This window comes from Vicugna pacos, chromosome 3 (assembly GCF_048564905.1).
Source record: "Vicugna pacos chromosome 3, VicPac4, whole genome shotgun sequence".
Lineage (NCBI taxonomy): Eukaryota > Metazoa > Chordata > Mammalia > Artiodactyla > Camelidae > Vicugna > Vicugna pacos.
Window position 1 is genome coordinate 119,297,483 of NC_132989.1, and position 71,177 is coordinate 119,368,659.

The 71,177-nt window shown below is 53.4% G+C and overlaps 1 long non-coding RNA gene across 1 annotated transcript; it reads left to right on the forward strand.

Annotated features, from left to right (window-relative positions):
* The first annotated feature begins 23,353 nt into the window (after window positions 1-23,353).
* LOC140690109 (uncharacterized) lies at window positions 23,354-35,601 on the forward strand. The gene is made up of 5 exons (XR_012065292.1): window positions 23,354-23,448; window positions 28,544-28,672; window positions 28,765-28,872; window positions 33,933-34,491; window positions 35,360-35,601. It is a non-coding gene; the product is annotated as an uncharacterized lncRNA (long non-coding RNA).
* Window positions 35,602-71,177: the final 35,576 nt, after the last annotated feature.

Consider the following 71,177-nt stretch of genomic DNA (forward strand, 5'->3'; position numbering starts at 1 on the left):
TCTGCCATCAGCCTGCGCGAGGTGGCGCCCACACCCTCATCAAGGACGCCGACTCACCGTGGGGCAGGGTCTGCGAGCATCACCAGGTATCGGGCCCCTCCTCCAGGCTGGTGCAGACCCACTGTGTCCTCCCTCGGGGGAAGGTGCAGAGGGTGTGCTGAAAGCCACGTCCTGGAGGGGCAGCAGACGCTGTGTGTTGAAAGCTGGTTAAGTGCGGACACGCCCACCTCATCGCATTCCTACAGGCGACGGTGTGGCCGTTCTAGCCGCAGCACACGGAGAAGGACCTCAGGACTGGTTCCTGTGGTTCCAGGGCCACTCACCCCTTTCGTCACACTCCTGCTTGAATCATACTTACCAACCAAAGGCGGTCATTCAGTTTCCCAAAACAGCTGCGCGTGGCCCCCTCACAGTTTTTGTTCCATCCAGCCAGCTTGTCTGGGACACCCCTCGGCTCCCCTCTGCCGGACCCTCACGCTCTCCCCAGCGATGGCCCTGCCCAACCTGCCGCGCAGCTTCAAGCGTTTTCCACATTCGCCCAGTCTCTGCTCTCAGGCCACAGAGCAGAGCTGGCGGGGTTACATTCTAGGTGGTTATGAGGGAAACGGAACGAGGTGCACAGAGCGTTCACATCACTGCCCGCGGCGCAGAAGCTCAGTGAAGGTCAGCGTCCATGCCTTCCCCCGAGTGGCCGCGACCACGGCCTCGAGGGGCGCTGCTCTCGGGCCGCCCATTTGCTCGCAGCGCTGATTGTCTATTACCATGAGCGCTCCTCAAAGCACTTCGTTACTACGTTTATTTGTTTGCAAGAGCTCATGCCCGACCAGCCTAGGAGCTTCCTGGAAGCAAGAAGTGGAAACGCCTCATGGGCCCCGAGAGCGTCCAGCATGCTGCTTTCATGCGGTGTCTCCAGAACCCCAGCCTTTGCGTGCAAGACGATAGCCATTCATATCATTGTGTGCGCCAACTAACTATAACCAAGACAAAATCCATATTCTGTAAAATGTGAGAAATCATAGAGAAACATGTATAAAGAAATACAAATTACTTACAATCCTGCAACTGAGTACTTCAGAGCAAGCAGAATACAATATACATGAGTTTTTGTCTGTTTTATATAACATGTATCATGTATGTATACATCTGGATTGTGATTACATAGAGGAGTACATTTATCAAATATATAAAACTATGTAGCTACAATTCTTCACATTTTACAGAATTAACTGTGGTTTTTATAATTATGATGAGGGAACACATGCTATTAAATGGCGCAGAAACACAGAGAATCCTTGGATTTGAAAGTTCAGGTTCTCGCGTGTGCACTCGGGCCAGCGCCGGCCGCGTGGCGGGACCGACCCTCTGCCTGCCGATGGAAGGGAGAAGGTGCAGGCAGGAGAAGGGAAGGCCCAGACACAGACTCTGACACACAGACGCTGATTTGCGACAACACACACCGACAATGCCCAACAGAAGGAAAGCCGCGGAGCGCCTCTCCCCACCCTGGAGACCGCGGCTCCGGGGCTCTGGCGCCACGGGAACCGGACGGGCCCGCCGCGAGGAGGGCAGTCATTAACCTCGGTCGGGCTGGCTCTGCGCTGAGCGGGGCCCTTCCCAGAGCCCCTTGCCCCGTGGGCACAGAGACGCTTTGATGCCGGACAGCGGGTCCAGCACGTAGGTAACGTCAGTCCTTAAGGCTTTAAAACAAAGGTGTCTGTTCATCCCCTCAAGGGGACAGAGACGATGCTGTTTTTAAAGCCTTCATTCCTGAACACGTGTGTCTGGCCAGCCCCGGGCTCGGGGAGGACGGAGCTGACGGGCTGCTCCGCGCGCCGACAAGGAGAGGCACTGGGCAGGTGGAGTCCTCGGAAGCGGCGGGGCAGGGCCCCCTTCTGGACACGATCCATCCGAGGAAGCCCAGGTGTGGGAGGCCCCACGGGAAAGGAAGAGGGCAGGAGCGGGGCGGAGTGGGGAGATGGGATGCAGGAGGGTCCCCGGGGCTGTGTGCTGCTGTCCCCATCGCCCCGGGTGAAGCACCAATCCATACGTAGCGCCCTGTTTCACGAATGCCGTCCAACAGCCGACCGCCGACGGACACCTGTCGGTGGCTGACAGCCCGTTCTCCCTTCAGCAAAGGGCGCAGAGGAGACGTAGCTCCTCCTGCTAAACACCCACAGGCGCTTGGGGTTTCACTTCAGCCCCAGACTCTGAGGCTTATTTTCACACTACGTGTCATTAACGAATCCTGATAGAAAGACAGCAAAGGTGTTTTCCTCGCGTTTGTTACCTCTCACCCCGTAAGCTTTTGGAAGTTGGAAGGGAGCCCCGCTCACGGCGATTATACACAATGTGAACCAAGTCGGAGACCCCTCTGCTCCAGCGACGAGCTCAGGCGCCAGGGACGTGTTCCTCACGCTCGGCTCAGCTCAGACGCAGGCACGGTGGCTCACTCTAAACTCAGCTCCCCGATCTGGGTTTTCCAACAGTTACCTTGTGTTAATTCTGGTAAAAATGAGCGACCGATGTCCACGTTCTGGGACTCCACTGTGAGTGCGCCCAAGGCAAAGGGTGGCAGGGGCGCCGATGTGGCCACACCTGGGGCAGCCGGACCCCCCGCAGCAGCCAGGAGCTCAAGGGGTCTGTTCGGAGGAGTGGTGCAGTCCGATCTAAACACCTGCGGATGCACTGAGGGCGCCTCTCCTCCTGTAAACTGGAGCAGGTCAAAGGGTGGTGAGGCAATGATACTTCACTCCCTGACCTGCATTCCGGAATATTCCCTGGAAAGGGAGAGAAATTGCTGGGCGGGCAGCGCTGACCTTCCCTGGCCAGAGCAGGGGCCGCTCCCTGGGCTGGGATGCAGGGCCTGTGCTTGCACACCTCCGGCCCCTCTGTAGTCGCTCCCCTCGCTGCCAACTTGGTGTCACATGCGTCCCTGTCCAGAGCTCCCCTGGCACCTGCCTGCTTCTCTCTGGAAACCTCCTCGCCCTGAAGAGGGGGAGCAGGACTGTGTCGGTGGCTAGCAGCAGCTGCCCTCCATCAGCGCATCCTCCACGGACATTGGGGGAGCGAGGCCCGCCGTAGGGCCTGGAGCCGTGTCTCTGGTCTGACTGAGAGTGCAGCTTCGCAAAGTAGTGCTGTCTTGCACCAGAGGATGGGGCTTGGGAGGACCTCCTGGGCATTCATATTTTTCTAAATAATGGTCAAGTTTAACTGGCAAAATTGTTACTCCCCTCCTTGCCTGTGTGGACACCTGACTGTGTGGGACTGAGAGTATTTCCACACTGACATCTGCGTGTGTTTGTCTGTTTGTGAGTTTCCCTTCATTCCCTTCTGGGAAGTTTTGGTTGGCGCTCCCAGTCTGCTGATGGAAGCCAGCACTGCATCTCTGGAGCTGGAGAACAGCCGATGGGCAGCAGGGATCGGGGGCCCCTCGCCTGCCTGATGGGCTCCCACACCTCGCCAGGCCACCCACTGGCAGGCCCACCTTCCCTGCCGTGTGAGTTGTGACTGTACGGGACCCGGGACATGGAGTGAGCCGAGCACGGAAGCCCTGAGCTGCACTGGGTCCTCACCACCCTCTGGCGTGCGAGAGCCACAGTCGTGCCCTGGGACCCAGAGCCCCCATGCAGGTCCACAGGCCGGTGTCCCCAAGCCCAGGTCTCAGGCGAGGTTGTGGGCACATGGGTTAATTCTCGCTGTCAGGACACTGGAGAGCCTTTGCGGACTTGCTTCAAATAAAGCGTGATTCCAGCCAGCAGGGACCCGGCGTGGCCGCAGCCATGCGCTCCGCCGTCTTCAGCGCCGCGGGCGCTGGCGTGGGCATCTCTTCATTTGTGGAGACAAGAGGCAGGGCGCCTGGGGCTGGCCTCCCTCCTCTCCGCTGACCTGCTGGCTGGCGCCTCCTGACCTGTGGCACCTCCAGTTGGTACCCGATCAGTCCAGCCGAAATTAAAGAGATGTATTTGTATTTGCTTTAACACTCTTTCACTCTGACGTCCTTGGCCGTGACCTTTCAGTATTGGATTTGGCTGCTGACAACCGGCTGCCTGCCAGATTGCTTCACTCATAAATAATGAAGCACCTTGAGAGGCTGGATCCGGCTGCATGGAGGGCTGGGCAGGGGTCCGGCCCCTGCCCACCTCCTCCCTGGGCCCAGCTCCAAGTGGAGAAGCTATCCTGCTTTTTGTGCGTTTGTTTTACTGTCAGGATATTTGTTTTGTAGGGTTGATTTTTAATTTTTCATTGCAATAGAATTTGTGGAACATGAAACTGACCAACTAAACCTTTCCTAAGTGAACCACTCGGTGGCATTAAGTGGATTCAAAATGTGTAACCATCATCACTGTTCCCAGAACTGTTTCATCACCCTGAACAAAAGCTTTGTACACCCTGAATAGTGACACCCCCTCCCCTCCACAGCGCCCGGGGTCTCTGCTGTACCTCTAACTCCACGAACTTTCCTACTCTAGGCATTTCATATAACTGGAATTGTGCAGCATCTGTCCTTTTAGGTCTGGCTCTTTTTACTCAGTGTAATGTTTTCAAGGTTCATCCGTGTCTTGGCATGAATCAGGACTTCATAAACTGGAGGTTGGTTTCCAGCATGTTTCATTTCTTCTGCCACATGCAGGTAAGGAATTATTAAAGGCAAAATGGAAAACATTTTAACATCAAACCAAAAATCCTATAGAAAACATACTTTGTGTAGAGCTCACAAAATCCATGGGCTACTTGAGAGAAATTCCTGAAAGCTAGCAGTGGGTTCACTATAATAATATTCAGAGGCTAATGAGCTGGCCCCCTCGCTCTGGGTCAGAGCACAGCCCAGGAGAATACCACGTGTGTATCATCATTGTCATCATTTGTATGTTTTTGTCATCACAGTGATTTCCAGCCTAGAGTCATGGCTGAATAAAACTGGCTAACTTTACAAACTTGAGCCAGTATTTAATCAAAGGATATGAGAAAATGTAAAAAAAATTACGATAATAGTAAGAATGGAAAATAGCCACTTTTCAATATATATGCATATGTATATACATATGTATAAAATTTCATACCTGGTTTTAACTTTGAGCTCAAGAATATACAGAAAAGTTAAAAATAGGCATGGTAGCATTCTCATGTTGACCAGATATTCCATTTGCTTCTGATATTTGGTTTCCTGGGAGTTTATGTCCAAAACAATTGTTGCATCCACTGCCTCATAACATTCTAGCCCAATCTTGGAGTCCAGAGGCTCTGAAGAAGAAGTGAGGATGCAGAACATCTGGGCACAGGCCAGACCTTCCTGCTCTGCCCCTCCTCGGGGCTGACCTGGTGCTGGGTGAGGTATGGATAGTAAGCATAGTAAGAAGGTGAGTGTCTGAGAGAGGCTCGTCCCACAGAGCATTCTGGAACATGTTCACTTTCTTATCAAAGCACCCAGAAGAGACCCTGCCACTCACAGAGGACACCTTGACACTTGGGCACCATGACACAAAGGCATGTGTCTCGAGCATCACTGATCCTGGTCTGAGCCACATCCATCAGCTCCTAGGGGATGAATTGTGTGACCCTGAAGACTGTTAGTTCTCACAGCCTTAGTTTGTCTTTACTTGAGACACTCAAAAGACAATGACAGTGGTGTTGGTGATGATGACAATGATGGTGATGATAATAATAAGGATGATGGTGGTGCTCATGGTGATGGTGATCATGGTGATGTGGTAATAAGGATGGTGGTGATGATGATAATGGTGGTGATGATGGTGGTGGTGATGATGATGACATTAATAGTGAGGATGGTGATGATTATGGTGATGGTGATTATAACCATGATTATGGTGCTGCTGTTGATGGTGATGGTGGTGATGGTGATGGTGGTGGTGATGGTGATGATGGTGATGATGATGGTGATGATGATGGTGGTGATGGTGATGATGGTGATGATGATGGTGGTGATGGTGGTGGTGATGGTGGTGATGGTGATGGTGATGATGGTGGTGATGGTGGTGATGATGGTGGTGATGATGGTGATGATGGTGGTGATGATGGTGGTGATGGTGATGATGGTGGTGATGGTGATGATGGTGATGATGATGCTGCTGCTGATGGTGATGGTGGTGATGGTGAAGATGATGGTGGTGATGGTGGTGGTGGTGGTGGTGGTGGTGATGGTAATATAAATAGCTTCAATTCATTGAATTCCTACTACATACTGGGCATTATAGGCATTCTCTGCATAGTTCTCACTCTCAGGTGGAAAAGTATAACTCTGTCTCACACAGATCTCAATACAGATCAGCAAGAAGAAGCAGCTAGCTTGTCCAAGGTCACCCAGCTCAGAAGGGGCAGAACTAGTTGAGAGGTCTTGCTTGCTGTCTCTGGAGCCTTTAATCTTCCCAGTGTTTGATGCTGACTGCTAGAGAGACCAAACTGTGAGTTTTTTTTTTTTCTCTCTTTATAGTGCTCATGAGGTGCCAGCTGGTCTAAGAGGCACAGGTTTTGCAACCTCAGGCTCCATGTTTGGTCTGTTATGCAGTGGGATTTCCCCACTTTTTCATGTAATTCTTCCACTCTGTAGTCTATTCTTTCCAGGTGCTATTTAAACATAGGTTACTTTCCAACTGCCTTGTCCCCCCTTAACTTTTTCTTTTATGTATCACCTTGCTACGCACACCTGACTTCATCCTTATGGTTCTCACAGATGACTGGAGGCTGTTGAAGTCAAAGGGAGAGTAGGAGTTATGGGGGGAAGTATAAATATTGTAGGATATTAACATAGTTTGAAATAGAGAAAATTGTTCTTGCCTCCCCTCACATTATTTTAAAGATAAGGAAGCATGGAGTTCTCTATTTAAAAGCAATGTCTTTTGTATTTTTAGAAAATAATTGGAAAAAAAGCAGAACATAAAGAAGCACTGATAAGGAGTTTAATGTTTATGTAAAGCTAATCCTTTTAATTAGAAACTTCTCTAAAGAAAATAAAAATTTAAAGCACTTTTAATGTTTTGATTACATAATGAGAATGCCAACAACCTACCATTTTTTTCTTGAATGTTACATGACCCCCTATCTCCATGTTACAAATTCACCTCATTGGTATGTAGCAGAGAGAAGAAGATCATTATGTTGCTGGGGATGGGGTGGGTGCGGGGGGGATGCTTTTTTTGACTAAGAGAAATTGCTGTTTTAAAATAAAATATCAAGTTTAACAAAGACTGTCACATTGTAATATTATAGTAAATTATCTTAGTTATTATTTTTTACTTAGTCCAGGAAAATCTATATACTTCTCTAAACACCTAGGCATTTCACTGAGCTGACTTTGAATGGGGATCTTTAGATTTCTGATGTTAGATGAAAGTGGTAGTGAGGAGACTAGTGTCTTGTAATATTAAAGCAGATTTTTGGAAGGGGAGTATTATAGATGAGACCTAAAATTATGTTAGAAGGACCTCAACTTTTGGCATGGAGAAGTAAATAATTACCTAATAAATCTTGCAATGAGTAACAGCTATAAACTCTGAATAAAATATGGAAACAACATTCTGGACCTCTGGACACTGATTAATGTTTAGGATATAATCCAAAATTACTTGACATAAAAAGATGCAGAAAAACATGGCCCGATCTCACGGGAAAAGGCAAACAACAGATGCCAACCCCAGATGACTCAGATGTTGCATTTATCAGACAAAGACTTTAAAATGACTATTATAATTATACTCAGTGAGATAAAAGAAAGTATGTTTGTAATGAATGAAAAGAAAAGGCATTTGTCAGCAAAACTGATACAAATATTTTTGAAAAATGGAACTTTTAGAACCAAAAACCTAAAATAAAAAGAAATCATGGGATAGGATTCATATCAAATGGAAATACAAACGAAAAATTCAACAACTTTGAAAATAGATCAAGAAAAGGCATCTCAAAAACTATGAGAAAAACAGATAATTGGAATCTTAGCAGAAGAGAGAGAAGAGAATGTGACAGAAAGTAAATTTTTAGAAATTAACTTAAAATTAGATTTCAGTGACTTGAATGTCTTATGAAGGATCTCAGACCCTGAAATGGAAGGACTTCAAAGAGTTTTGAAATCTTAGCAAAATTTAGAATAACAGGTAGCATAGACTCAGCAGGAGACACGGCAGAGGTACGGAGGCAGCTGGGACCTGCGGGTGTTTTCCACGGGAGAACGGGAGAGGCAGACACTAGTATACTGTGGTCGGAATGGAGGTGAGGAAGCCAACTGAGAGACTCTTCTGCAACTGAACGACAGCACAGGATTCCATTACTGCCTTTGACGTTTCGGGCTTGGGCGGCTCGATCATGATGAAATAGTGTGTGTCCTGAGGCCTGGGCAAGGAAGATTATCTTGCTCCCCTACCTCATTTATCAATCACAGCTCTATATGATCATGTTTCATATTTCTACAACTTACCTGCATGCTCAAAAGATGATTTGCTGTCATCATGGATGTTTCAGACACTAGTGTTTGTGTCCTTGGGTAAGACTCACACATTTCTCCGTGGATGGCTGTCACTCAAGGGCATTGGCTTCCATGGGCTCTGCCACAGCCCAGCCAGAGCATATACTGCCCTGGGACAGGAGAGGAGTGGACCGTGACAGATGACAGGACTTACCCAATTCACACGGTCATCTTTTCAGTCAAACATGGCGTTACGTGGTCAGTCTACCCAGGCCAGGAGGCAGACAGGATGGCTTCTTCACAAGCATCAGAAGAAAGGCAGTGAGGAACCCGGGGGCCAGTGGATGAATGGTCCTCCCCTGGGAACAGGCCAGTATGAGGCTCTACCTTGCAGCAGAGTTGTGGGGGAGTTAGAGAGGGAGGTCAGGGCTACAGCCTCAGAGGCTGGGTCCCAAGCTCTGTCAGACAGCGAGAGAAAGAGAGAGAGAGAGGGAGACTGTGACTTGGCTGGAGCAAGCAGCTTCGGGTGCTCAGAGCAGACAGGATGGGAAGTTCAGTCCAGACCAGTGCAGGAAAGAGAGGCTTGGTTTCTGGGGGTGTAGGTCAAGGAGCAAAGGCTCTGAAAGGATGGACAGACAAGTGATCTGTGAGTGGCCAGCCCTCCAGAGGGAAAGCCAGACGGATTTCCCGTTCTCTATGGCAGGCAGGATTTAAAACTCGCTGATGTCTTGGGGAGGGACCTAGGGCACTTCTCTGGGTCCCAGGCCATTCCAGGCCCAGACTGAGTTTTTTCCTTGGCTTTTGTTTGGTCTTGATCAGCATTATGTCCCCTGTAGCAGTTAACATTTGGCCTCTGGGCACCCTGAGGCCATGACCCTGCCGGGACCCCAGAGTGATGCTGGCTTTCTGCAGGACAAGCCAGGTAAGACTCAGCCTCCTGATGGGGCCCTGGGCAGGGGTGGTCCCAACACCGGCCCCTCTGCAGTGTGTGTGTAACTGTTATCCTGTGTAATCACCGAGACCTCACAGTGTCTCACTTCCTGTTCTTCCTGTGGACCCTCTGTCTTCAGGGTGGTGATAAAGGGGGAGCTTGGTCTGTCTCTGAGTCTCCTTACCTAGAGGAGAAAGGCCAGCCCTGACTCTCGCCTGAAGACAGTGAATTTACGAATTTCAGGCCGGAGCCCACTAGGGTCAGGCGAGGCCTCTTAGAGTTCTCTACCTCCTCAAGCTTGGCGGCAGCCGCAGCATTTCCCACTGAGCCCATTCCTTCATCCTGGACTCCAGGGGTCTGTGACGAGAACTGCCCTTGCTCAGCTACAAAAGGAAAATTTGGAAAAGCACTAAGAGTCCCAGCTTTTTTGTTACTGAGCATGACCCAGCAACCTTGCTAACTGATGCAGGTGGTGGTGGTCGGTCAATATCCTTATTCAAGGATTGTGTTCTCCCCATAGAATTATGTCACTGTGGGCTCTGAAATGACACGAGTTCTCATCACTGAGATGCTAGGAGCCCTGGAGGGCCTGTGAGGTGGCCTTACACTCAGTGCCTCACTGAATCCCCGGAATGGGTGGTACTATCATTGTTCTATTTTATGAAGGAAGAAAAGGGGGAGCAGGGAGGTGTGGAGCCTGCAGAGCCAGCAGGTCTGGTTTGAGCTGGGCTCCTGCCTCTCCCCACGACACACCTCCCCATGGAGAGTTTTTCACCGATGGCTTCCTCATGGCCGTGTTTGAAGACAGCTCACTCCTGACACAGATCAGCACATTTCCCACAGCACATGGTGCCTGTGCCTAATCGAGGGTGTTTTTCCAAAACAAGGGTTCAAAGCCAGCACAGTCATCTGTGTGGAGGGTAACAGAGGTCCTGCCCCAGCCAGTCCCGTCAGCAGAAGAGGTGACAGAGCGATGCCCTCACCTGTCACGGCCACGGGGCCAGCACCACAGCTAGACTCGGGAAAGAGATGTGAAGTGGTAGATCAGCCTGACTCGGCAAGCGTTTGTGGAAAGGCAGGACTTCAGTGTCTGCAGAGGAGGGAAACCATCAGAGCATGAGGGGCCTTCCCTGGGGGCTCACAGGGAGCCACCCCTAGAGGGACAGGACGCTGGACAGAGGGCAGGGGGGTCGCCCTCCTGCTCCCCCGGAAATGCTTCCCAACAGCCAGAAAGGGTGAGCCAGGGCCTCTCACCAAACTGGTCCAAAGCCCCTTATTTAAAGGAAAAATAGCTTCCTTTTCAGGCTGTATTTATTTACATAACCTATCTAGTTAACTATATTTATTTAAATGTATTTTTATATATGTATGTCTATACATATTACAGTGTGTGTAATGCAGATAAACAAAGACACATATATGAATAAATATGTAATGTATTTCCGATGTAGGTAAAAATAAATGAATTACGTAAATAGATATATAATGTGTACATGTATGTGTGCACACGTGTGCGCACAAGTGCATATCCCCATGCGCACGTTTTCCCTGCACAGCTGCACATTCTACACAAGACCTTGGCTTGCAAACGCCTGAGGTTGTCCCAGGGACTGCAGCCACTGTGGCCCGGGAGGGGTTCTTCCCGGCCTGGGAGTTGGCGTGCGCACGCAGTGCAGGCGGCCGTGCCCAAGCCGGGGGACTCCCTACCCCCCGGGAAGGCTGCACCAGTACGCATTTCCGGCCACAGGATAGGGCCTCGTTAGGGTTCCTCCAAACTGCTTGTCTGAGGAGCTCCCAGGAACCAGTGACGCACCGCCTGCCCAACCAGCCGTCAGAGAAGCGAAGGCTCTGGCTTGTCCCGGCCACACTGGTCACAGGGTTCTGGGTGTCCTTGCATGCGCCTTTTCCCCTGGAAGCCACTCACGTCCGTGACTTTGGTGGAAACAGCCAGAAAATTAAATGCATTTAGTATTTTTCAATTCTCTTTCTATCTGCACATCGACCAGTGTGAACACATGCATGTTCAGGGCACCATACACATGGATATGGTCTGATTATTTTCTTTTGAACTGTAATTCTGTGTAACACGAACGTATTCCGTCCAACCTGGGAGAGCACATACTTTAAGAGAGCAGACACCACACAGCTGGGCGGTGTGAGCGCGGGTTGCGAAGCCGGTGGGATGGCAGCGCCGTGGACTGGCCTGGGAGCCCCAGGATGGAGCCGGAGGATGGAGCCGGAGCTTGGAGCTGTCCGCGCCAGGCACGCCCTGCATCGCGGGGCGCCGGGACAGCGGCTCCCCGGCAGCCACACCCGCCGTGCCTTGGGCTCTGTCAGCAAGTCGAATTGTTCATGTTTGGATTTAATTTGTGCCTAAGATGCATTTTATTAGAAATATTTTCATCTTCCATGGTAGATCAATCAAGTTGAAGTTAACTGGGAAAAAAATGCTTATGATCAGTTATTCCCAATTGTTATTTTGCATAATAAGGACTCAGTGAATTGAAAAGCTATACAAGAGTCAGTATTATTAATGAGGAAACGCTTGATAGTAAAATATGGCCGATCTGACTTGCAGCACATCTCACCTCACCGTGTCACCCACCAATACCCATCAGCGGCTCAAAGGAACACACCGTCCGTGGAATAACGCCTAAAAAAGCACCTCTCTGCAAACAAAGGTGAAGCAGACCGAAGTAAAATCGTCCCATGAGTGCTCCGGCAAGTGAGAAGGCTGAGTTCAATGATGGAGAATTAGAAGCAAGTCTGTGTTTGGAGGAGAAATAGTACGCGCATGAAAATTGCCTTGTGTTGGGAAGAAATTTGTTCTTGCCCTGACGAGATTAACCGCGGTAATTGGCACCTTTTTTTTTTTTTTAGAACATATTGTGCAGCCCCATGGCGGCGATGGTAATAAATAATGCGCACTTAGCCGCACCATTGGTCATTGGAAGTCCTATCACAGCCGCCTCCCCCATCCGGGGAAGATAAATGTGATTTAAATTAATAGCCAGTCCTAAATAACTCCTCAGCTGGTAAACGGCGCATTTATCAGGCCCAGACAGGCAGTGTCCTTTGATTCATGGTCCCCCCCCTGCAACGTGAAGGGTGCGTACAAAAATTGTTATTACTTTTTAATAAAGTGTAGCAGTCCGTCTTCAGTCATTTATCAGAGACGGTGGCATTCTGACAAACAGAAATATCTTCGCAGAGGATGAACGAGAGGGGTAAAGGACACATTTCTCAACAAAAATAATCACTGCCTAAATTATCTCATCAAAGTCACTTTTTAAGTGCCTTGAAATAAATGTGTGCGGAAGGATACAGGCCTTGTGCATCGCGGGACTGAACTAAACAGTCTTTTCGCCTTCGCCTCTGCGGGGAGGAAACTTCTGGTTACTGTCGCCAGCCCTCAGCCCTGTGTGGCTCGGAATCAGAGAGCCGTGGGCCCGGCCCGGGCCTGGCCGCCGGTGGGACGCGAGCGGACACCCCGCGCGCACGTCGCGCGCACAGAGGACGCGGCGGAGCCAGCCACGTGCAGAGACGGGCTGCACCCTCACGGCCGGACACCGTGGTCGCTGCTTCCGAGTCCCTTCCCTGACACATTTTTCAGAACAGCAGCCACGTTGTCGGATCTTGATTTATTTGGGGACCGATTCTCCGTGCTTTGCGAAACATGCCGGCAATTACCCGCGTAATGGGACTGGTCAGCGAAGATCGCACAGGCGCCCACAGCCTGCTCTCCACCGAAACCCTTTCTCTCGTAATTAAACACCGAGCAAAACCTCCCCGGTGTCAGCGGGTCATCCTTTCAAAGATACAGGGCAGGTTCAGTGCTGCTCCGTCAGTGACTCCCTCTATGCGGCAGGGACCCGGCAGGACTGGAGGGGCCCGCCCGCCTTTGATCACACTTAACCGGGCAGGTGGCACTGCCGGCCGCAGGGACCTTTGTGGGCACACAGCGACCATAACCAAAGAGTTAGCGGCGTCGGAGAGGCTTGGGAGTGGAACGTGCTTTGCAATTTGTGGCGCTTGAGCCATGGTTCAGTTTTCACACCTCGCCGAAGTGTGACTCCCCGGGGAACTGACATCTCAAAGAAGGGAGGCCGGAAACCAAGTTAAGCCTCAAGAGGCACCGACTCCAGGCCCCTTCTGCCCAGCGGTCTCCCTGCTCTTGCACCAGCTTGGTTGTGGAAGCAGGTTCCTACCTCTCCGCCTTGGTTCAGATTTTACATTTTAATTCGTTAGAAAGACCATATGCTCGTCCTGTGAACGGATACGTGTTCAGAGCTCAGAGCAGCGTCCCGCCGCCCGTGGGTCCCGGGTGAGGGCGGCCTTTTATTCCTACTTCACCCTGGCAGCACTCACATCCCTCTCATGGATGCGCTGGAGGGAAAGACGATGCACATGAAATAAGAGGACAAACAACTGGAAAGGGGATGCGCGTCCCTCAGAGCCCTCAGGGTTAAGATAACTTTCCGAGGGCTGACACGGCCCCCCGTGGGACCACGCAGGCTTCCGAGTGGAGCGCGTTCTCACTTCACAGACGTTCATGTCACTGAAGACGAGAGCTTCGCTCTGGTTAAGAGGGTCCTCAGCCAATCGGATTCGTGGTCATTTGACTCTCCGGGCAATTTTGAGGTCTGCAAGATTAAGCTCACAACAGGAGTTTAAATCGGGGGTTGACGCTGCAACTTGATGTTGCCAGTGTGAGAATAAGCATTTTTCGTAAAATGTCCAAATTTTTTTTTATTTTTGAATGGCTTGTTTTGCTTGCCTGCCTTTCCCATTCCATAGGTGGCATGACAACCCACAACCAGAGCCTGAACTCTTTGTCTTTTTTAGATGTGGGATTCCCTGCAAAATCCACTGCTCATGCAGGTAATAAATAGTGAACGCTCCCTTCAGGTCCGGTCCGCGTTCCTCCTGGACTTTCTGAAACTTCACGACCTGCCGTTGGGTTGTGGGGTCAGGCACACCCCGGACAATGTGCTCTCCTAATTCCGTGGATGAAGACGATAGATTCGTGGTTCTTCAATGAACTGGATTTTTAGGGGAAATAGTTCCCGTGGGTGGAGGAGTACCTCTTCTTGTTTCTGGTGCTGTCAGAGGTACATTCCGTTTCTCTTTTTCAAATCCATTTCTCCCTGCTTGCCAAAGTACTTTTCAATCTGTGGATTAACGTTTTCATTTTTGCGCCCTGCCCTTCACTTCCGTGTCTCACACCAGGAGGGTCACTGACCCCGCGGGCTGGCCTGTCACCTGTAAAGGAGCCGTGAGGGGCGCCCGGCCGTTTGTCAGGCGAAGCCGCCGCTTTCTCTCCCGGCACGGCGGCTCTGAGCCTCGGGCCGCGGCGCTGAGACGAGGACCAGGCCCCTGAGGCCGGCCTGCCCACCGCCCTCCACGCCTGGGCTCAGCGCCCCTCCTGGTTCCCCCGGAGAGAGAGAGACTCCGGCTCCCGGGCCTCCGCGCGCGCCTCCCGCACAGGTAATAGTCAGTCCATTAACCTTTGCTTCCACCTGCCTGCCCGGCGCCGGGCCCTGCTCTTAATACCTTCCGCGTAATAGTCGCTCGGCCGCCGCCGAGGCCAGCGGCGCCCCCGCACCGCCATCACCGGCCCACCGCCCTGCCTGCTGTTCCCACAGTCCACGGCCCCCCTTCTCTTCGCAGCTAATCTAAAAAGCGCTGTGGAGGCAGAGGTCGTGTTAAACTGTAACGCAAATGTTATTCCCGATTATCTGGCTGGGGTAAATGTCAACTGCTTCAGGCTAAAGCAATTGGGGAGCGAGCGGGAGGCCGCGACCCGCGGGGGAAGCCGGGTGGACCCGCACCTGCGCCGCCGTCCTCCCTCCCCGGAAGACAGCGCCCCCCCCGAGGGAGGGGTCCCCCTGAAGGTCACGCACCTGCCTGAGCAGGGGGCCAGGCAGCATGGACACATGCACACACACACAGGACGCCCCCACACACACCCTGCAACATAGCACACATGTGCACACACATGCACCCCGTACACACACACACCCCACATACACCCTGCGCGCGTGCGCACACACACCCACACACAAACCTGGATACTCACTTTTCCTACAGAGGTTAAATACAGCAGACTGAGTACAGCCTACAGCCTGAAAGGGAAACTGTTACACAAAGTAGATTAAAGCCTCTATGTTTTATATGAAAATGCATATTCTATATTCCAAAACCAGTAAAGCATAAAGAGAATGGCCTTGGAAAATCTTTCAGCCCCACCAGCCTGCTCATGATGCTGGGTGGGCGGGAGGAGATGCCCCCAGTCTGGGGCACGGCGGGGTCTGCTGCTGACCGGTGCCATACCCCCGCGACCGCGGGCCGTCACTGCAGCACCGCTGACCGCTCGCGTCTCGGCCCAGGGCCGCAAGGACAGGCTGCGACCTTCAGTGAACAGAGCCAGCGGCTTGCCGTCAGGGGTCCCCACACCCCGAAGCCCAGACCACCAGCGTTCCTGGCGGGCGGCTGCGGCGCCCCGAGAAGCCCGCGTGCTGGTGGGGACGCCTGGGCCCCAGGCGGACGTGGGATTCCTGCTTGCTTCCGCTTTGTTCTCTTTCCTCTTTCCGGCCCGGTTCCCTGGGGGATGGAGGAGCCTCATTGCCGTCTAATTTTAGGTGCAGGGATCCAATTACTTGCGTATTCATAATTTAAACCCGGACAGCGGCAGATCACTTGCTGTCAAGATGACAGGCTGTAAACTGGAGCACAGGCTCCCTGCTCACCGAGGCGGCGGGAGAGGGCGCGGGCGGCCTGAGTCCCGCAGGCAGAGTCCCGCAGCCTGTCCTGTGTCCGGGGCGCGGTCGGAGCCCCAGCCCAGGCCCGTGCGGGCCGCCCTGGGCCGTGCGGAGGCCCCTCTTCAAAGCTCCAGCCTTGCCGGAGGCTCCGGACTTCCCCTTTCGTTGGTTTGCTTTGTTTTTACGGAGGGACCAGAGATGGAACCAAGGACCTCATGCACACTAAGCGCGTGCTGTACCACCGAGATACACACCCCCTCGCCCGGGAGTCCTCCCCCCCAACCGCCTGGGACCCCAGGTGTGTCACCCCTCCTCCGTTCACCGCGGGCGACGTCTGGGTTCTCAGCACATCGGAGCAAAACGCCCGCTCTGCTTCTGAGACTGGAAGGAAGGGCCAGGGCTCAAGGGCGTGGTTTCCCACTGATGCACAAATGCTTTTGCAAAATATAATAGCAAACAGAATTTTATAATCATGAAACCCCAAGACCACATGTACTTTGTTATTAGATTCACTGAACAAAACGACTCTGTCCAGCTGTTAGGAAATGCTCTCCTGGTGTCCAGGCATCTCCCCGCCAGCGGAAAGGCTTTTCAGAAGATTTTGCTCCTCCCTCGATGCTGTGAATGTACATAAACAAGGTTGACTTCCTGTCTACTTTTTAGGAAAAAACAAGATCCTAGTGGGAAGAGACAGCAATCAGAAAGCGCCACCACCAGCCAGTGCCTCGTGGCTCAGCTCTGCCAGAGAGGCTCCTACTTCAGCGACGTCTCTATGAGACAGTATTTGATGATTCTGCAGTTTTACAGACACTGAAACTAAGGTGTCAAGGAAGAGAGCCAGCCTAGGCCACTTCTCCTCCAGGACGGCGTCCCGAGTCCCTGCTGCAGCACCCCCGGGAGGACAGGGGTCGTTGGGGCGTCTGCATCCTGTGATGCAGACTCTACCCATGCGCCAGCCCAGAGGCAAGTGTCGTCCCCTCTCTCCATCTGGCACTGGAGAAAACAGGCCACGGTTTGCACAGGACTGAGAAAAAGTAAGTTCTCTTATGCTTTTTACATTTTTCAGCGTAGAAAAATAAGACACGCACACTTCCATTTTTTAATCGGCAGAGTAAACACGGATTAAACGCACACTGATGGCTTATGCTTTTCCTGTTCCAGTGAAAATCAGCTATCCTAGCACGAGAACCCGGAGAGAGCGCTTAAATTTAATTCCAGCTCTTTCAAAAGTGTAATTGTGTTTTAATTTTAAAATAATAAATTAAAATGTTACCAGGCATTGATACAACATCTTTCTTCAAGGGAATTTCAGGCATTTGTTGACGAGGAGAAACAGGCTTTGTTAGCATCCTAGGATGAATTTTGGCGAGAACGCTGCGGGTAAATTATTTCACGTAGTGTTCAGCATGAAGGTGCTGCCGGCACGTGGGCCATTTTAGAGCATCGTTTATGTCGCTCTCCTTCTAACGGGACTTTGCAAATATTCATGAAACGCCCGTGTCAGGGCCGGGGCTTTTTATCTTTCTGTTCCCCCAGCCCTGCTACAGCCTAATTGAAATACAATAATTATAAATGGGCTGAGTTCCTCAATTTAATTTCCTTGCAAGCAGTGCTATTTGTTTTTCTTTGGCTTTGTTAACAGACTTTAATTAAAAGATTTAGCAAAGCTAAGGAAACAAGATGCCACTGGGGGAGGAGCGCCCGGTTCCATCTCGACAGGACACTGTGTAACCAGGGCCAAGCTCAGGTCTGAGAGGGAGGGGGAAGCCTCCTCCACCGAAGGCAGAAGAGCCACAGCCTGGCGAGCTGAGGGGGAGGGGGCAAAGCCCTGATCAGTCCCGAAGGCTCATCCGGGACAGCCCCTGGGCCGGGGGCGTGGGCGTCACTCTGGCCGAATCCGCGCTGGACCTTGGGCAGACAGTTCACTCCTTTGACCTTTTGTTGCCTCATCTTTTAAATGACGTCTGCATCACGGGGCAAGCGTGATCACCATGTTATTCTGCCAAAGCCCTTGCTTTCTGGCCCAAGGTGGGTCCTTGAAACAAGGGGGTTTCCCAAATTCAGATAAGTAACTAACTTTAAAAATGTCAGTGGCAAACATAGCAGTATCATGGTAATAAAACATTCTGAGAAAACTTATTTCTACATCTCCTGAAGATGTTAATTGTCCCCTGACCCTAAGAAGAATTTTAAATGAAGTTATCAGATGTCTTGTCTGATCTCAAAATAATCTGCTGGGTGCGTGGCTAGATCTGCTCTGCAGAGGGTTTCAGATCAGTTTAGGGACATCCTAACCCCAGGGGATGAGAAGAGGAAGCAGCACAGAACACCGGGGAGAAAGTGAATCCGAGTCCGCTCTGCGACTAACCCGGCGCGCGAAACTGCAGTCGCTTCCCTCCCACGGCCGCAGCCTCCCCCCGTCACAGAGGCAGGCGGGACTGGCGCGTCTGGAACACGCCCTTCCAGGACAGAGAAGCAGCGGTGGCCTTCCTGGTGCAGGGGCCCAGGGCAAGGTCCCCTGGGGTTCAACCTCCCGCCCCTCCAGGGTCCCTTTGATCAGGGGGGCCTGGTTATCGCTCCAAACATGAGCCCAAAACCTGCTGAGAAGAGAAGAACACTTGATGGGGCTGAGTCCTGAATATGCACCAGCGGCTCGATTATCCACAGATGCTCTCAAGACTCAGAACAATGGGAAATAAAAGTAAGTGTAAGTCATGATCTTTGCCATCAAAGCACCATTTCCCTAGTTCAGAAAAAGCCATAACAAAATAAGTGTCAGCGAACATGCCTGCAAATGGAGTTCAGGCACGTCACGTGTCACATGTTAGCACTGGCTGCACCTGGGGTCAGAATCTCGAACTTGACCTTGGCCCTGGCAGGCCTGGGCTGGCCCTCGGCTGACCTCTGGCTGGGCCTTTAACAGCTCTGAGTCGCAGCTGCATCCCCTTAAAGTGGGGCTAATGATGATGGTTCTACTATTTTGGGGATGAGACAAAACAATGTGCATACACATGTTGTGCTAACTATGATGCTACGTGGATGTCAGTCTTCTTGGTTAGTATTTTATTTCAAACTGTAAATCATTGTTATGGTTGAAGAGCACTTCTTGGGGGAGGCTAAGCTGGACCTGGGTTCTGAAGGATGACCCAAGTCAGGTAAGAAGAGGGGACTGCAGGGTGGAATTCTCTGGGGCCTCTGGGGCATGTGCACCTGCCTGTCCAGAGCGGACCTGGTGTGCTGGAAGATGCGTAGTGACGGGTGTGACGGCAAACTAATGAGTCGGGGCCTCGGGGCCTCCCCACACTCTGTGAACACATTCATTTAAATACAGTCCTCCCACTGCTTTCGGGACCACTCACAATTCACGCTACCTTCAGGGTAAAAAAGATCACAGTCTAAGAAAAAAGGTCATTCAGTGATGATTACAGAGATAAAAACTATCAGTTAAGGGTCTTTATACATGATGACAATGCTAAGGACCTGGTGTCATCCGCACAGTGTTTGGGCAGGGGCTCTGGCTGTCCCAGCGTTGCCGAGTGATGTGACCTTCACCACTTTCAGGGGCGCAGGTAAGCGTCACACCATCTCCGCTCTCCCTTCTAGATCAGGAGTCAGAGAAGACAGTTGCTACAGGACTTGTGACAGCAAAGACTGGAAAAGTGAGCACTTCTCTTATTCAACAAAGTGGGCAAAGCGTTTGGTACCGAAAGGGGAGACAAGCATGTGTGAAAACATTGCCATCCTAGTTAGAACCTGGATTTAGTACAAAATGATTTCCTGAAACACGTATCGGCTTAGAGATTTGTATTTCCTAAGTCACCAAACCTAAACAGCACTTGGGAAAATAACAACTAACTTATTGCATTTTTCAAAAGCAGTTGAAAGTCCCTGGGACCTTTTGGATGACTTGCCGTGTACGTCTGTATTGGACAGACACTGTGTCATTTCTCCATTTCGATGCTGCCTGATAACGTGCCCCACAGGTTTGCCTGTGGACATTGCCTTGCATTCTTTTTTCCCCATTGACTCATAAAGGGAAACAAAATAAAGCCAAGCAAAACTCCAGTCTGAGGGGGGAAAATGAACTCTGGTTTCATTTATTGAGCAAATGTTTATTGAGGGCCGACTCTGTGTGAGGCAGTCGTGAGAGCTGTTTGAGGTGCTGAGCTCAGGAGGGGCGGATGGGAGAGGCCAAGGCTGGGGGACACCCAGAGCTCAGGAGCTGAGAGCTGGCAAGGTTGGTCAGCGCAGCACTGGAGAGGGAGCGCACGCTGAGCCGTCAGCGTTAGGAGGGAGGAAGCAGGAGGCTCCCACTGCGGCAGGGAGGCACACCGACATCTAGGCTGTTTGATTAAGAAATCCCAAAAAGGATAGGACTATTGATAGAACGAAATAATTGGTTAGTTTTTATACATGTGTTATTAAATACCTTAAATGTGTCAATTTATTCAAGGACCATTTTCAGAAAATTCTTAATGTGCTAAATGATAAATAAAAAATAAAACAAAGTAAAAGTATTATTTCTCAATTTGTCTAGTGGGCCAAAGTAATTAAATAGCAATATGATAGCTTCTATAAAAGTAGTGCTTAACAAAACTCTACCACTGAAAAAAAATGATACAAGAAATATGGCAAAAATCTAGTCCTTTAAAATAGAATAGCAACATTATATTACTAAGAGCTAGATTACTAAGATGTACAAGTATTTGTCAATATATCTGTATTGCTATGCCTGCATATATGTACCTCTATCTATCTATTCATCTACATTCAGGTAGTCCAGAAGGAAGCAAGAAAGGGAAAATAGAAGAACAAAAAACCAGAAGAAACAAACAAAAATAATAAAATGGTAGATGTACATGCAACAACTTCCAAAACTACATTAAATGTAAATGGTCTAAAAGGCAGAGATTATTAAATCGAGCTTAATTTTAAAAAGACAACTATACACTGTTCCAAGAAATAACTCATGGATCAAAGATAATAAAAAGAGATTGAAAAAATATTTTCAATTGAATGAAATAAAAAAGTCATGTGTGATGCAGCTAACCACTTACTTAAAAAGAAATTTATAGTGTGAAAATGGCTATATTAGAAAAGAATAAAGCTTTCAATCTGATGACCTAAGCTACTGTCATAAGGAACCAGAAAGAGAAGAGTAAATTAAAACCAAAACAAGCAGAAGGAAAAAAATAACAAGATGGCCAGAGAGCAATGGAACTGAAAACAGAAAAATAACTGAAGGAAAATGGTTCTACAAAAGACCAATGAGATCAATAAACCTCTGGTCAGACTGACCAAGAGAAGAAAGAAAATATAAATTATAGTATAGACGTGAAAGCTGAAATTACTTCAGATTCTACCAAACTTAAAAGTATAATAAATAAATGTGCTGATATGCTTATAAATTTAGACAATTTAGATAAGTGAAATAAATTTCTTGCAACACACTTACTATAAAAACTTACTCAAAAAGAAACAGATATTTTGAATAACCATATTCTGTTAAAAAAAAATTGATCTTCTAGTTAAAAAGTTTTCCACAAATGGAACTCCACTTCCATATTATACCAAACATTTGAGGAAGAAGATTGACTTGGAGTACACAAGCTCTTAAAGGAAATTGAAGAGGGAATCACTTCCGAGGTCATTATATGTGACCAGCATTACTATGATTAAAAACAACAACAGAGAAAGACATGGTAAGAAATCTGTAGCTCAGTATTGTTCATGAGCATAGATGCAAAAATCAACAAATTTTCAGCAAATCCAATCCAACAACTTATATGAAAAGAATAATAAAACATGACCCTGAGAGATTTATCTCAGGAATGCAAGGCTGGGTTAACATTCAAAAGCAATTCACGTAATCCACCCTATTAGCAGATTTAAAATAAAGATAAATAACATCTTCAGTAAATGCAGAAAGAAATTGCTTCACAAAATTTAATGTCTGTTCATGTTAAAAATTCTTAGGAAATTTCTTAATGTTATAAATGTTTTACCCTGTAGGATCCCTTACTAATGGCATCTGTAAGAAGTCTACAGTTAATGTCCTATTTAACGGGGTGAGACCGACAGCTTTCTCCTCAAGACTGGGAACCAGGCGAGAAGGTCGGCATTCTTTCCTCCTCCTCAGCGTTGGGCTGGAGCGCCTGGTAAGCTCAACAGGGTGAGGAGGAGAAGCAGAACCTTATAAACCGGAGCTGAAGACATGCACTCGCTTTGTTCCCCGACTGCAAGAAAACCTTCTGGGGGTCACAGGGACGGACAGAGGCTCTCCAGAGCAACTGAGCTGACATTTTAAGAGTAGCTTGGAGTTTTTCATCAAAAACAGAAGACCTCCGGCTGTTGTCGGGTCCCGGGTGATCGCTAAGGGCGGAGCCCCTAGCGCCCGCGCACGGGGGAGGGGGGGGAGGCAGCACGCTTGGGGGGCTGCGCCCACGCTAGCATTGCCAGGCTCTGCAGCGGACTGCACAGGCTCAAGGCCGCGGGCAGGCGTGGGGGAGGGCGGCATGGTGCGCTGGGCCGCGGGTCCTCGTTTTCCTGACCTCCGTGATACATCCTTGGTGGTATTTTTTTATTTGATGTTGTTCCTTATTTTGAAAAAGCAAGAATTTTCACACAGAATGGCAGGACTCAGTAGCCTTGGAGGGAGGCTTGGGGGCCTGAGGCTGACTGCAGAGGAGAGCCGCAGCCTGTTGGAGTCACTGCTGGGTTTGGAGCGCGTTCAGTACGCTGGCGATCGTGACATTACCTTCCTTTATCACTGTAACCAGTCTCCAGACTTGTAACGTGTTAATTTTTTTTAACAGAAACATCCATAGTTAAAATGAATGAATGTGCCGTAGTCTTTCAGATGCAACGCCGCTGGTTTAAAGGGCACTGGCTGATGTGCAGGCTTGACGGGCAGACAAAGGTCTACAGGGTAACTTTGTAGAGGCCGCTGTTGCCATCTGATCATCTAGAAGGTGGAGGGACGTCACGGTCTTGCCCTGAACGGAGAGCTGGCGTTTCCACCCTAGCTCGCAAACACAGAAACATTTTCTGCCCTTTAGTGAGTAATAACCAACGGGGCCCTCGCTCTGGGCCAGGCAATTTTCCAACCATGTTATGTATGTCACCTCCTGCCACTTTAACAGCTTCTGTGCCATCTTTCTCACTTTGCAGATGAAGAAATGAGGTCCAGAAAGTTCCAGTAACTTCCAGGAGACAGAAGTACCCAGCAGAGGTGGGCTTGGAACATGGGGTCTGCGTCCTGAGCCTGAGTCCTCACCTCTGCAGGATTATTTTGATGCGATATTCTTCGAGAACATACTACAGACCAAGTGAATCAAGCCAAGGTAACTCCTCAATCTGGTTGTCACTGAACACAGTTGTCAGATTTCATTTTCTTGAAATTATTTTCATGGGGATAAATTGTTTTCCAGGTAAAAATAAAAAGGTGAAAAAAAGTTTGCTCCTGTGGTCATGGGTTTTAACAAGTTCAGTTTTTCTCAGAGTCAAGTTTGTTGTAAAAAATCATCAGAAAGGCCATGTTTTAGTCAACAATGGATTTTAAGATGTACTTTCTTGCTCTTTGTCAGTCTGTTCTTTTTTATTGCTTTTTCATGTCTGTAATTTTAATATGATTTACCTGATTTCTTCTTTAATCCACTTGAAAACTGGGAGCAGTTGCTCTCATATAGCTCAGAGTTTCTTTCAGCTGCCAAAGGACAGCCTTTTACTAGCAGGTTCAAAACGAAGGGTGTAAACATGGGGTCAGGATTACCATAGCAACACGAGGCTAACGCACAAAAGTCAAAGGGTGGTCCTGGGACACTAGTCATCCACGCAGAGAAGGCGAACCCAAACGCAGACCACACACCTTTCACAGAAACTTACTCAAAACAGAGCGCAGGCCTACGTGCAAACTGTGAAAGCGGGAAGCTCCCAGAAGACAGCACAGGGGAAGCCCTGGGCTTGGTGATGGCTTTCCAGATACAACATCAAGGTCGCCGTCCATGAAAGACATGATGGCTAAGCAGATGCCATTAAAATGAAAAACCTGCTCTGTGACAGTCAGTGTCCAAAACGAGAGGACAAGCCACGGAGTGGGAGAAGACATCTGCAAAAGACGCACGCAGTGAAGGACTATTACCCGAACCATATGAAGATTTCCTAAAAGTCAACGATAAAAAAAACTCCATTTAAAAAAATGAGCCAAAGACCTTAACAGACACCTCACCAGACGAGAGACGCGGACGGCAGGTAAGCAAGAGGACCTCCCACAGCTTTGCCATCCGGGAAATGCAGATAAAGCAGCAGCGAGGCGCCACCGCACACCGATGAGCGCCGACGGAGCCCAGCGCGCTGGCGCCGTGAGACGCCGGCAGGGCCCGGGGCAGCGGGAGCTCGCGGGACGGCGCGGCCCCTTTGGGAGACAGCGTGGCGGTTTCTCACAAAAGTGACGTCCTCTGACCTGCGCTCCAGCGGCTCGGCTCTGGGTATCTCCCCAAGGAGCTGAAAACGCATGTCCACAGAGCTTCCGCCCACGACGCTGATAGCAGCTTTATTCAGAATTGCCAGAATTAAAGTAGCCAAGGAGCCCTTCAGGAGGTGAAAGGATAAATGAACTGCGGTCCGTCGGACAGAGGGAAGTTACTGGCACTGGGCAGGGATGAGCTGTCAGGCCGCGCAAGGACATGGAGGAAACCTAACTGCACGGTGCCGAGTGTAGGAAGCCGATCTGCAAAGGCTGCGTGCTGAACGACTCCAGCTGTGAGACACCCTGGAAAAGGCTGAAGTGTGGAGACAGTGAAAAGCCAGCGGTTGCCGGGGGGTTCTGAGGGCTGTGTTGTGTTGTGTTGTGTTTTCCACACTTGCCAGTGAACGGCACGAGCTCCACCCGGGCTCAGCGAAGGTTCACGTGGCCCGAGCCAAGGCCCTCCTCGTCCTGCCCCGGGAGACGGGAGGCAGGGAGCTGGTGTCGGGGGCAACAGGACAGGGAGGCAGGGCCAGTGTGGGCAGGTGACCCTCACGAACATGGGCATCTTCCCAACAACCTTCAGGAGGGTCAGTTCAGACCCTGAGAGCCAAGGAGCTCGGGGTGGACAGAAGGCGTTGCTTTCGTGCAGCAGACAGCCTGTGCCCGCCTTGTGCTCATCAACACCACAGCGAGTGTAGACGCCAGGCCTGCAGAAATAGATACACTAAGCAAATAAAGCCATTCTTCCTGAAGTCTGCCTGTCCACCTCCAAATCCTGCACGGTTAGTGAAAATGCCAGATAAATGAAGGCTCCCCAGCCTGCGTTCCTCAAGTGAGACCTTTTGGGGCTGCTCGTAGCCTCGTGGTCCAACTCTCCCCTCATTCCCTCTGCGGATCTGGGTCAATCACACTGAAAGAGAAGGAGAGTGAGGCGGAGAGAGGTGAAGGGAATGACCTGTCACCCTTCCTGAGGGTCTTGCGAAGAGGCTCAGTGGCATCCGGTCTTCGAGAACTCGAGTTCCTCCCAGGACAGGGTGGAGATGAGCTCCGGAGGAGGGAGGGTCTCCCCTGGGGAGCAGGTGGCAGCCGGCCCTCTTCACCTGCCTGCGGGGCCCTGCCCCTCACACACACGCGATGCTGAGATCACAAAGGCTGCGACCACAGATGGCTCAGCACGTGAAGTGAGAAGGTGGGCTCACCCACGTCCGACCAGCAGCAGGAGGTGCCGAAGGGGCAGCCCTGCCTGGGTCTTGACAGAGACTCTCCCGCAGCCACCCCAGGACAGCCTCTCCCTGGGTAAGGGGTACTGAGACCTACAGAAGGGAGCCTCCTGCAGCACACAGCACCCACAGCCCTCCACAGACCCATGGCAGCTGAGTCCTCGGCATTAGCAAAGTGCTTGGCGGGTCCCCGTGTGGAATCCTGGCAGCCGCCTGGTCGGTGAGAATCCAGAGAAGGTTTAGAGCAGGACGAAGTCAAGAACTAAACGGCAGGAAGTCTGAGTTATTTAAACTCTGGTGTCAGAGCAACAGCAACCAAAGGTGGGCTGGGCTGATACACGACATGGATGGCTTTGAACGTTAAGGTTCCATGACCTCATCGGTGGCCCGCACATGGTGTGGTGTAGCTCATAAGTGGGGAATGGGTGGGGACGCCCAGACACAACTGCCTTCTGGGTTCTCATACACAGATTGTGACAGCCCAGATGTGGAAGCAACCTAAACGTCCATCGACAGATGGCTGGATAGAGAAGGTGTGGTGCACATACACAATGGAATACTACTCGGCCGTAGAAAAGGTAATGCCATGTGCAGCAACGTGGATGGACCTGGAGATGATCACACTAAGTGGTTCAGTAAATCAGACAGAGTCAAACATCACACTCACTTTTATGTAGAATGAAAACAAAACAAAACAAAAAGACAAACTTATGGGTAGACAAAAAAATGACACAAATGAACTTTTTTCACAAAACAGAAAAGACCCATGGACTTCTGGATTGCAGCCCTCGGTGTGTGTTATCAAACCCCGGATGGCACAGCTCACCAGCACGTTCCCAGGAGGTGACATTTGTGAGGGGATGACACGAGGGAGAAAGTGTGCAGTGCAAGGTCCCTGCATCACACCTGAGAATGGTGACCTTGTCCCCAAGGACCAAAGTTGCAAGAAATACATGTACTGACACTATTTTAAAATTACTTTTGGACAAATTTTAAAAATGAGTGGGAAAAAAAAAAACCCAGATGCAAACAAGCACTCTTCCTGATTTCGACGTGTGTGCGTGTGTGCGTGTGTGTGTGTCCCCCGTTGATCCCCTGTAAGATGCGCTGCCAGCTGCCCCACACTCTAGGGCTCGCCTGGGGTCTGGAACCTGACAGAGCTGTAAGTTGCGAGCTGCTTCTGTAGGTTCACTGACTGAAGTAAAGCAGCCAAACTCAGAGAACAACCTCTGATCGCGGGTCTGGTCCCCGCGCTGCCCGCGGGAGGCGTCATTCCGTCTTCTACGGAACAGTGAGCGGTATCCTCTCAGTGTCTACGTGGCTTTCTCTTTAAATCCAGAGCTGAAGATGGGCTTCGGCTGTAAAAGCCATAGAAGGAACTAGGAAAGGCGTGGTCTAATGTGTCATGCTCTGCAGAAAGCACACATATTTTCCCATGTTTAGAAGAGGATTGAGGAGACGCTAGAAATTAATGGCAGATGTCATTACAACACATTTAGCTTGCTTTGTAAGTGATTTTTCAAATTAATGTCTCAAAAAAAAACTGGAAAGGAATAGGCACCTCAAACAGGCCTGGGAGGCAGAGCTGGGACCCAGGTCCTAATCTCTATAATGTGAGTGTGTAATGGAGACGCCACCCAGACCTGCATCCCCAGCCAAAACTATCCCCGGGCAATTGGCTAAGACGTTTGGGAGCGCTAAGAACGTCTCCTTGCCAGCTGGGGGTGGAGTGAGGATGCGATTTTGAAGGGCCCCTCGTCAGTGAGAAGGGTGGAGCCCTGGGGATACAAGACCCCAGGGCAGCGCTCACCTGCTAGGAAAGGCAGGCGGACAGCCAGGGCCCCGAGCACGGAGGGCTGCCCCGCCTGGTGCGTTCACGTCCGAAACAGCCCTGCTTCCCGCCCGACACCCTGCACCAACCCTGCTGGGGAGACCTGGAGAATGCAGCCTCTTCCACGAAGAGCCCTCTTCTTAATCCTCCGGTTCCTGCAGTCACCGGTGATTACTGAAGATCCTCAAACACTCCTTGAAGAACCAGCCCCAGGGCCAGACCAAGAAGGTCAGGTGTGTTTCCAGAAAGGAAAATGCATTTATTTTAAGTGCACATCCTTTAGTCTGAGGTTATGCATTCATCTGCAGTTTTGCTAGTAAAATACTAGTTTGTTATCATCAGAGAGCAAGAAAATTACAAATCTATTTTGAACTTCATAAAAGTTTACAATATATATGTCCAGGAAATCTCAAAGTATATGAACTATTATTATGGAAAAACAGAAGATTGTAACTAGTCTATTCATGGTGAAATTATCGAGCCCCCACGGTTGCTGGAAGAAGAGCCCCTGAAGGTGAAGGTGTTCAGCTCTGGTCCTTGGGACCTCACGGAACGGAGCAGGACCCTCTCGTCACTGGGGACCACCTGAGGTCTGCAGTGGTGTTTGTAACTGCCGAACTGTGTGATGGTTTGAACAGTTTTTCTCGTGCTCTTGCTGAGCAGGGCTGGCCTGGAGGGGATGGAGGCTTGGGTGGTCTGCCAAGCCCCTCATGGTGCTGCATGCAGGAGCCACCCTGCTCTTGCCCCCAGCGCTCTGCTCCTGACCCCAGTGCCCCCCTCTTAACTCCTCATGGTTTCCTTGTATCCTGTTGTTCAAGCTGCAGGCCTCAGACTAAAGCAGGAGAGCCCAGGCCTCAGGCTGCTTAAAAGGCTGAAAGCATTTATCAACCTGACTTTAAACTGTACAAGTTTTTCTCTAGAGCCCTTTTCCACGGAGCCCCTTGTTTCAGCACAAGAATATCGAGAGAGTCCCAAAGCCAAAGGTGAACTTCATGCCCAGCAGAGGGAAGGGGACCCCTGCGTCTGGAAAAACACGAACAGCTTTGCAGGTTTGTTGCCCTGTGTGCGATCTATGTGGAGACTAGCTCTGTCCCGTGAACTCTTGAATTTTTTCCGTGAAACCCCCTGTCTCTCTTCCCAGCAGGCTCACAGTCTTGGAGGCGTCAGCCCACCGTGACCTCCTTTGCCTGCAAAGATATAAAGCAGCCTCTTCCACTTCACCCAAACCCTGTCCTCAAGTTTCAATTCGGTAAGTGGGGTATGGAGGCCGTGTTCTGACAACACTCACAAAGTCGGGTTTGTGGACATGGACCCTGCCCCCGAGCCACCCCTCCCCGCCCAGCCTGGTCTCCACGAACGCCGTCAGTGAGACTCCATCTCTGCGTCTGCGGCTCGCTGTCGTGGATCTGGGTAACCGGCTTGCAGGCCCGGTTCCCTCCAGCACCCCATGCGGCAGGCATTGCTCCCAAACACCTGGGACAGTTCGTCCTGCTCCTAGTGGGCCGTCCTTACAGAGAACAGCGTTCCTCTAAGAAGCAAGCAGTGACTCAAAAGTGGAAAACGTTAAAGAGGAGGAGCGTCTCGCCAGGGTATGAAAATGAGGACAGATCTACAGGGATAAGCTGGACCCTCATGCAGCGACTGCCCTCGGCAGAGACTTGGACCCGCCCACAGCCCCGCGCCCCCCTTGGTCCTGTGCGTTTTCGCTTGAGAGGGGACAGTCGGCCTGCAGGAAACGGGATGGCTCAGCGCTTGTTTTGGTTTCTGGTCTTTTTTTAAAATGTAGCTGATTTACAATGTTGTGTTAGTTTCTGGTGTGCAGCACAGTGATTCAGTTATAAATGTATGTTCTACTTCACGTTTTTTAAATTATAGGCTGTTGCAAGACATTGAATATAGTCCCCTGTGCCGTACAGCAGGCCCTTGCTGCTTATCTATTTTGTATTCAGTAGTGTGTGTCTGGTGATCCCACACTCCTAACGTACCCCTTTGCCCTTTGCCCTTTCCCCTTCGGCAACCAGAAGTCTGATGGTGAAAGGGGACCCCCCGCACACACTGCTGGTGGGCGCAGTTTGGTGCAGCCACTATGGAGGACAGCGTGGAGAGTCCTCAAAAAATTAAAAATAGACTCAGCATACGACCCAGCAGTCCCACTCCTGGGCGTGTATCCAGAGAAAACTCTAATTTGAAAAGACACACGCAGCCCAGCGTTCACAGCAGCGCTGTTTACAACCGCCCAGTTGTGGGAGCAGCCTGAGCGTCCTTGGGCAGATGACTGGATAAAGAGGTGCTTTTTGAACAGAGGACGGAGCTGCCACCTCCCCGCCAAGGGCTGGGCTCTGGGCGTCGCCCTGCCCCTGCTGTCCGTCCGTCTGCAGAGCCCCTGTCGGAGCCCGCGGCAGGGAGGGGGGTGAACGCTGAACCCCGTGCTGACGGGCTGGAGGCTGTTAAGCCTGTGACCGGTGGGCAGGAGGGCGGGGGGCCCGACCCCGGACCTCACGTCTGCGGTGCTGACTCGAGCCCCTTGGGCTCAGAGCGCTCTTTGCACGCGCCCAGCTCGGCTGCGGTGAACCCGGGCCCTCCCAGCCCAGATCTGCTGGCTGTTTCCCCTGTTACGGGCAGGGGCCCGTAAACAGACGGTGCCGACTGGATGCACAGGCTGCGGCAGCGTCCCCCGCAGACCCAGCTGGTGCCCACGTCCTCCGGCTTCTCCCGTGGGCTGGCGCATAGGCGGCCGGGCGCCCAGAGCGCTCACGCTGCGCATGGCTGGACAGAGCACAGGCAGGGCCAGGGTCTGCTTCCTCCACTTTAATTTGCTGCCGAGATTTTAAAAAAACAAATCCATCTTCAACTTAAAAAGATCAAAACAAGGTTTTTGTCACCAATGACACATACTCCGGCGGCCGAGGAGGACTGAAGGCTGCCTTTGGGCGCTGTCGGGGGCCCTGCCCTGTGAGTCCTCGCCCTCCCCGCCCCGCGGTGTCCCGTGCAGATGCCGCGCCCTCCTCGGGCGCTGTTCGCGCGCTGGGCGACGCTGGTGGCGGGAAACGTTCCCGGGGTCTGGTCACCGCAGTGACCGTCGGGGGGAACCCCTCCCAACATGGCGCTGGGACACTCGTTCTCGCCGAGCCCTCGTCCTGAGCCGGCTTCCGTCCGCGGGTTCCCTGCAGAGTTACTAGAAAACAGAGATGATGCCTGTTTGTCACCGTTGGGGTGAAGGTGAGATTGATTTGACAACTTTGAGAAAATCAGATTTGGAGAGCTCGCTGTGACCTCTAAGACACCAACACGTGTCCATGGTCTTTATTTTCTTAGGGGCGTGAATCACACGAAAGAATTCACTTTGTGCTAATGTGAGCAGAAACCCACGGGTTAAAAGTGGAAAATCTACGGCCTTCATTCCTTCCTGCCAGAGAAGCCGGAGGAATGCGTGCTAATCTCCTGAGATCCCGAGGGCTCTCCGGACGGGGCGACGCGGGCGGTGGCGGAGCAGGGCGCGCTTCATCTTTGGCCGGTGAAAGGCGTTTTGTGTGCTGTTCAAGTGGTGTTCAGGGCTTCCCCTGACATTTTATAGACAGTGACTTTTCCTGCAGAAGACACCAGAGTTTACGGGGTTCTGTTCAGCTACCAAGCAGAAGCCACTGGTCTCTGGCTCTGTCCAGACACGGGGGGTCACGGTCTGCAAGGCGTGAGTCTGGGCTGCAGGGACCGGGTGGAGCCGTCTGAGGTCAGACCCAGGCCCGTGAGGGTTTTCTCTCCACCGTCGTGGGCTCACTGCCCCAGGCGCCTCCCAGAACCCCAGCAGCACCCAGGGCTCCGCGGCAGGTCAAGGACAGAGGCAGACCCGGCGTGTGTGCTCCGTAAAGCCAATCGTGCCTGGCGCTAGAGAGTTAAAAACCACAGGAGGTTTTAATTAGATTTCCAGCCCCAGCCTGCAATATTAGCTTTATGAACAGAGAGATGAGTAATCATTTCGACATTAAGTCTGGGGTGGAAAGAATGGATTCAATCACTTCCTTCATCAGACAACTTCAGGGTTCAAACCGCACTTAGGACGGCCAGGAGATTCTGTCGCCGGTTCCCTCCGAGGAGCCTGAAACGCGGGGCAGGAAATTGGACTGTTCCTACACAGGAAATGACAGCGCTCTGTCAAAATCTACGGGAGAAATACGTGTTCAAATTTGCTGTCAATGCCCCATATCTGATCAGAGGCCGAGAGGCGACAAAATTACTGCGGCCGTGGAATTTCAGCCCGGGCGGCGCCCGCAGCCCGGGATCAGCAGGAGGCGAGCACGGACCCAGAGAAATGGGCCGAGCACAGAGTTTTCGCCGAAACACAAACATACGTCCCACAGGAAGTGTACGTATGTTATACGTATGTTGAGATTCTGTGGTGATTTTATGTAGCCTGATGTTGGAAAAATGGCTATAACCAGTAGTACCCACGCGTCACAACCTAAATAAGGGGGGGGGGGTCTCCTGACTAAACTACGGCCACAAGGATGGGGTGAAAAATCGCTGAAGTCGCGCACACATCCGTGGCATCACATTCGACGTGCTCCGTTGCGCACGTCACAGCTTACACATCACACAAGGCCCAGCGTGTCTTTATTTTACGGTGCGTGTTCTTTCTCACGTGTTCTGTACGACAGTGTGGTCACCGACCAGGTGAGGTTCCAGGTTTTTAAAAGCCGCAGTAAACTTCTGGCTGCGCACGTGGAGTGGAGCTCAGTGCACCACCTGCTCCCCCCCGCCCCGCCCCGCCCCCCTCAGCCTCGTCCCCTCACCTGGGAGGGAGGCGGCTTTGGAACCAGCTCTTTCCACCGCCCACAGCCGCACTCTTGGGAGACCAGCACACCCCGCAGCGCCTGGTTTTACAGGTGCCTCTTGGCTGCAGGCAGCGAAGGGTCCTGTGTTAGACCCAGAGCAGCCTGTGTCCCCCGCGCGCCTGCTGTAGGACGTGCACCTGGAAGTCCCCGCAGTCACGGCGGGGACGCCAGCTGTGGAGGCAGCAGATCGTGACCCTGGTGCAGAGAGACGGTGGACCCTCAGCCTTGTCCTCCCCACGAGCCCAAATAAACTGGGAACGCCCTTCCGGGGAAATAGAGGCTCGCCCCCAAACCTGCAGCAACGGAGAGGGAGAGGCACTTTTATGGACAATACAGAGCGCAGGTCGCTCGAGTTGGGGCCGCTGACAGTCGCCGCCGGGCAAGGGCTGAGAGCAGCCCCTCGGCCGCCTGCCGCCTCCGCCCCGCCGTCTGGCCGGCCATGCTGCCTCCTGGCGTCTGGGCCTCCTGCTGCTGCTGCCAGTTCACCAACGCGCTGGCGTGAAACAACACAGACCATCCCCCAACGTCTGACAGGGAAGGGTGAGGTCAGGGTGATCCGGGCTGCTTCCTTCCAGCAGCCTCAGGGCACCAGCCAGTCCCGCCTCTGCTGGCTTTCCCAGGCCGGCCGCCCGTCTCGGCTCGAGGCTGCATCCTCCACCTTCCGAGCCAGGGAGTAGCGTCTCCTGGCCCGGACCCCTCCTCCGCCTCCTGTCTTGTCTCCATGCTCGCCCCCGGAATGGTAAGCCCCCTGACGGCGTTGGTGGCGCCCAGACTGTGAAGTCTTACCTCCCCATCTCAAGGCAGTTAACTTAAATGTCTTCGGTTCTTCTGTCATACAAGGTGACGCGGTCTCGGCTCCTGGACGGGCCCGTGGATGTCTGTAGGGAGCATCGCTCCGTCCACTGCACCCGAAGGGAGCCTGCTCGCCAGCGGCCACCCCAGCGCCCCGCAGCGGAGCCCCGAACTCTGGTTCCCAGCGCAGGCGTCTCATGCACACGTTGCTGGGGAGCTGTTTTTTCTTTCAATTGAAATAGAGTCGGTTTACAACTTTTGTTAATTTCTGGTGTACAGTGTAGTGGTGTTTTGTTTTTTAATGTATCTTACTTTATTGTGTAATTTTTAAATTTTTGTTTATTTATTTATTTACCTACTTTGTTGGAGTGCAGTCGGTTACAACGTGTCCATCTCCGATGTACAGCATAGCGCCCCGGTCATGCACAGACACACAGACATACATTCATTTGCATATTCTCTTTATTAAAGGTTATTATATCAAATATAGTTCCCTGTGTCTACAGAATAAACTTATGTCATATCTATTTTTACGTATAGTATTTAATATTTGCAAATCTCAAACTCCCAAATTTATCACTTCCCACCCCTTCTCCCTGGCACCCATAAGACTGTTTACTGTGCCTGTGAGTGTGTTTCTGTTTAGTGGATGAGTTCGTTAGTGTCCTCTTTTTTCTTTTTTTTTCAGATATCAAACAATAAATGCTGGAGAGGCTGTGGAGAAAGGGGAGCCCTCCTACACTCTGGGTGGAAGTGTAGTTTGGTGCAGCCACTGTGGAAAACAGTGTGGAGATTCCTCAAAAGACTAGGAATAGACTTACCATGTGACCCAGCAACCCCACTGCTGGGCATATACCCAGAGGGAACTCTAATTTGAAAAGACACCTGCACCCCAGTGTTCACAGCAGCACTGTTTACAGTAGCCAAGACATGGAAACAGCCTAAGTGTCCATCGACAGATGACTGGATAAAGAAGAGGTGGTGTATTTATACAATGGGATACTACTCAGCTATAAAAAGAACAAAATAACGCCATTTGCAGCAACATGGGTGGGCCTGGAGACCATCATTCTACGTGAAGGAAGCCAGAGAGAGGAAGAGAACCAGCGTGGTGATGCTTTCAAGGCCGAGAGACGGAGGTGTGCGAACCTGCTGGAAGTCCGCAGACTCCAGTCACTGCACACGTGGCGCGGCCCTGAGGGCCCTGACCCCCGTGTCTGCAAGGGAGAGCTGTCCCGATGTCACAGGTGAGGACAGTGGTGCTCTGGCCTGGGGGCCCTTGCCGTCCCCTGGTGCGCAGACTCGTGCCCTTGTTAGGAGGTAATCCCAGCCTGGCTTTGCTGTGCGCCCGGGGGGCTAATCGCTCAGGGACAGCGACCAGAGACCCGGCACTGCTGAGACTCGGCTCGCTGCTGCCCCTGTCTGGTGTGGAGGGAACTCTTCCTGGAGGGGCTGCCTGGTGCGGGGTCCCTCCTCCAGGTCAGGGGGCAGGGGACGTGGACGCGGAGGAGTCCATGGGCCGAGGTGGACGGCCAAGCCCTGAGGCTGCTCTGGGGCACCTGCTTTTTGGCTGCCGTCAGTCCCTGCCCATGTCAGGATGTGAGCACCTTGCTGTCAACATTTTCTTTTCTTGAGAAGTAACAGAAATGTGCATCGTATGTAAAATCTCCAGGTCAGTATTTAGTTTACTTTAAAAAATTTATTTTTGGAACAGTTGTAGAATTACAGAAACGTTGCAAGGACAGCACGGAGACTTTCCACGTATACTCTGCCCATTTTCACCTATTATCCGCATCTCATTTTGACACGATGCACTCTTACGATTAGTGAACCAATGGCAACACACTGTTTTAATAAATGTTTTTAACCGAAGCCCGTGCTTTATTCAGACTCCCTTATTCTGTGCCTGTCTGTCCAGGATGCGGGATTCCACAGTGAGCATCACTCTGGGTTAGTCACCGCCACGCCCGAGGTGCTCCACGTTCTCTGCTGTGCTTCCTTCTAGAGCTTCTACAAGGGTTGCATCCCACACGTCGGTCCACGATGCACGTCGAGGTGACTGTTGTGGGGGGTGTAAGGCGTCTTGGCTTACTTTTCTTCTTTTCTTTCTTGTAGGTGGTGCCCAGTTGCTCCAGAAAGGACGACCCGTTCCCCATCACTCTGCATTTCACCGTCTACTCCTTCCTCGCGGACTAGGCTTGGTGGATCTGCGTGGCTCTGTGTCTGGGCTCTCCATCCTGTCCCACTGACCTCCGTGTCTGCTCTCGCCACGCCACGGGGACCGGCTCCTGCAGCCTTACAGCAGGCCTCGGGATCGGGCCGCGGGGAGCCCTCCGGCTTGACTGCACTCCCTCAGGGCTGTGTTGGCCATTCCTGGTCTTTGCTTTTCAACATAAACTTGAGAGTCAGTTTGTCAGTAAGTTACACCTATAAAATTAAACCTATGAAATATGTTTCTGGGATTTGGATTGTGACTGTGTTGAATCCATAATCAAGCTGGAAATAACATGCTCACAATATTGAGTCTTTCCATTCATGAACGTGGAATTCTCCATTTTATTTAGAATTCTTTGATTTCTTCCATCAGAATTTTGGGGTTTTCTGCGTATAGATGATGTAAATATTTTGTTAGATTTAGGTTTACACTTAAATATTTTAGTCTTATGGATGAATTGTGTGTGTGCTTGTGTGTGTGTGAAATTCCAATTGTTCATTACTGGTATGTGGGGAATCAGTTGACTTTTACATCCAGGCAGACCTCCTTTAACTCTGCCTCCTTTATCGCACCTCACAGACACTGTATTTCTTATAAATTGAAGGTTTCTGGCCACCTTGCATCCAACAAGCCTGCTGGCGCCATTTTCCCAACAGCATTTGCTCGCTTCCTGTCTCTGTGTCTCATTTTGGTAATTCTCACAATATTTAAAACCCTCCACCAGCAAAAAAGTCATGACTCACGGAAGGCTCAGATTTTAGCAATGCAGTATCTTTAAATTAAGATTTGTGCCTTATTTTTTAGACGCAATGTCATTACACCCTTAACAGAGTGCAGTCTAGTGTAAACATAACTTTCACATGCACTGGGAAACCAAAAAATCGCTGTGGCTCACTTTATGGCAATATTCACTTTGTTCCGGTGGTCTGGAGCCAAGCCTTAGTCTCTCTGAGGTTTGTCTGTATTAATCTGGTTAACTGTGTGTCCTATAACTTTGCTATGCTTGCTTGTTCCTTCCAGGAGAGTTATTTTTTGCTTTTATTTCTGTTTTTATTTGTCCTTCTTTCAGATTTTCTATATAGACTTCCGTGTCACCTGTGAATGAGGATAATTTCATCGCTTCCTTCCCGATCTGGTGTGCTTGCTCCTCCCTTGCCCCCACACGAGCTAAGATTCCCGCACAGTGCCCCGTGGGGAGCTGTGGAGGCTGCCTTGATCTTCTCCTGGGGTTTGGGAGAAAGCCTCCAGTTTCTCGCTGCTAATTGCGAGATTAGCTGTATGTGTTTTGAAGGTATTTTTTTTATCAGTTTGAGAAAATCCCCTCTGTTTCTAACTTGCTGAGCGTTTTCATCACGAGTGGGGATTGAGTTTCGTCAAATGCTTTTTCTGCACCAGCTGATATTACCGCACTGTCATTTTTCGCGTCAGCCCGTTGGTGCGACGGCGCATACTGGCTTCTGCATGTTGAACCGGTGCCTGGAGCGGACCCCTTTGGGTCTGGCGCACAGCTCGTCTCACACTTCGCTGGACTTGGCTTGTTGGTGTCTGGCAGGGGCGCACGCGCCTGTCCTGTGAGAGACAGAGGCCTTTCACTTTTTGCCTGGTGATGCTTGTGTCTCGTCTTGGTATGATGGCAATGCCAGCCTCACCGAGTGGCTGGCCAGAGTCCCCTCTGTTTCCATCTTCCAGAAGAGACTGTGGGAAGCTGATACCGTCTCTCCTCTGAATGTTGGGCAAAATTTACCAGTGGAAATATGTACGCCTGGTGACTTCCTTGCTAAAACGTGTCAATTATTGATGAACTTCTTTGGTAAGCACGGCTCGGCTCAGGTTACCTGTCTCTCGTTGTCTGAGTTTTAGGGGTTTTTGTTTTTCAAGAAAGTTCTCAGCTTTATGGACACGGAGTCTTCACAATGGTTTTAACCCCTTTTAACCATGGAGTCAGCAGGGACAGCCTGCCTTTCACTGTGACGTTGAGCATTTGCACCTGCTCTCTTCTCCTGGCTGAGCGAGCGGGACGGTTGTCAGCCTGACCGCTCTTCCGTTCGCTTTGCCCCCTCCATGCGCTTCCCCTGAAACCAGCTCTGCTGCGGCTGCGCTTACAGCAGAGAGACTGAGAAAGAAGAGCTGCCAGAGAGAAAAGCAGCCCGGGTCGCAAAGAGGGCAAAAGAAAGCTGCAGAAACCCTGTGTTAGCATGGATTTAGAAACGTAACACCGAGCTGTTTAAGGCAAAAAGGGACGGAGCTACAAGAAGAAATAGACCTTGTTATGACACGTGCCCCGGGAGCACAGTGGCTGAACAGTGGCTTTTTCTAAATAATTCTGTGTAAATTAGAGGTTCGTCTGGTTAAATATAAACTGATTAATTGACCAAAAACATCGATTCCTACATCATATACAGAAATCTATTCCAGGTGGATCATGAACTGATGCCAAAAGGCAAAAGGTAAAGGTTCGAGAGAATGGCGTCTGTACCCAGCAGTGGGGGTGTGGGTCATTTCCAGCTTTTGTGAATATCAGTACGTCCTCTTTGGGCAACAGGGCGTCTCCCCCACCCCCAAACATGCCTGTGCCTGCGGCCGGGACCCCGTGAGCATTTAGGCTGCGCGGCCAAGGGGGTCAGGGCCGCACTGAAGGCCACCAGTCAGCAGATCCTGAGACGGGAAGGTGACCTGGCTCAGCCTGGGGGCCCCACACTACCTCCCGGAGCCCCGTGAGTGGAAAGAGGGGAAGAAGAGGCAAGCCAGAGGAGGAGGCGTGACTAAGGAAGAAAGGCTCAGCCGTGGAGCAGCAGCAGGGGGCCGAGAGCCAAGGAGCACAGGTGGCTTCAAGAAGGAGGAGAGGCGAGAAGACGGGTCTCCCCCAGCGCCTCCAGGAGGGAACGCAGTCCTGCACTGAGACGTGCGTTGGATTTCTGGGATCCGGAACTGCAAGAAACTAGCTCTGTGTGATTAAGCCGTGAGTCCTGTGGTCCTTCATCGCAGCAGCTGGAGAAGGCTGATACACGCCTATGAAGATCCGCATGAGGACATGTGTCTCCGTGTCGGGTGGGTACGTGGTGCCTGCGGTTGCTGTCAGGTGGTGAACATCCATCCAACTGTGTGAAGACTACCGGCTGGTGCTCCAGGGCGGCCACGTTGTTCCGTGTCCCCACAGCGGTGTGTGAGAGTATTAGCTGCTCCACATTCTAACGTTTTTTCTTTTTTGCAATTTTGAGCAAATCTATTAGGTGTACAGGAACCTGTCTCCCTTCACGTGACTTTATGTGCCTGAAGTATCTTCCTGCCGTTTTGACTCGGGCACAAGATCTCGCCTCTTTCATTTGCAGTGAGTCGTACAGGGATGTCCACGGAATAGACACAGGGCCGTGCTGTTCACTGATGCAAACGCTACCATGAAATCAGCCTGAATTTTAGAAAGACTTTCTCAATTATATTAAATAAATCCTACCTGGAGGTTTTCCGATGCCAAGAAATGCTTGCTAGTTTCAGAGAGAGCTGCGCAGTTTGTTCTAGATCAGAACAGCTGCCTGTACGCCTGAAAGCGATGCTGTTAACAGGAGCCCCGTGGGGGAACACCTAGACGGAGGGATGGGCACAGAGTTTACTGCCGACCGTCACGGCCTCAGCCCTGACTCAGGACGGAGGAAACGCGGCCAGCGCCCCACGTCACATCCAGCTTAACAGGAGAGGGCTTGAATCTTCGTGTCTGTTCACTCATGCATTTGAAGCTCTCTCTGGAGGCTCTTCTCTGGGTGGGACCACCCGAGGCAAGGGGAGAGACAGCTGTCAGGCCAGGGCTGTGTTCCCACGGAGCTCACGAGCCGACCCACGGGTCTCTGATCTCAGCGGGATCCGGCCAGCACGCAGTAGGGCAGAGACAGCGGGAACTTGCCTGTGTGGTGAGACTGTCCCCGGAGATGCTCTGTGAACTGACCCGAGTGTCAGGAGATGCCAGCCAAGCCAGGTCCGGGTGGAGAGCTTCAGAGGAGCGGCTGTGAAGGGAGCTGAGCTGAGGGCTGGGTGGACACGGAGGCCAACCTGAACCCCTCTGCAGGTGTGGGTCCCCGGCACCTCTCCACCTGGCCTGGCTGCAGAGGACATCTTGATGTCTTGGCAGGCACGCAACTTAGCTGACTTACAGACGCTGTAGATACACAGAGAGAGGGGAGAGAGATTGATTTTGCAATCACACTGAAGGAAGTCAGCGTGGGGACCGTTGGGGGACGCGGTGTTTACTCTCTGCCTGTTTCTTCTTCTCCTTTAATATTTTGCCTCTGGAAGACGGTTACCCCTGAGGATGCTCTATTTAGAGAAGCAGTTGGAGGGAGAAGGGTTGCCTTTCAGATCCTTCAGCAAGCTGATCGCGCCGCGCCTTCCCGCGAGTAGCTCTGAGGCACAATTACGTGTAAGCAGGACCCCCTCCGAGAACTGGAGATGGAGCTGGGGCCCGTTTGTGTCTTACTTAACATAATTATTCGAACAGCTAATCCTCTGCTCCCACATCTGTCCTTTTTTCTCCGTACACGGAGCAGGGCCGCGTTCGCGTCCACGTGGTCCGGCTCTTCCGCGGTGCGTGGCTTCCTGCCTTGTCATCCGCACGGTTCCTCCAGACCGCAGACAACTCTGTGAGCCACGAATGTGCCACCCGGAGGCCCCACCGACCCTCTTTGCATAATGCTTCGTTTTTAAAGTGCCTGTAGGCTCAGTCCCCATCCTGACCCTGTGTGCTAAGCCTGGCCAGTAGAAACGACTCCATTTTGCAGACCAAAAACTTCATGCAATTTCGAAATTCCCGATCGTGGTTCCCCAGCGTCCTGTTTGTTGATCTGTGGTGCCCTGGAGTTCACGACACCGTGGCTTGGAAAAGGGAGATGAATAATGAACTTGTGAATTATGTTTATTTGAGACATTTTGAGGTAATAATAGCGACAGTTTACACATGTGCGTTCAACTCGAACCTGTGCACAGAGTGAAAGCACTGCGTCCTCTGACATTAGCACATTTAAGTCTCATACAAATCCTGTGAAGTGGATGCAAGTGTCCTTCTTTATTTTGCAGGTGAAGAAGCTCAGGCGCCGAGGGACGGGGTAACTTCCTCACGGTCAGAGAGTTACTTGATTAAGTAAGACGGCCGTGTGCATGCGCTGAAATGCAGGCTTATCACGTGTGGGGTGTTAACAGTCTGAAGGAGGTAATTTGATGGACGAATGCAGGGATATGTTGGTGGGGGCGGGGGCTGTACTCCGAACAGAAGTGGCTTTGCCTCCAGTCCAGTGTTTTATGAGCTGGTGACGTCACACACTCTCCCGGGAAGAGGTTTCCAGCTCCTCGATGCTCACCGTGGGTGCCTGGCTTCTAGAACTCTTCTCCCAGGATAATTTCTAAAACAGATCATTAGCTGCAGCTTCCCTCAAACCACAGGCACCAGAGGACCAAGACCTTGGTAGAACCGCCCTTGGGAGCCCTGTGTCAATGGCTCAGGTGTGTCCGTGTTCAATCAGAATGTCCCTGCTGCCTGAGCTCCGAGCGGGCCATCCAGGCTCAGACACTTGTCTGGAGCTCGTAAATGAGACACGTCCCAAGAGCAAGCAGGGGCTTCACATGGTGTGGACCTGTCCGTCCCGCTGCCTCAGCAGCCTTGGGAACAGACAGACCCACCCAGGGGATGGGGTCTCCTCCGGGCACATTCCTTCCTGCCGTCCTCACCGTGGACTTGTCTGTTTCAAAGGGCAGGCTCGACACGGGGCACGTGGAGTCTCGGGGCATTCCCTACATCTAACAAGAAGTCACCGTGCAGTGGCAGCTGACCACACGGTGGACGGACGGCACCGACCCACCTGGGCGGTGAAGGATGGTCTCCGATCGGTCCTGTCTGGGCAGAGCTGCCCCGAGGACCCTGCAGAGGATGGGTGCGGACGGCCAGCCCGACGGTTGTGCTGTTACTGAGCTTCATAGCCGAGCTGAGAGCTTGGTGCTAGAAAAGACAAAACAGGCGCGAAACTCCCACAAGGGAAAGACGCCACAGCACGTCGCCTTTGGGTCTCGTGGGATGGATCAGGGCCCCCCGGGACCCTGGCCTCTTACGTGGGCATCACCACTCACAGGCCCCGGAAAACCCTCCATCTCGTTCTCCGATGTGGAGCCACCAAGGGCATGGGGCTGTGGGACAGACCATTGTATCCACTTACTCCCCCAGGATGACCCGTCCAGCGCAGAGCAGGGCAGTGCCCAGCTCCTCACGGAAGGTCGCAGGGGTCGTGAGGCTGCAGGCCAGGGGGCTTCTGCTGTGCTCTGCAGACCCTCTTAGCGGGGGGTCAGTTACACTCACAGGGACAGTCGCCCCGTGCTCTGTGTCAGACCCGTCACATCTCTGCCGTGGCGTCCACCTGCCACCGGCACCACCCTTGACCGACGTGCGGTGTCAGCAGGATACGCGTGGTTTCACCAAGAGCCCGACACGCTCCCCCCCGGGCCTCCTCCACCGCCTCACTGTTCTCATCTGCCCTGCATCCTGGCCCTTAGATTTATTTTCAAAACTCATGAGAAATTCATCTTCCTTCACTGAGACCATGTAGCACTCCTAATTTATAAACTGAAAGCTGCTTTCTTTATTTGACGCAAAGTTATGGATAACTCCCCACGCCGATACAGATAGAAATCCCTTTTCTTTCTTTCTTTTCAATCTTTTTTTAACTGAAAAATTACTTGGAGATTCTGGACAACCAGAGTACAGTGAACACATACTTTATCTCAGTTACATCCTGAAACTCCGAGAGGTCAGCAAAAGATGGTGATGGCCTAAAATGAAGAGGAAAGTGCGTGTAAGAGCAGGTCCCAGCGGGTGAGGATGCCACCCATGCCGCAGTGGGTGGAAGGCCGTGGCGGGGTGACCGAGGCAGTGTGGCAGAGGACTGCTCTCGTAAGAACATTTAGAGACGAGAAAAGAGTTCCTAGACATCGAGAGTGCAGCCCTTGGGTGGAACTGAAGGAGGTTTGCAGGACAGAGTTGGGACAGTTTCTCAGAACGTTGTGCAAAAAGACAGCAAGCAGATAAAAACAAACAGGAAAATGGGCAAGTCACGCAGTGGTCCATCTTCTCACCAAAACCGTCCGCAAAGTCTGGAGAGAGCAAGAGAGAAGAAAGAGGAGGAGGCGCGGGAGGCCAGTGCGCAGGCAGACGCGGCCGCACGCTGCGGGGCCTCCCGGTCCCACCCAGACGTGACTCCGGGCACTGACGGGGGTGCTGACGCGGCCGCTGTCTGCCGCATCATCCGGGAACTTGGGACGACCTGAGCTGGAAAGGTCTGCACATGTCCAGAGGGAAACAGGAGGTTTTGTACCAAAGATCAGGCCTCTCTGGGACCCAGAGGAGGTGCGGGGAGGACGGCACCGCGTTCTCAGGGCAGAGCTCTCCTCCCGGACCGTCAGCCGGGGGCGGGGGGCCCCCAGACACGTAGCTCTGAAACACTCACCCCCACGCGTCCTCTTCCACGGAGGGGGTCTGGCCCAGCCGGGGGGGCGGAGACCCGTCGCAGCGGCCCCTGCTCCGAGGCAGTCAGCGAGGAGGACGCCCCGGGGGCAGCCGCATGGCCAGAGCTGACCACTACCCAGGGTGGACGCCTGCGTCCTCGCTAAGCATTTCAATATTCAGTCTGCTCTAAAACTCAACAAGGTGCGTGGGAAGATTAAAGCCAACAGCATTTGTAAAATTAAAAAAGTAAATAAACGCATACAATGCACGATGCAAATGCTGGAATAATTATAAATAATTAATAGGTAGAGAAAATCCACAAGTGGAGAGCCACGTGGATGTCCCAGCAGCGACTGTTCAGAACGACCCAGCGCAATTAACTTACACAAACTCTAATTAAACCCCCGCCCACTGGAGCCTTATTGAATAAAGCACCATCACAGGAAAGCTTCCAGGACGCACGGACTCGAGGAGGCGCACGCGGCTCCCTGTCGGCGCCTTCGCCGGTGTGCAGCTGAGCCTTCCAGAGAGGTCAGGGGATCAGCTCGACCTCTGAGGACTTGAGAGGGAAGTGCAGGGTCCTGAACCCTCTCCTCACAAGGAAACAGCCCTTGTGAGGTGCAGTCCCCACAGCCTCACACTGGCTCTGAGTCACTGAGGGGGGGGGCGGGGGCTCAGCTTTCAGCCAGGGGCCAGCTCTAGAATTTGAGTGGGGGTCTCACTTATTCAACCCTCCTTGCACAGCTCACCTCCAGTGGGAGAGACAGACAGAAGGAGCAGCTGCATCTCGGAGACGGAGCAGAGCAGGAGAGTAAGACGGATGGAGGAGAGACGCTGAGGGACGTTCTATGACATCAGGTGACTTCTGAGGATGGCTCTGCAGGCGGTAAAGAAACAGCCATGGAGACCACATTGGACAGACCTCTCCTAGGGAGGGAATGGCATGTGCAAAGGCCCTGTGGCAGGAGGGCCCCTGCCACATCCCAGGAGCAAGGAGAGGCTGCTGTGGGTCTAAGAATGGACCAGCCGTGGAGGAAGGGCACGGGGAGGTGACAGGGCAGCTCTGGCAGGATTGGCAGTGACTGCAAAGATTCAGGCTGCCACTCCTGGTGGGCTGTGGCCACAGGGATGTTCCACACAGATGGACAGTACGGTCAACAGAGGTCAAGCAAGTATTACTTGTTCACCTTATGCTTTAAGAGCATGAGTGTTCCTGCCGGGTTGACAATGTCTACAGAGTGGGGCAGGGGGCAGTCAGGAGGCTGCAGCAGAGAGAAGATGGCCCAGGATGGGCCAGGTGGGGCCGGGGGGAGAAGGTTCTGGCCCCACTGTGTTTTCCAGGCAAGGTGACAGGATTCAGGAGGGCAAGATGGAACAGACGAAGGACCCCCAGTCTGGTCTGAGCCCCAGAAGGATGGCAAGGACCACGTTCCGGCTGGGGTGGCCCACGGTCCCCTGGGAGCTGGATTGTGGGGGGAGGTCTGGACCCTGGACCAGGAAAGAATGTTCAGACGCTGGGATTTCATCCTTAAACTCACCGCCAAGCTCAGGGTTTAACACGAGAGATCTGATGGCCTCACATCATTTCTGAATATGAATCCCCGAACTCCTGTAACTCACCAGGGCGTCGCACTCCAGCATCAGAACAGCGTATTGAAACTGCCAGGAGCTGGATCCCGAGTCACCGCACACAGAGGCCGGCTCTCCGCAGATCCACGGCCCAGCTTCTCAATTTACTGACGCAGTCACATTAACTAGTCACTCAGATGGATTTGACTCTTTGGGGATTTTCTTATGACTCCGTTGGTGACTTCACGTGGTTGGGATTCGGGCCTCCTGGTCTGGATTCTGGGGGTAATTCTACACAACGTGCGAATAGAAAGTAGGGCGCTCAGAGCGTGCTTCTGGGCCAGAGATGCTGAGAAGCAGCCTGCCTCCAGCTGCAGCGCGGACAGTGGGGTCAGGACGCCTGCACCTCCGTGCGCAGCCTGGGAGAGGCCGCCAGGCCAAGCGCGGGCTTTGTGTGGGACGCAGCGGGCGAGGGGCATGGGTGCACACACGCACAGACACGTGCACCTGCACGCCTAGTGCCACTGCCCTTGAGGCCACATGGCCTGCATCTCAGGCCTGCAGCGGAGGCGGGAGCTAGATGGAGCAGAGGGGGGCGGGGCCCAGAGCGGGTCCCAGGCCGCGCCTGCTGCACCGGAGCCCTGGGCCCCCTTGGCAGGCGGGGCAGGCGGGGCAGGCTGTCTGCATCCCTGATGCTCTGCCCGGGGACAGTCGGCTGACGCGTGGGTCTGCTTCTCATCTGCCAGGTGCAGAGTCAGCGCCCACCGTGGGAACAGAGGCGACTCCCGGAGCAGATGGCTGGACGCCTGCTCCACTCTGTCGCCAGGCTGTTTACATTCTTAAGTGACTAACTATGACATGTTGCACTAGTCATGGAGTTTTGTGGTGGGACCCAGTAAGCTGAGCGCCAGGCAGCTGGGGCCGTGTGGTTCAGCCTGGAGCCCCGAGTGGCTTCCAGGCCACCAGCTGCCAGCAAAGCTGCCCGGGATCGAATCACAAGGACCCACGTGTCACCAGGACTGCCGGTGCGAGAAGATGGCCCTGCGTGCCGCTGGCCGCAGCTGACACCCACACGAGCCCAGGTCCTCAGGTTTACTTCCTGTGCCAGCGCCCCACCACCCATCTGCAGTGACAGGAGTAGCATCGAGAGCAGAACGTCCAAGGTGAGCTACATCTTCCTGTCCCTGAGGCTCCACGAGGGGCAGAGCCGCGTCTCCCATGACTTCCCCGAGGCTGACCGTCATGTTGTATCTGAAACTGAGTACCCGGCGGTGGGAGCCAGTGTGCCTGGCGTGGCTTCCAACCCTCCGCATCCTCTGTGCACAGAAACCCCGCCCCCACTCTGACACGCCGTTGGGTCCACATCAGCTCAGGACGCAGCCAACACACACAAGTGCACCCGAGAGCACCAGGCTGCGACAAAGGACGCCGGTGGGCTGATCTGAACCCTAAGGGGACCACTCATCTCGGGGTGCGGCTCTGGGCAAAACCTCAAGCCGTTTCTGAAGTTTCCCAGAGCAGTTTGCAGGCTCTGATGCAGGAGCCAGAAAAACAGGTTGCGTGGCTCCCCTGCCTCACGTCAGACCTTGTCTAAGAAACACTACGCAACGGATGCCCTGTGCACGGGCGTGTCGTGGGGGCTCCAGACGCCAAAGCCCGTCGTCATCCCATCAAATCGGCCTCCATCCTCTGGCTGCTTTCACAAACAAGATGCAGAAAGTACAGAAACAGCCTAAAAGTCAGCCTCCGGCAAGTTGAACGTGAGCCAACACTCGGGCTTAGCGCCCACTTAACACAAGCACGTACATTCACGGACACCTATGTGTGTGTCGCTCTTTTTAGATAGTTGATGTTCAAAATGTTTTCCTACCGTGCTTAATAATCTAATTCCTTATTAACGCCAACAGTCAAATAGAGTGTCCATCACTGCTCTGTTTTGCATTCATTTAGAACACATGCTTGCGTTGTGTATTCACGAAGTACGCCTTTTTAAAGTCAATAATTTAGTGACTCTCATCGAGTCTTGATGCGTGTCTAATTTTGCCCACCATTCTATACACCCTTCTCTCCCCTGCGTGCCAGAAGCTGCACTCGGTGTTCTGGGGACGCACAGGAAAGGACGATGCAACCCCTGGTCTGAAGGAACTTGGTGAAACAGAAAGGCAGGCCCTTAGCTGCCTCTGTCAGGGGCGGGGACTCTGTAAACGCTGAGCTACCAGCCCGCGCCACCAGTCACTACAGCGTCGCTGTGCGACCACGGGCCCGCTGCTGCGGACAGCACAGTCACCCAGGTTCAGCACGACCCAGCTGAAGTCCTAAGACTGTTCAAGACAAGAACCCAACCGTTGCTTAAACAAACAAATCCGGCAGATTTTATAATTAGCCGTCTCTCCGACGGACGACTTCGCAGTTAGGGCGCAGCGACTGGAGGCGTCTCCCCGGCCCTCCGAGGTGTGGTCTCCACGCCTGTTGGTGCAGACGCTCGTCCCAGTGAAAGGGGTTCGATCTGAACAACAGATCCGTACCTCAGCCAGCCTGTGAGCACGTGTCTCTGATTACCCGCACGCCCCTGACGCCGTGTCAGGCCTAGGAGAGTGGACTCCTTATCGGTAGACCTGAGCTCACAGTGCGTGCTCCCGTGAAGAGCTGACCACAAACGTTGGGGGACCAAGCCTTGCACAGGCTCTGACAGTTTTAGTCCAAACCCAGCTGTGTCTCGAGGGGAAGCCCTGTGGGCGTGGACTGGAGCTACCGGCGAGGTCATGTGTGTCTCTCTGACCAGATGAGTTTGCCAACTCGCGTGGCCACCACTGTCAGGGCACGTCCCTCAGAGCCGAACGCGGATCTGGTGCACGGGAGCCTGGCCGCAGTAACTGGGCGAACGTTTGGGGCAATCTTAAAACCACGGTGGTGTCAGATCACAGCCTGACAGCAGACACCCGTCAGAGACCTCGGGTCTGGGTCCCCAGGCCCTGGGTGCGGGGAAGCCTTAAAGGAGGGTTTCTGGCAACAGATGCGTGGCTCTGCTGAAGCTGCCGACTTAGAAATGTTAGTGTTTCTGGTAAAGCTCCCGCGTGCTCCCACAGGGCAGCTTAGACGCAGCAGGTGCAGAGCGCATGCATCTCAGGCCAGCGCTGTCACGGGCCTGCTGTGGCGTGTAACACACGCACAGGTGCACGCACACATGCTCCTGTCCGTAAGCTGCGACCCCGCCTTGCTCCAGGGGAGCCACTCTCTGAGGGAAAGCAAAACACCCCAGAAAGCAGTGTGAGGACTGAGGGGGTCTCCCCCCACTAGCGTGTGAACAGAAGCCATGTCGGGAATGAAAACAGAGGACGGAAGCGGGGTGCAGCTGGGTGTGCAGAGCGGGCAGTGAAGGGGCACGGGGCCCGTCCGGGCGGGGGGCAGGACCGGCGCCATGCCCCCCGAGGAAACTCAAGGCTCAGGACATCTGCCCTCCAGGCAGGAAGCAGAGTCTGAGGCAGCACGTTTGAGCGAGCGGAGTCCAGGGGGCCAAGGGAAGGACGTGGAGCGATGCTGAAGGCCGGCCCCAGTGGGGACACCTGCCCCGACTGCCGAGAGCGTCCCATCGGGGGCGTGGGAACCTGAGGATGGATTTAAACAAGCCTGTGCGTTCAAAGCAGGAGTAGACACCCCAGCATATGAGCCAGGGCACTGCCCAAGGGCCTGAAGGGGGTAAAGTCCAGGAGCAGTTTCCAGCGTGCATGTGCGAAGCATGTCACTGCAGGGTCACGGTAGAAGGTGGCCAATGGACAACGGTGAAGCGTGAGGGTGTCATTTTAATCCCAGCTTGTGAGGGTGACAGAGCCACTGTGGGATCAGAGCTGGGGCCGTCAAGGTGCATTTGGTGACAGGTGGCCTTGCGAAGATGCCAGGCTCCCCCTCCCTGAGGCGACTGCCTCCCGGCCTCCCTGGTGTGGGCACCTGGCTGATCTGGGCTTTCCAGAGCCCGGCCGGGGTCTCCCTTCTCAGACCCCCTTGGAGCACTCTGGCCCTGGGAGGCCTGTTCCCCCCTCAGGAGCTCTGCCAGGGAGCAGCAGCAATGACCACCCACCACCACTGCCACCACCACCGCCCCCGCAGTGCAGGAGCGACTCCCCATGCCTGAGGGAGGCGTGTGCGGGCAGCTCGGGCTGCTGTCCTCGGGGCCTGTGCTGTGGTCCAGCGGCTGTGGCCCAGCAGATGCCTCCGGAGCAGGCGGTGAGGCCAGCCCAGGGGCTGGCTCCGTGGCCCTGCCGCCATGGGCGGCCACGTGCCTCTTGGCCTTGGAAGCACCTCTACCTACGAGATGCGGGGTCAGACCCAGAGGGCGTAACCTCTGCGGGGCCGCATCCGAGCTGGCCAGCAGCCTGCAAGGGAGGGCGGGAGCGGCCTTTAGCAATGAGATTCATGGCAGCATGCAGGCGGTGAGCAGGGCCTATTGAGCTGCAATTACTAACTTAACGGAGAGGAAATTTTAAAACAGATTAAATACTCAAGTGGTGCAGGCAGATACCAGGCTTTCGGGACTCTGCCTCCACATGACTTCATTCGTGGGTCAAAAGCCAGGCAGGAGTCCAGGCCCTGGGCTCCTCCGACAAGACCTGACGGGGACACCAGGATTTCTGGTGGGTTTCTACTCCCATAAGCTGTCCTCTGCTGCTGGTGGAGCTGGGACTGCAGGGCCGCAGGTTGCTCCTCCTCCCTCCGCCCCTCCCACCTTCTCGCTCTCTCTTTCTTTCTCTTATTTTTCTCCCTCCCTCCCTCCCTCCCTCCCTCTCTTTCTTTCTTTCTTTCTTTCTTTCTTTCCTCTTTCTTTTGCATTTTTAAACAACGAATGTCAGTGAAAACCCATGTACCATGGCCCTTGGTGTCCCCCAGGTGGTCAGCCTGGTTGCCAGACCCAGTGGTGACAAGCCAGCAGGAAACTGTCCAGGGACGGGGTGGCTCCTGGGCCCCTGAGAGCCGCCCCGGGGCTGCCCTTCCAGGTCAGAAACAAGAAGAGGACGCGAAGTGCTCGCAACTGCCTCTGAGACGCGTTTCTGCAGTGCTGGCGGGCGACAAAGCGACCCCATGGGTACCCAGCGGGGCGTGTTTGTGGTGGTTTGTGGACCCCTGTTATCCGCTCCAGTGGCAGGAGTCCAGCGGGAATCCCAGGACGCAGCAGAGAGCGGCGGGCCTCGGTCTGGCCCGCGGGAGTCCTGAGCAGGTACATATGGTCGGAGCTCCTGACCTGGGAACCTATCTCCACCTCATCCGCTCAACGTCAGGAGCACGTGCCTCCGGGATGGGGCAGGACACGGCTCAGTCCTCAAGTCCAGGGAAAGGGAGACCCGTGGTGCCCGAGGTCTCCTCACAGGAAACCAGGACAATGGCTGAGGATAAGCTTCCTAAATTACAGGGCTGTTTGAAGTTTGAGAAGCATTTGCAGGTAACCATCTCTCCAGTGAGCACCGTTTGCTGAACGTGGATGGCAAGACAGGGTCAGAGGCTTTAGGACTTGCTACATTGCAGGTCCCCAGGAAGCGGGCGCGTGTGTCTGAATCAAAGTCCCTGGCCCTAAACCCCAACTTACGCCCACCTGCCGTGCCCGAGAATCACTCCACCGACACCAGGGTGAGGCGTGGGACAGGGCTCGCTGGCTCACCACCTGTCTCCCATAAAGCCCCGGGTGCAGCGCGTTCAGCCAGGACGCAGTTCCTCAGTGACCTGACCGAAACGCCGTCTCCGCGCTGTCCCGCCAGGAAGCCCGCGGGCGAGGGCCTCCCGCTCCCGGCAGGCTGGCTTGGTGCGGGGTCCGTTCGCCAGGCGTCCCTTCAAGCCCAGCCGACCTGGAAGCTGCGATGGACCCTACGTAAGTGTCTAAGCGAAGGTGAATTCTGTGTTTGGAGTCTGCTCCGGGACAAGGACCTTTACGACTCTTCCCCAGGGACCCTGAGCTCTGAGAGCTCGAGCTTTCCTGAGTGTCTCACAAAGGACCAGGAGGCCTCTTTGCTGCCCCGACAAAGTGGGCTTCGCGCTCCAGGACCCTCGCTCCAGCCCGTCTTCCCTCGGGGTGCCCGAGAGGCGGCTTCCATTGGAGCGTCTCAGACGATGGGGCCTTGGGAGACTCTGGAAATGTCGGTGCCGGCCGAGCGGGGCTCTAGGCAGGTCAGGTGGGCGTCACCGAAAGGCCAGTAGCAATGGCCCCTGCTTCAGGAAGGGCTGACTCTGCTTTTGGATTTGTCCCTGAGGCTTCTGGACCAAAGCTGCAGAACGAATGACAGTGGGTAGGTGAGGTGGGCACAGCCCAGACCCCTGCGAGGATGGAGCCCCTCCCGCCTGGAGGACTCGGACCTGGGCCGGCTCTGTGGGTGGTCGGTGACGGAGCCCAGGTGTGTCTGAGGGGCCGCCGCGCAGACCGTGGCCACAGCATCCTACTCCAGGTGTGAGCAGGAAAAGGGCAGCTGTGCCCCTTCTTCGTGAGACCAACACTCGCTCTGCAATGTGGGCACATTTTCGGGGAAAATGCGGGTGTTTTCATGATCCCGATGGCCAGAGCTTTGTGACAAAGTTCCAGGGGGCTGGGTGCAAGGCTGCGGGACGTGAAGGCACCTGGGGCTTAAAGAAGTGAAATTCTCAGGGATGGTCTCCACTTTGCTCGACACCTGGGGCCCCGCGGGGCCCCGGGAGGACTCGTTCAGGACCCCGCGGTGGGCAGGGCGCTGGGCGGCCGTCTGTACCGGAGTCCTGAGATTTCTCACTCAGGGCCCCCCGGGCGACTTCTGCGCTCGCTGCGCCTCCCCAGGGGTTGGAGCACAGGGGGTGAGACTCGCAGGCAAGCTTGTAAGTACACAACCCAGCGCTTGGCGAAGAAGGCTTTGGTTTGCTTAGGATAAAACAAATACTCACAAATACTGGCAGCTTCCCACCCGTTGCAGACGATCCAGATCGGGAAAACCCTCCCTCCACCCACTGCCCCTGGGGACGGAGGGCGCGGGGCTGGGCCCCTTTCTGCCTTCCTCCTGTCTCAGCCCGCAAACGGCAGGCTAAGGGTCGGAATCCCCCTGGTCGTTGTCTCCAGGGGCCAGGTTTTCTGAAGGGAGTTCCTGGGGCCTGAAGGAGGTGTCTCCGAGGGCCCCCGGCGTCTGGGAGACGCAGAGAACAGTGCGCAGACGAGAGTGGCACCTCGGGGTCGGGGGGGGGAGCCGGGGGGTGCCCCGCCTGGTGGCCGTCCAGCGTTCTCTGGCGCGGGGCCGCGCCCCAGGCGGGCCGCCCCTCCTGCCTCCGGCGTGCGGCCTGGAAGGCGCTGGGAAGCCCGAGGGCCCCGCGGCGCGGGCGGCAGGCCCCGGAGTCAGAGGCGGGCTCGGTGGGAGGTTCATTTCATGCTTTAGGCTTGGGACGTCTTCTCTTCGCCAGAGACAGCTCGCTTTGCTCTGTGCTCTTTAAGCTGCTTCACTCTCTGAAGTCGAGAGACGTAAGTCCTATTAACTGTCAAGCAATTACCGTTGTCCAGAAGAGCATGAGTCTGCAATCCAGCCCCAGTGACGGCCCTCCTGTGCGCCTGCCCCAGGTGAGGAGGCCCGACGGCCTCAGGGGCTGTGAACTCCTGTCCTGGGGCCTCCAGTCACAGAAGGACAGGCTCCCCTCTGACCCTGCGTCCTCCTGCCCACATCCAGGCCCCCGTGACAGGGACACGCTGTCAGGTCGCTGTTTCTGGTTCTGATTAAAATCAGACCCGGAGGCTTAAGAGCAGAGAGAGCCAGAAAATGCAAGGTGCCAAGAGCCCAGGACACGGGGAGCAACTGAGGGCTGAGGGACAACCACTTCAGCGTGTAGACCGAGAGCCCAGTTTCCACACAGTCTCCCCGAGGGAAGCCCCCACCTGTGACAAACATTTTTGACTGTGGGTATTGTGATGGCTGGAACGCGAGGGGAACAGTGACTTAGCCAAACAGACTTCGTGATGAATGAACAGACAGAACAGACGTTCCTGCAGCTCCAGGACTGTGTGGTCTGTGGAAAAGTCAGCCGTGGGAAGCAGACAGACAGGTGGCCGGACAGAGGCTGAAGACGGGGTGGAGACCAGCCAGGCTGCGTGCAGTCCGCCCGAGGGTTGTGGGTTGAGCTGCGTGGCCCCAGCAGTGGCCCTGCAGCTGGGCTGGGGGCAGGTGACCTGGGAGGGGATGGTGGAGGGAGGCGTGGCTGTGAGCTGGCAGCTGCTGCTGGCGCCCACCCACCCCAGGGTCCGGAGCGCGCGGCCCGGCTGTGGGGTGGGGAGGTACAAGGACCGGCTTGGGCTCTGGAGAGAGGCGCTCAGGAGAAAAGCAGGGAAAACAAAGGTGGGTCCCACTCTGGGAAGGCGCTGCCCAGGCACCACCGCGCCCTGAGCACAGTGACAGCGCAGGGCCAGCCGTGACCGCAGGACTGCCCACTCCACCCCGGTGCCCCGTCCAGCCCCGTCCAGCCCCGTCCTCTCATCTCCAGCCCCACCGGCAGCCGCAGAACAATGGATGACCGGGGCCCACGTGGGCTTTGCCGCCAGATGTTACAGCTCAGCAACACCCGGAAGAGCAGCGGACGAAGGGCAAGTGACCTTCAAATGGGGCTGAGACACCTGGCTCCCCGGCAGTGGGACCCACCCCCACGGAGCCCTGAGCCCTTCCGTCCAGACACCTGCCTGCTCCCACCTGATGCCGGGGGGGCTCCTGGAATCACCATCTGTCAGGGGCACGGAGGAGGCGCCTGCCTCGTGTGGGGCACTCGGCCTAGCCCCGAGGTCCTGTCCAGCCTCTCGCCCTGTGGGTCTGCAATGATGAAGTTTCCAGTCACAGCCGCCCATCACTGAGCACCACCTGGTGCCGCAAAAAGCAGTGGGCTTGTCCGCCTTCAGTGACAGTCACAGACACAGGGGTGGGGGCTCCTGTCCTCCGTGTATCGGGGAGAGCACAGAGGCTGGCAGAAGTCCAGCGACAGGCCCACTGCCACACGGCTGGGCCACGCCATCAGCCTGGGTCTGTCTGATGCCGAGGCCCCTCCTCCCACCGTCTCGTTGCCCCGACGAGGGGTCCTGGGAGGGGCCTCCGGGCGGCCACGCTCAGTTCTGACATCAGGCCAGGACGGTCGCGGAGACCCCCGGCTCTCCGTCTCAGCCGGAGGCATGCGTGGTCATCCCGGGCATGGCTTATGGCTCCCCCCACCCCCCAGAGAAGTTCCCAAGTCTTAGATCCCAGACTGAGGCTGCTGGATCTCACCCCGCTTTCAGGGAGAGCCTGTTCCGGGAGGTGACCCTGCGGGGTTCTAACAGATGTGAGGGCTTGTCTGTAAAATGGTGAACTTTTTTAATACAAAGTCACAGCAGCTCTCTTAACAGGCCAGCAGCCACGCCGGGGGTGACAGCCTGGGCTGCAGAGGGAGCTAGGTCTGGACGCCAAGATCCCATCCCCAGACCAGAGGTCCCAGCACCCCCCACTCTGAAGGGTGGGGCATGCAGCTCCCCCATCCATACGCAGGGACGAGGCAGGCGCCGCTCCAGGGGCAGTGCGGGGCTGGTCGCTGACATCCCACAGGGATGTGTGGCTGAAATTAACACCAGGCTTTGCATTATGTGACGAGGGTCCAGGACACCTAAGGACACTGATAGCCTGAAGACGCACAGGGAGGTGGGTGGGAGAAAAAAGAGTGAGACCCCGCGCACAAGCAGAGGCACCCCCCTGGCCAGCAGGCCCTGCTGATCCCTGACGGGGGTTGTCCCTCCGGGGCCACACGCGGCTCTCGGGAAAGATGGGGGAGGGAGGGAGGGCTCGCGTGTTGGGACAACATCCCAGGGTCTGAGCACGTGGAGCGTCCCCAGGGGCTGCATCCTGGAGAGGAGGGGCCCGCGCTGAGCCGCGAGGGGCTTTCACGACAGAAGTCTGGGCCTCTGGTCCTTTCGTTCCCGGAATCTCGGGGCTTCATTCTGCCATGAACTTGTGGTTGGTTGGTTTGAGCTGAGGGTCCTGTGGACCAGGGAGGGAATCAAGGGGTCTGTCCTCCCATCCCTGGAAGGACCCTCGGGCGGGGTGCGTCGGGGCTGGCGGGACGGGGGCTCTGAGGACGTCTGATCTCCTCCACCTTCCCCTGTGCTCTCGACGGGCGCTGCCCCCTCCAGCCCTCCCCGCCTCCTCCCACCGCCTCAAATGGACAGACAAGCCGAGAGGCTCACACCACCTCCTCTCCAGCTGCAGTCAGGGCAGCCGCTCTAGAAGCAGCAGAGCGGGAGGGAGGCCCGCTCCCCAGCCGCGGGATCTGCAGGCGCTTGACGGAAATAGCAGGGCAAGAACCCGGCTTAGGAAGCGCACACTCCGGGTCACAGGTGGCGTTTCAAGGGGCCTTCTCGTGGGCATGGCCAGACGAGCGCGTCCATCACTCCATCTGTGCTGAGGCTGAGGCTGCGGTCCAGGGCCTCCTCACCCCACTCTCTGGAGGTTCTGTGACCTGGCGGTGTCGGCATTTGTCCCCATCAACTGAGAAACGCGCTGGAGTCTCAGCTCCAGGAGACAGGCAGGGACGACACGGTGAGGGCGAGGGAAAGGTGGGCGTCTCTCAGGGAGGACAAGTTTACTGCAGACCTGTCACTTCAGAGCCCAGCGCATGAGCGGGCGCCCCGGGTGGTGCTGGGGGCCCCACCGGCCGCAGAGCCACGACAGGGACACAGATGGAGGTGCATCTTCCTCCATGAATCAGCCCTAAGGCCGACCGTCATTTGAGGAGTTATAGACTGTTCTCTTTTTAGATTGATTCTTACAAAAGTGCTGCTTTATCCTCTGTTCTTGATAGAGAGTAGTGACAGTGACATCAGCCATCGTCCCCACAGGTGGCATTTCCCCGTCTGCACAACAGTGGTGATGAGCAGCCAGTGTGCAGGTGCCTCAGGGATGCAGCATCACTGAGTCTGCGACAAGCCCAGCAGAGGAGCTGGGACACACGGTCGACGGATAAGTCGAAGACTCCAGGCCCGTGGCCTCTGGTTCCAGGCACCACCTCTGGCCCTTCAGGGACACGACCCAGCCCCAGGTGCTGGTGCAGCTTCCAGCCTCCTGACATCTGGTTTTCCCTCCGAGCACCTGCCCGTTTAACGCAGAAGAATAATTGTGCAGCCCCGCGTCCCCCACCCAGGGACTCTGTCGCAGCCCCCCTCCAGGTACAAGGGACGTCCCCCACTGGCTGTCAGCACAGCCCGAGGTTGGCGGAGGAGGGAGGGCCGCCCAGCCGTCTGCAGGTGCCGGGGGCCGCCCCTCCGTGCCTGGAGCCAGCATGCCCCGTCCAACCTTGGGAGGGCGACCGGGCCGTGAAAAATGAAGCTCGGGGTCTGATTCATGAATTGCCACCTAAGACTGAACATAATGGAAGCAAATTATGCACAAATGAGTTGCGGCTTAGATATATGACCATTCAAGCTGGAGCTCCAGTTTTCCAGGCAAGTGATCGCAAAACGACGCCTGTGGGGTAGGTGCGCAGCCTTCCTTAGGAGATCCTGGAAAAGCCCAAATAGCGCTTGTATGTGTTTATTTTGAAATACGCCTTCACGTGATCAGCCCCCTCACAGAGGGGTTCCCGGGCACCCCGCCTTCGGGACAATGGTGCACCCCGACCTCACAGGGGCAGGAACAACACACCAGACCCAGAATGCCCACAGCGTCCACTCCCAGAGACCCCCGGGAGGGAAGCACAGTGCGGCTTGTCGCGGTGCGGTGGCCGCGCGAGCAGACGTCCTTTGTCACCGCCGGGACAGCAAATGCTCCGCGTGCTCCCAGTTTGGCCGATCCCCCCGGGAGACCTCCCGACCAGTGTGCCTCTGGTGATTATTTACCTTGTCTTGTTAAAAGCAGCGCTGTGCATTTCATAGGCGTGAAAAAGGGACGGTGGACGTGAAATTTGCATTTTGTGACATGGGCGAGCCACACTCGGGTGCCATGCATGGTGCTGTCCCCGCATCTCGTAGCATCTCCAAAGTCTTTTTTTTTTAAGTCTAGTCAGTCTACAATATTGTGTCAACTCCTGGCGCACAGCATAACGTTTCAGTCACACACGCACATGCACATATTCTTTTCCACATTCGTTTTCACTGTAAGTCATTATGAGATCCATAAAACAGATAAACGAGTGTCCACTGTACAGCACAGGGGACTATACTGAGTACCTTGCATCCCCAACATCTGTTTCCAGTGAGACAAATTTGTGCAGGCAGCCCAGCGAGGGGGTGACTCCCTGTGCCCAGGGCTCGGCGGCTCTGCAGAGATTCGCTGAGAGTTTTACCTAGAAGACGCGTCAAGCAGGTGGCTCACCGGAGACCCTCAACAGCCCGAGCCGCGTCTGCCTGCCCTGGGGCCACACCTCCAGGACGCTGGCCACAGGGGATGAGCCACGAAGTCTGTGACGCCCTGGACCCGGCACCCGGCTTCCCCCGGCGACTTAAAAAGGAAGCAGCTGAGAAATCAAGTCCGTGTTAAAGTAAGAAGCGGATGCCTGCACGCTGCCCACAGGCCGGACATGCCGGGTGTGGCCCCTCCTGGGCTCAGCAGCGGAAAGCCTCTCACCAGCAGCTGGAGATAAAATACCGACAAGTGTGGAACTGTCCGCGGTTCCAGCCCAGCCTCTCTCCAACTCCCTTGGGATCGAAGAGGCACGAAGTGGACACCACTTTCGAGAGGAAGCAGAGCACACGATGTGCTTTAGGACGGAAAGCTCAGACGCCGCGGGCGGCACGTGCTCACAGCAGGGGCCCCTGGGCAGCTGCTGCGGGCTCCGGCTGTCCTCCTGGGCGGCAGGCCCACCGTGGGGAGCTGTCCCCGGGCGGGGGCTGCCCACCAACCTCCACTGATGGTTGCAGGGTTGAGGGGCAGCTGGTGGGAGCACAGTCCCACGCTCCCGTGACCAGGGACAGGGCAGCCCCTGCCTCCGAGTTTGGGTGGAGAGGCCACTGGGTCTCACTCCCTCCCACTCAGGGACCTTTCCGTGTGTCACCGTGAGTGAGCGGAGTCTCTGGGTTTGCGGAAGTTGTCGTAAGAGTTGCTTCCATCCCGAGAACACGCAGGACAACCAGGTGGACAGAGGCTGTGCCTGGACCCGCCTCTGCCTGGAGCGCGGTCGGCTTTCCTTCCCGGTGTCCTGAATCACAGACACCAGCGACGATGATCAAAGCGTTTTCCACCGAGCTCCATGACCACATCTTTGAAAACTGATAATAAGAAAGAAAAGGCAGAAAAAAGAACCTTTGGGAAAAGCAGAGGCCTTTCCCCTGAGCCGAGAGCCCCGTGGACGTGCCAAGCACGGGGAGACAGCGGGGCCTGCAGCCGGGACACGGGCCGCCGCTGCCCGCTCCTCCATCACAGCCGTCACTGTAATTTTAATGAATGTTTATCTTATTTTCTCTGTGTAACCCAATTACTTTTGTTTTCTTAGCCAGCTTCAGGGATCTCTCGGTTTCCAGAATTCTGCCAGTCCGTCCACTTTAGACAGAACAATTCAATTCATTATCATTAAGCACCTACTCCTGATATCACTTTGGGGGAAACCCAGGGAAAGAAGAGCACCCCTGCCCAGCCCCACGAGGCGTGCGGGGCGATCTGTTTCCAGCACCTGAGCCGCCCCGAGCCGCCGGCCTGCGGGCCCCTAACGACGTGCCGAGCTGCCAGCTCGTTAACAGCCTTGTCGTCTGGCAGCCCCACTCGGTGGGGAAGACATTCAGAGCTAAGTTTGAAGGTTGTGAAAATGTGCAGTGTTGCAAGGGACACAGTCTACGACCGAGGCCCGGGACACCTGGCAGGGAGGGATGGCCAGCGTGCATTCGTGCACACGTGTGCAGGCGTGTGTGCACACGTGTGCAGGCGTGTGTGCACACTGGTGTAACAGGAAGCCATTCCCAGCAGTCCATCGTGCTGTGACCAGCGGGGTGGAGTGGCACCATGGTCACAAGCAGGGACAGGAGTCAGCCAAGAAGGCAGACAAAGGCAATCGCTGTAAACCTGCTTCCTTCTCTCAGGAGCAAGTGCTCAGGCTGGGACCAGGAACCACGCCCGGCGTTCCTGACCCTGGCGCTCAGCCCCACCATTGTCTTTGTCCCTTGGCGTCGTGCTGGGAAGGGGTGCATTCATGCAGTTCCCATGGAGCCTGGGTCAGTTTCTGCCAGGAGGGATGGAGTGAGGACCCAGGGGGGCGATTGTAAGTACAGCTCAAACGCTGTCATGCAGAACAGGGGTCCCTCAGAGAATCAGCCGAGGCTGGAATGGAGGGACATAGAAATGGGGAATCAAATATCCTCTAAATGCCAAGTGACCTTGTTCAAGCAGCAAAAGGAATTGAGAACCATGATTAAGCTGTGGTGGTCAGCAAACTGCACAGAAGTTTCCAGCACACGGTCCACAGGAAACGGCTAAGCCAGGAGAATCCGCAGGGCACCGCCTGGGTGGACTGTGGGCAGGAGACAGTCAGAAACAGGCTCAGCTAGAAATGTCTGGTCTGAGAAGAGCCTGACATTCGACGTTCACGAGGAGAATCTGCAAAGATGAAGCATTTCACTAGGTAACAGCTGCTGGATTATGGAATATTCCAGAACAATTCACCATTTGGAAAGAACTCCTCTCGTCAACGTTGGCAAATGCAGCAGCTTCACTGACAACGAGTATGTCTGTGTTTTATCGAAGTATAATCAGCTTACAGTGTTGTGTCAACTTCTGGTGCACAGGATCATGTTTCGGTCTTCCATACACACACCTACATTCATTTTCATATTCTTTTTCATTATAGGTTACTACAAGATGTTGAATATACTTCCCTGTGCTCTACAGTATAAACTTCTTGTTTTCTTATTTTATGTATAGTGGTTAGTGTCTGCAAATCTCAAACTCCCAATTTTTCCCTCCTTTCCCGCCTCCTTCCCCCTAGTAACCATAAGTTTGTTCTCTATGTCTGTGAGTCTGTTTCTGTTTTGTAAATGAGTTCATCTGTGACTTTTTTTTTTTAGAGTCCACATATGAGTGGTCTCATATGGCATTTTTCTTTCTCTTTCTGGCTCACTTCACTTAGAGTGACGATCTCCAGGTCCATTCATGTTGGTGCAAATGGCATTATTTCACTCTTTTTTATGGCTGAGTAGTATTCCTTTGTATACATATACCACAGCTTCTTTACCCAACAATATGTCAATGGACAGTTGGGCCATTTCCATGTCTTGACTGTTGTAAATAGTGCTGTTATGAACACTGGGGTGCAGGTGTCTTTTCGAATTAGAGTTCCCTCTGGATATATGCCCAAGAATAGGCTTGCTGGGTCATAGGGTAACTCTATCTTTAGTTTTTTTAGGAATCTCCATACTGTTCTCCACAGTGGCTGTACCAGTTTACATTCCCACCGGCAGTGTAAGAGGGTTACCTTTCCTCCACACCCTCTCCAGCATTTACTGTTTGTGGAGTTTTTAATGATGGCCATTCTGACCGATGTGAGATGACACCTCATTGTAGTTTTGATTTGCATTTCTCTGATCATTAGTGATACTGAGCATTTTTTCCTGTGCCTTTTGGCCATTTGTATGTCTTTGCCAATGTGTGTGTTTTGAAGGCAGACCCATGAGGACACCCCCAGGTGACTGCCCTCCCCGACTGTCTCCTGGGATTTGCAGCCCAGTAGGCTTGTCCTGGGCACTTCTGCCTGTGTGTGTTTGGGGAGCAGAACTATTCTCCCGATCAGACCTGCTGCAGGGAGAGAGCCCTGCACCGGATTCAAAGATTCCTACTGGAGCTCAAAGGGGCCACTGATTCTGGCACGAGAACCAGCCTCAGTTTCCTCGAATGTCTCTGAAATACATGATGATAAAGGAAAGGACAGACCTGAAAGCCTTATTTAAACACATGCAAGAAATCTTTTCATTTTAAACAGATTTTGCATATTTAATTATACATTTTTACTATGCAGTTGACAATAAGCACTGAAGTAACTTACAGCAAACAGAGACCCAGAAACCTGGATGTGGAGACGGGTCCCTGGGGGCTTGTTAAAAGGTGGATTCTGACTCAGTGGGAGCGGGTTGAGGGGAGCAGCCTGCGCGGGCGCATTTCCAACAAGCTCCTGGTGAAGCTGGTGCTCGTGGTCCTGGACCGGTTCTGAGCTGCAGAGGTTTGGAGAGGCAGCCCGAAGCCAGCTGCCGGGGCTCTCTGTCTTGTCTAACGGGACCGCGTCGTCTAGACCTGCAGGGAGGGTTTGCCTGGCCGGACCCTGCGGCGCCCTCGGTCCCGGACGAGCAGCAGGGTCTCCTTTACTAGGTCGTTGGGCGGTGCTAGACATATGTTAACATCTCGATCTTGGCAAAAATATAGCTTATTTCGTAAATCTACATAGCTATTTTGTTTTGAATAATATATGTAAATTAATGCTTTATTTTCAATGACCTGAAACATGCTATTTGATATTAAAATGTTAGAGAAACAAACTATTGTGTTTAATTTATACTATTTTTGAAGCATTCTTTGCTCTTGGAATAATTTTCCAAAAGCAGTAAGTATGATGTCTTCACCTGTAAAACGTGTCACTTAATCACAGCATAAGACAAGCCGTCACTCTGCTGCGCGTCTTCTCCGTTCGCAAGTGTACAGAAGACTGTGAAATACCCCTGCGTCAGGGGGCAGGTGCGCGATTTCTCTGCATGTGAACGCTCCTCTCTTTTTAAATGATAGTTTCCACTTGAAATCATTTTCCTCTTTCAAGCTATCGCCTGTGCATGTTTTACCCTCGTGTATACCTGGGGACAAAAGCCGTGGCTCTCAGGGCAGGGGTGGGCGGCCGAGACTGTCTGGGTTGGCCTGATGCCCCTTCTACATGGATATGAAACGCTGGCTCTTGCCCCCTGCTGCATAACAGAATGCTCAGGGAACTTACAAATACACCGACGCCTTGTCCCGCCACACAGACTCTGACCTAACTAGTCTGGAGTGAGGTCCCACACTGGCATTTTTGCCGTTCCTAGTGGGCTCCAGAGTTCAGGACCATGGCTACAAGGATTCTCTGGGGTGTTTTATGTTTTTCTCCGCATCATGTGTTTCTGGGGACCACCGGGGAAGCCACTTCCTGACTCTTCCTGGGATAACATCCTAGCCCAGGGCCCCTGGAGTGAGCATATTTTTAGTCACATTTGATTCTCAAATTCTGTAAACACAGGTGCACCGTGTTCGTGAAATCTGTCTACTCTTCACAGGCATTTGGCTGAATCTTTTTTTAAAAAGCTGAAATATTGTGTTGCTATCTTTAAAGGGCCCAGAGAATAGAGAAAACCCTATAAGCGGTACAGGTCGGTCCCCCTTTGGGTCTGCTCTGCTGCGAGCGTCCAAGGCAGGCCAGCACGGTGTCCCCTGGTAGCCGTGGGGGTCGGCTCCAGGACCACCCCCAGACGCCGAAGTCCACAGTGCTCAAGTCCCTGGTATGACACGGAAACTGTACAGTGTTTGCACGTACATGCACACATCCTCTCGTGTTGTGAATCATCCCCAATCACTTACAACACCCAGACCAGCGTAGGCACCGTGTAGATTGCTGTAAATACAATGGAAAGGCTATGTGAATAGCTGCTGGGTGTAGCAAGTGCAAGGTTGGCCTTTTAGAAGTTCTGGAACTTTTTTTCCAAATACGTGCGATTGGCAGTTGGTTGAATCTAAAGATGTGGAACCGACAATTACAGAGGGCTGAAGACACACACACACCACACACACGCACACACATACATATACACACATACATACACCCGTACACATACACACACGTACATACACACACATACACACATATATATTTATACATTGGTTGGCATAAATATTAATTAAACAAATTATTTTCAACCCTTTTTGACTAATTTCAATGGCTGGACATTCCATCTTTCGCTGTAAAGTTTACAGATGGTTTGTAATTGCTTCTCCACGTTTTGAAATGCATATAACAAAAGCAATTCTGCTAAATACTCCCTTTAAGCTAATTATTACGTGGTTACTACGGAAAGATAAAGACGCATGTGAGACTGGCCCTCGGCGATGTAACTCACGCAAGGCTGTGGGAAAACAAAGGCAGAGGGCTGCATCTGTCACCCACCACCGACGGGGAAGAGGGTCCGCGCCACGGATGCAGTTCAGTCCTCACTGCGGGCAAACCTGGCGCTCATCTTCCTCCGTCTTCAGTAGCAGAGCGGCCCTGGGAGCTCTCAGGGGCCCGTGGTCCCAGAGGGAAGACGCACCTGCTCTGAGCCCTTCTCCCGGCCATGGCCCAGGCGCCCTCCTGACCACCTCTGAGCTCATCAGCCCCCATAACTCAAGTCCCGGGGGCGCCTCCTGCCCACTCCCCGCCTGGTCTCCGGCTCGTCCCTTCCGCCCGCTGACCACTCTGCCTGCTGCAGAGGGAAGACGCGGACACTTCCTCCGGGGGAGCAGAGAGGCTGAGATGGAGCGGCGGGGTGGACACGGGTGTGCGGTCCCTCGAAGAGAGGAAGGACATGGAACCACATGAAGTGGACCACAAGCAGACAATCAGAAAGAAAAAAGATGTACGAACATGTGGACGCTGCTCCTCTAAACCCTCCTGCTTTCTTCCAGTTGGATTTTCCATGGATATCTCGGCCTTTATGCTCAAACCGTGGGTCCGCTCACTAGTTAACGCGTAATATGCGATCTTGGGTGACACTGGGTGAGCGCTGGGTCAGCTGAGCGGGGTCAGACTGCGTAGAGCTTAGATGGGATTCCAGGACATGGGACGGGCTGGGTGGGCGAGGAAAGGCCACTGATGGTCACCAAAAGAAGAAAGAAGAAGAAGACAACAGGGGTGTGTACAAGGGGAACTACAGGAAGGGTGGACGGGCTGAGGACGAAGTGCAGACGAGGTGAGGAAGCGGTAAGGGCAAGGTGGTGCAGATGCAGTGGGCGGGGGGCGAGGGGGGTGCCGGGTCAAGGTGGGCTGAGGACGGACACGGGGGGGACCCTGTCCAGGGACGGGCATGACTACTTTGCTGGGTCCTCGTTAGAAACGTGACTCATTAAAGCTACTCCCACAGTCTGAGTGAATTAAGTTTCTTTTTAAGCCCGCTCCACACCCCTGTCATGGAACCCCGCTTCGGTACTGTGCACGGGTGACGTCTGAGGCAGCGTCCCAAGCACATTCTGGCACAGTCTTCCACATGCGCACAGGGCGGACTGTCTACCCCTGCAACATTTCTAACGTTCTTGCCTACCTGGAAGCTAATTCCAGGTTTTTAATATCATGGCTTTTGATTGATCACAGCAAAGCTTGCTTGCACTTTTAAGGAGACTGAAAGAAAAGGCGGCTATCTTAGGTCTCCTGTGCAGTTCAGAGTCCTCTCTAGTTCTGTTTCCGATGTTAATTAGCGTAAGGGAGACTGCCGGTCATGACGGAGCCCTCAGCTCGCTCGCAAGCCCTCAGACACTGCGCACTAACCTTTAATCACTGCAGTAGAGAAGAGGCACGTGCTACTGGCGGTGCGTCTTGGTCCCTTTGCTGCGAGTCCCTCCCTGGGGCCCCGTAATTGCTTTAGCCAACCATTAACCCAAGCAAGGAACTAATAGAGAGTATATTATTGTTTGAATAATGCATTTGCTTTGAATATACAATCATGGAGCGGGGACGGGCAGCCAAGGGAGGGCTGTGATTTAGCAGGGATCTCCAGCAAGTGCATTCCTCAGTGTTGTCCGTCCCCAGAGCTCTGAAAATAGTGTATTCATTGTCTTAGCCCTCATCATAAACACGGCCGTGTCTGTCCCAGAGCGGGGCCAGGAGCTTGCGAGCTCCAGCCTCTCCTCGCGTCCCAGCATCCCACAGCAGCCCTGACCCCTCATCGATTAGCCGGTGACCTGCATCAGTGACTAATAAATTGGGCTAAATGATCATTTAGTTGCTGTCACCACTGGAGAAAGATGTTGGCCTCTGTTGAGCGACCAATTTGAGTCGAGTTTAGCAGACATTCACCGAGAGTCTCTTACGGGCTATTCACTGCGGGCTTATACAGATGAGCAAGCTGGGGACATTAACCTCCAGCGCCTATAATCTCGTCAGAGTGGGGAGATCACGGACTAGCGTGAGGTGCAGCTTGGAAGCTGCAACCGGTTAAATACCCAGCTTGGCGGCCTCTCCCCACAGAGACCCCGGGGCCCCGGTTTGAAGGACAGGCTGTGTGTTGGCCGGTCCGCGTGGAGGGAGTCCCCACGCCACCCAGGCTCGAGAACTTTCCGTGAGAAGCAGCAACAGCCCGGGACCGGGAGGCTCTGCCAGGGGCTGGGGCGGGAGAGGCGTCCAGGTCTCCTCCTGGGGGGCCCTCAGAGGGACACGGGTCTGCTCTCCCGCCCCTGGGGAAGGGGGCCGGTCACGGCTTCCACAGGAGGAACGTTGCACGCTCAGAGCTCTGCTTTAGGGAGACTCCTGGGAGCCCAGTCGGAGGTGTGAGGTCAGCAGACGTCAGACGGAGGCAGACACCGGGAGATCCCGGCAGGGGGTCCGGGAGGCCGCGGCCGCTGCGGTCTCACGTGTAACCGCGTCTCCTTCTCATGATGACTTCGCACGTGGATCATTATCCTCCCTCGTGCCAATGAGAAACTGAGCTCGGGGTAAACGGCCATCAGCCCAGATGAGATTGTCAGTACAAGGTGGCGTCTGAACTGAGACAGTGTGGCATAACCAGGCCCAGGGACGGAGACGTCACAGAGGCCACAGCGGCGCAAGGCCACTGAGCCTCCGGAGGCCGGGTTGAGCACCTCTCAGAGAAGCTACGCGTCCCGCCCTACTCCCGCGGCTGGTCAGATCTGCCCTGGAGGAAGATGAGTGGGCACAACTGGGCAGGCCACATGCAGAGGTGGTGACGGGGCTCAGGGCAGCTCAGCCAGGTTCACAGGAACCACTGCCAGCCCGGTGGGGACACGGCCACGCACTGGGACCCTGTGGCCCTGCCCTGAGGCTTCCACGGAGGGCCCGCATGGGGGAAGGGCCTGCAGAGAAGGCCGTGGCTTCAAGTGGGTCGGAGCAGAAGGCCGGCTGCCTCTCACTAGGCAGATGGCTAACCCGGGGACCCGCAGCCTCAGGGAGACGGGATGTGCTGGGTCCCACTGCCGTCTTAGCCCTAGTGGGCGAGGGGCCTGTGCGGTCTGCCTGCTGGGTCTCCTCGGGCCACTGCAGAGCACGGCCACCAAGGTCCCAGCTGGGAGATTTCTGCTTCAACCTTGCCGGCCACGCAGGGCTGCTCAGCGTGCGTGCTGGCCACGGACCTGCCAGCACCAGGAAGCTCTCTGCCTCTCCTCAGGCATATCTTGGAGTTTGTTTGCTTGTTTGTTTGTAAGAAGCAAGGTGACGTGGGAAGGGGGCACCACCTGCCTGAGGGTCACAAGGACCAAGCAGCTTAAAGGTAGAGAAGACTCGCCTGCTGAGCCGTGAGCAAGGGGCCCGCTTCTCTCCTCTCCTCACTTGGCCCTGGAAGTGTGCGCTGGCTTCCGTCCGTCCCCAGAGTGCCCTGCCGTCGCCTCAGAACAAAGGAAGAGAAACCCGTCAGCAGCTGCGCCAGCAGCGGGGGGCAAACCGCCGCGCGCCGCGCACCGGGCTGGGTTTCTGGCTGGTGGTCTTGAAAGTGAAAATTAACTCAAGCAATTTTGAACACTTAAATGAGTATCTTTAGCTTCTCAGAAGCGGCTGCCACAGCCCCGTGCTGGAGGCAGTGTTCCTGCCCTTGCCAAGCGTTTAGCCTCGTGTGTGGGAGCCGTCCGGCCGCGAGCTGAGGGGTCCACACACACTCCCACCTCGGCGCGTGCGGGGTGGGCGGCAGAGGCCGCTCGCAGGGAAGCGGCTCCCAGGCAGGCGCTCAGCGTCTAGGGAGTGTGTAGTCTCCTTGCCCTGTTTATGTCAAAATTCAGCGCTGGGAGGACGATGCAAAGTCTATCAATGGGTCGCTAAACTAAATGCCAGTTGCCGCAGTCCCGGTGGGACGGGGTGTAGACAGTCAGAGGGGCGTGTGCGCGCACGTTTACTCGGTGTGGACTCAGAGGGGGTGGGTCACTAGCCCCAGGATCGTCCAGCCCAGTGACGGGGGTTGAGTCTGCGCTCGAGTTCTGTGTTCTAGCTCCCCTCCTGAGTGCTTGCTCCAGGTGAGCGGCGTGTCAGGGTTTATCAGTCAGAGTTCTCCAGACAAACAGAACCAACAGGATGGTAAGATGATAGACAGACAGACAGACAGACAGACAATGAAGCACTGGCTCGCACAGCTATAGAGGCAAGACGGAGGCCCAGTCTGAGTCTGAAGGCCCGAGACCCAGCAGCGCTGATGGCGAAGATTCCAGCCTGAGTCCAGGTCCAGAGTCGGGAGGAGACTGATGTCCCAACTCAAAGACAAGCAGAGAGGGAGCCAGTCCCCCTCACTCGGCCTGGCTGTCTGCTCAGGCCTTCAGTGGACTGGAGGGCTCCCACCCCGTTGGGAGGGGCTGTCTGCTTTCCTCAGTCGTCTGATTCAAATGCTTCTCCCACCGGAGCACCCTCGCAGACACGCCCAGAGAGCTCAGTCAGATATCTGGGTGCCCCACGGCCGGCTGATGCAGGAAATCGACCCCCCTCCGCTAGCCGCACCCCAGCGGAGGCTCAAAGTGAAGACGCGCAGCACTCGCCCCCCAGAAACCTAGTGCGTCGATGTGGAGTGTCCGGTAAGGGTCGCACTGCCACCTGCATTACGGCGATGAGGAGACTGAAGCCTTAATTGACTAGGATGAGCTTTCCTTCTGCATCAGCCAGGGCAGTGATGTGCGGAGGTGTCTACAGCAGCCGGACGCTGTTTCTGAAGGAGAGGAGGGGCAGCGGAAGCGGAGACCCGGAAGCCTGGTGCGCACGCTGAGCGGGCAGAGGCAGCGTTGGGCACACTTGTCTCCATCCACCCCTCCCCCTCCGTCTTCACCCTTCATCCTCTGTCTTCACGGCTCCTTCTTTTTCTCCTCAAGTCTTTTTTTAGAAACATTTCCTTATTGTGACTCCATAAGAATAATTTCCTTTAAAAGTTGCAACATTTTTCATGTCATATTTCATTCTTTAGTTTGGGTACCAGGCACTTAGGGAGCCCCTGCCCCTATTTCATATTCGCCGCCTTCCTGGCCCCAGGTCTTAGGGAGTCTGCCCTTGCTCCTGAGTTTGGGCACCACCTCCACTGCCTGCAAACTTCCGTGTAGCTGTGGGTGTTTCTGGTCTTCCTCTCCTGCTCTGTTTGCTGCTGCACCAGCATCGTGGCGTCTTTGTTGCTGTGTGGATTAGCTTCCTGGGGCTGTTATAGCAAAGTACCGCAAGCCGGGCAACTGAAAACAACAGCAATTTATTATCAGAGTCCTGGGGACCAGAAGTCCTACATCACGGTGTTGCAGGGCCACGCCGTCTCTGAGGCTCTAGGGGAGAATCCATCCTTGGCTCTTCCAGCTTCTGGCGGATGCTGCAGTCCTCGGTGTTCCTTGGCTTCTAGGAGCGTCATTCCAACCTCTGCCTCCACGTCCCCGTACGCTCCCCTCTTTCTGCGTGTCTGTCCCCGTGTCTTCTCCTCCTCTTTTGAGCTCAGTAGTCATACCAGATTTAGAGCCCACCTACTCCAGTGAGATCTCACGTGGCTAATTATTTCCACACAGACCCTCTTTCACAGGTGCCAGCGGTTAGGACATGAACACATCGTTTTGAAGAACACAATTCAAGTCACAACACATGGTTTTATAGTACATTTTGGTAGTTAATAGGACAATCTTATCTTTTTTTTCCCCTACAGAAAAAGTACCTTGAGCCCCTTTCAATCACCTTGAAAAACCCAGTAAGATTTTTTATTGGCATTGCATTAAATGTATAGATCAGTTTAGGAAAAACAGATCTTTACATCTATAAATATATCTTTCTGTTTGTTTAGACTTTCTTTAATAAGTAAGTTTACCTATAATAAAATTGTGTCATTTTCTTCAAAAAATTGTATGCAGACTCTTTTATACATCATTGTGACTAGCGTATTTTTTTAAATCGTGTATTTATTTTTTCTGGTTTATTAAGATTAATTTTCATATGTTGAGGTTATATGTAGAAAATACACTGATTTCTATATTGAGCTAGTAGTCTGTGGATTTCCCTGGATTTTCTATATAGAAAAGTTGTATTGCCTGAGAAAAGAATATTGCAGCCTCTTCCGTGACAGGTGAACACTTTTCCTGCATTATCGCAATGGCGAGGGCTTTAAGTGAAATACAGAAATAAAAGCTTACTAGTAAGTGTTCTTGGCTTGTTCCTCCTCCGTGACATTTGTTGTAAGCTTTCTAGTAGATATGCCTTCAGGTTAAGAGGGCTTTCTTCTGTTCGTAATTGAAAAGATTTTTTTTAGAAGAAATCATGAATTGGTGGTAAATCGTATCAGACGCTTTTTATGCAGCTACTGTCACAGATACAGGCTTCTTTTCTTCATTTAATTAGTTTATATGGCAAGTTTCTTTAATACGTTTCCTAATATTAAACCTCCTTGCATTTCGGGGATAAGCTCAGCTTGTTCAAAAGGTACTACCATTACTTTTTAAGTTAATTCTTCACTGAATTCAGTTGGTTGATTTTGTTTGGTATGTTGTGTGTTCAACAGTGAGATTGGCCTATGGTTTTTATTTTTCATGATGATCTCATCTTATCTGTGCATCAGATTTTGCATCTTTGATGTTCCGCTCAGAGCCGCTTACTTCACAGTCTTTTGCTGTTGTCAGCCTCCGGTGTGCAGCACAGTGCACAGCGGCTTCACTCTTGAATGAGGTCTTCCTTCAGAAACCCACAAGTCTGGGTTGACAGCATGGTAGGTAAGCCATCTGTTGCCCTTGGCTGTTTCTAGAAACCTGACATTTGTCTCCAAGATTCTGCAGTTTTACTAGAAGAAGTCTAGGGTTAGAAGTTTTTCTTTGTTTATCCTGTTCGGGGTTGTTGGGAACCAAAATCTGTCGGTAGATATTTTATCAATCCTGGAAGATACTGTTAGTTTTTCAAGCATTGTTTTCTCCTGTTTCCTGTCTTTGCACCACCTCGGGGTCTGATTAGAGCTATTAGAGCTGCTTACTTAATTTTCTTTTTTTATTAAATACTTTCTTTTATGGTTTCTATCACCTTCTGTCTTGGCTGCATTCCAGACAATTTCCCCAGAACTTTCTCCCAGTTAACTAGCTACCTTTCAGGTGTCTCGTATTCAGTGCACAGTCACTAATATTTAGGGTTTTGTTTTGTTTTTTTGAGAGCATTTTTTTAGTTCTACTAGTTCTTTTTCGTACTGTTTCAAATATGACATTTTCTATTGTCTCTGTTCTTCTTTTCAAATAATTCTTTCTTTAAAGATTTTTAAATATGCCTGCTTATATTATACATCTATGAATATTCAAATATCTGAAGTCTTTTAGTATTTCCCGCCCCTTTGTGTTCATGCCGATTTTGTTCTGTGGGTTTCCTGCACTTCCAAGTTGTAAACTGACGCTGGGACATCTCAATGCAGGGAATTCTGGAGGGTTTGTGTGGTGATATTTCTTCTAGAGTTTTTCATTTGCTTCTATAATTTGTCTTGAGTCGATACCAGCCTAGTGTCTCTTCAACTTAGTTTACTGGCTTGAATGTTTTACACATTACAGATAATCCAGTTTGCCTATACGAGGGAAAAATGTGAATAAATGTTCTAATGTACACTATTTCCCCTCCTCGAGCTATGACTCCATTTGAAAACAAGCAGATTTTATGTTTTGCTCACCCTCCCCTTCCTCAGCAGACACCACTATTTGCCTACCTAATATTATTTTCTTTTATTTTCAACTTGAAGGATTTTATTCTAGGCATATTTCTACTTCTAACTAAAGGACAGCACTTGCAGGCTCCTTTGCGGGAGGGGGGCTGATGGGCAACGAGACATGAGCAGGCTTCTACCTAACGGACATTCCCAGGACACTTCCCTGTCCTTGACCAAAAAGGACAGACTTATCATCAGGCCATCTTGCAAGAACGTGGAGAGAGATGCTGGTCAGGTGCTCGTGGAACATTCTAGACTCCTCACAGCCCTGGGCTGATGACCTCTGGATGAGCGTTACAAGAGACAAGCACGCCTTCACCTGCTTAAGCGGCGGGAGCTCGGTCCTCGCGACACGCAGCCGAGCGTGATCTCTGACGCCCCCGCCTTCCACAGACGTGCGGTCTTCAACCGTCTCAGCTCGACCTGGAGTCTCACCTAACTCCCCTCCGTTGCTCGAACCAGACCTTGGTCACCCAGGACAACAGAAACAACGGAACCCACGTCTTCCGGGTCCCAGAGCTGGCGAAAGTCCTCAGAGAAGCCTTGGCTCACTCTGGTTTTAACCCCTGGTCTTCCGCTCCTGGGCGCTCTCCCTGGGGGAGCTGGTCGCTCTGTCCTGGCTTCCTCCAGAAAGCGGGGCTAGTGATGGCGCCGCCTCGGCAGGCAGCGTGGGGCTCAGCGCGTCAGTCCACGCAGGGAGCTCAGAATTGCCCCCGACACACAGAGTGCTCTTATCCGTTAATGGCAGCTCTGGGGTCACACGGACTGTGGAAGTGGGTTTGGGGTCGCAACCGCCTCCTTTTCTGTGGATCGTGGTTCCCGCTGAGGGTGGTTCTTGCCCTCAGTGATGGCAATCAGCACCAGCTTGAAGGACAGAACGTCG